Source organism: Lactuca virosa, chromosome 9 (genome assembly GCF_052849685.1).
Source record: "Lactuca virosa cultivar CGN04683 chromosome 9, Lactuca_virosa_CGN04683_v6, whole genome shotgun sequence".
Lineage (NCBI taxonomy): Eukaryota > Viridiplantae > Streptophyta > Magnoliopsida > Asterales > Asteraceae > Lactuca > Lactuca virosa.
Genome location: NC_136434.1, coordinates 61,763,341 through 61,835,429, shown reverse-complemented (window position 1 = coordinate 61,835,429; position 72,089 = coordinate 61,763,341).

Here is a 72,089-nt window from a genome sequence, read left to right as displayed (position 1 = left end):
CACACAATCAAAATCTTCATGGTGCAATCAGTGCAACCGTCATCATCCAGGTGACTATTTTGTCTGCACGACATGCAAGAAAAAGGGGCATACTACTAGTTACTGCAGGAGCACGACACCTACAACAGTGAATCAGGGAACAAATACTGCAGCAGGCCATGGTGAAGGAAGAAAGTGCTATGAGTGTAGGGAGGTTGGACACATAAAGAAGGAATGTCCAAAGTTAAGGAGTCAAGGAGGCATAGGACGTGGCAGAGTGTTTGTGATCGGAAGCAGAGAGGCTATCCAGGACCCTTCGGTCGTATCTGGTACGTTTCTTATAGATAATTTATATGCTACTATACTCTTCGACTCTGGAACAGATCGAAGTTTTATAACTCCGACGTTTAGAAAATTGTTAAGTCATAAGTCTAGCAGATTAAAAGAAATCTATGAAGTAGAAATCGCTAACGGTCAAACTGAGAAAACACATGAAATCCTAGAAAACTGTCTGTTAACTCTTAATAACTACCTTTTTCACGTCAACCTCATGCCAATGCCTATCGGTAGTTTTGATGTCATAATTGGCATGGATTGGTTATCTTCACACCGCGCCGAAATTCTATGTCATGAGAAAGCCATACGACTACCCTTACCAAACGGCGAAGCCCTGATTATCTATGGTGATAAATCTGGGAAGAACCTCAAAGTCATCTCTTGTACTAAGACCCAGAAATATCTACATAAGAAATGTAGCGCATTCTTAGCCCACATTGTAGATAGGAAGAGAAAGACAAAAGAAATCAAGGACATACCTCATGTATGTGATTTCCCTGACGTGTTTCCTGAAGATCTACCTGGAATACCTCCCGTCCGACAAGTCGAGTTTCGAATCGACTTAATTCTAGGAGCAGCACTAGTAGCGAAATCTCCTTATCGGTTGGCTCCATCTAAAATTCAAGAATTGTCTAGCCAACTACAAGAACTTCTTGACAAAGGCTTTATCCGACCAAGTTTTTCACCTTGGGGAGCACCAATATTGTTTGTCAAGAAAAAGGACGGATCCTTTCGAATGTGTATTGATTATCGGGAGCTGAACAAGCTAACGATCAAGAATCGTTATCTGCTTCCGAGAATTGATGATCTATTCGATCAACTGCAAGGATCCAGCTACTACTCAAAGATAGATCTCAGATCAGGATACCATCAACTCAGAGTACAAAAAGACGACATTCCAAAAACAACATTTAGAACTCGTTATGGTCATTATGAGTTCTTAGTTATGCCTTTTGGATTGACCAATGCCCCAGCAGTGTTTATGGATCTCATGAATCGTGTTTGCAAACCATACCTGGATAAATTCGTGATCGTATTTATCGATGATATATTGATATATTCATGAACCAAGGAAGAACATGGTGAACACCTACAAATAATCTTGGAACTACTAAGAAAAGAAAAGTTGTACGCTAAATTCTCCAAATGTGAGTTTTGGATTAGAGAAGTACAATTTTTAGGTCATGTAGTTAGCAACGAAGGAATTCATGTTGACCCATCCAAAGTTGAAGCAATCAGGAATTGGGAAGCACCAAAGACGCCAACAGAGGTGCGTCAATTCCTAGGACTTGCTGGCTATTACCGTAGATTCATAGAGAATTTCTCCAAAATAGCCAAGCCGCTTACAACACTAACCCAGAAGAATACGAAGTTCAACTGGGAAGACAAACAAGAAGCTGCTTTTCAGAAACTGAAGCAAATGTTGTGTAGTGCACCAATCCTATCCCTTCCAGATGGAACAGAAGATTTCGTTGTATACTGTGACGCATCAAATCAAGGATTGGGATGTGTGTTGATGCAAAGAGGAAAAGTTATCGCCTATGCATCACGACAACTTAAGGTGCATGAGAATAATTACACTACCCATGATCTTGAATTGGGAGCTGTAATTTTTGCACTAAAAATTTGGAGACATTACTTATACGGTACTAAGTGTACTATTTTTACCGACCACAAGAGTCTCCAGCACATCTTCAACCAAAAAGATCTTAATATGAGACAACGAAGATGGGTCGAATTGTTGAATGATTACGAATGTGAGATTCGTTATCATCCCGGAAAGGCAAATGTGGTAGCATATGCCTTGAGCCGGAAAGAATATATTAAAACCTGACGGGTACGAGCATTAACTATAACTATCCATTCTAACTTTACCGCACAAATTAGAGAAGCTCAACTTGAGGCTCTAAAAGAAGAAAACATCAAGAACGAAGCTTTGCGAGGAATGGAAAAGCAACTTATACAAAAAGATGACGGAACGCGATACTTTATGAACTGAATTTGGACGCCTAAGTTCGGTAGAGTCAGGGACTTGGTCTTAGAAGAAGCCCACAAGTCCAGATATTCCGTGCATCCAGGCTCTGGCAAAATGTACTTAGATTTAAAAGTACATTATTGGTGGCCAAACATGAAGGTAGAAATTGCTACTTATGTGAGCAAATGTTTGACTTGTTCTAGAGTAAAGGCAGAACATCAAAAGCCTTCAGGTTTACTTCAACAACCGGAAATACCTGAATGGAAATGGGAGCAGATATCAATGGACTTCATCACTAAGTTACCTAAAACTCCTAGTGGGTTCGACACTATTTGGGTAATAGTCGATAGATTGACTAAGTCCGCCCATTTCTTACCAATTAAGGAGAACGACAAGATGGAGAAGCTAACTAGAATTTATCTTAAGGAAATTGTCAGATTGCATGGAGTTCCAAATTCTATTATTTCCGACCGAGATAGTAGATTTACTTCACGGTTTTGGCAATCTCTACAAAAATCCTTAGGAACACGTCTAGATATGAGTACAGCTTACCATCCACAGACTGATGGTCAGAGTGAGAGAACCATTCATACTTTAGAAGATATGCTCCGAGCCTGTGTAATAGACTTTGGAAATGCGTGGGATACTCATTTACCATTAATTGAGTTTTCCTACAACAATACTCATCACACCAGCATCAAGGCTGCACCGTTTGAGGCTCTTTATGGGCAAAAATGTCGTTCCCCAGTATGTTGGGCAGAGGTTGGAGATACGCAAATGGCCAGAGAACGTACAGGCGATACCTTACGTACTGGACCAGAAATAATTCACGAGACATTTGAAAAGATCGTGCAAATTAAGGATCGATTAAAGGCTGCACGTGATCGTCAAAAGAGTTATGCCGACGTAAGACGTAAGCCTTTAGAATTCCAAGTTGGAGATAAAGTAATGTTGAAGGTCTCTCCTTGGAAAGGCGTAATTCGATTCGGGAAACGGGGCAAACTAAACCCACGGTATATAGGACCTTTTAAAATACTAGCAAGAATTGGTTCTGTCGCATACCAACTCAACTTGCCTCAAGAGCTAAGTAATGTGCACGATGTTTTTCACGTATCAAATCTCAAAAGATATCTTTCCGATGACACTCTTGTTATACCTCTCGAAGAGATACAAGTCAATACAAAACTCAACTTTATAGAAGAACCTGTTGAGATCATGGATCGAGAAGTCAAACGATTAAAGCAAAGTCGTATTCCCATAGTGAAAGTTCGATGGAACTCTTTACGAGGACCTGAATTTACTTGGGAATGTGAAGATCAGATGAAAGAAAAATACCCCCAACTGTTTGACAAAACCCCATCCATAATATAAACTTCGGGACGAAATTATTCTAATGGGGGGAGAATGTAACACTAGTCAAAATAGGTCAATAGACAATCACATGTGATTATACCAATCATGTAATGTAATTTTGTTAAACTAGTAATGTGATAAGAGTGCTATGTAGTTCATGATAAATTCTAATACAAATATGAACTTTCTTTATGATACAACTCAAAGTATACGTCCATACGATTCCAAAAATATAGAGAATGTCTGAATCTGACTTCGCATGAAGAAGTTATGATAAACCGAACACTATAAATCTCTATAATAAGAGGAATTTAAAAAAGACTTAGAATTAGCTATTAGAGTATAAAAGAGAGTTGTAGTACTTGTAAATACCTACGCGTGCATATAAAGAACGTCAAAACGGAGTTCGTATGTGAAAGTTACGACCTTCCGAAGATTCAGCTGTCCAAAACCCTAATATGACTGAGTTCACGACGTGAGCACAAAACTCACGACGTGAGAAGTCATTTATCCACATCTCGGAATCTAGAAGGTGTATGACAAGGCTGCGAGGGGATAAGATCCAAGTTCACGACGTGAGCAAGGATATCTCACGACGTGATGAGTCACATAGCCACCTTCCGAAGCTAGGGACGCAAATGGCAAGTCTACGGGGATAAGATCCTAAGTCACGACGTGGGCCTTATAAAACCCACGACGTGGGGGTCCAAAATCCCTACTATAAATAGAAGGTACGACTTCAGCCATTCTTACACCTAAACTTCTTTCTCCTCTCTCCTTTGTTGAAGCCATCTTGCATCCCAAGCCCCGACGACCTTGTACGCTGACCGTTTCTGCTTAGATTATATAAAATCATGCTACTAGCGTGAGTTTCACAGCCCCACTTTCTAATATTTCGGGGGAAAAGTCATGCTAAATATTATATATACATTATTATTATGTCTATATGATAGTATATAGTTATATTAGCCATGTATAGTTGTTCTAAATACAATATTTTGAATATATACAACTATTATCAACCTGTCGGCATGTTATTTTACTAATGTAGATCTTGAGTTATACTTAGGAATCTATATATATGTTGTGTGCGATATAGTTTCGAAGTTATATTCGGAAGTTCTATATGTTAAGCTATAAAGTATGTTGCTATTATTGGTTTTATGTCAAGATAAAACTGGATATGTTATATGTTGTTATTGTTAGTTTTATGTTAAGATAAAACTGAGTATTGTTATTGATAGTTTTATGTCAAGATAAAACTAGGAACGTTATATGTTGTTATTATTGGTTTTAGGTCAAAATAAAACCTGGTTTTACTTCAAGATAAAGCTGTTATACTGCCTAAATGTTATGAAGTTAGGAGTAATGTTTAAAAGCATAGTCTAGTGACTTAGGGTTTTAGACATGAAAATGCTTTTGTTATTAGAGCTATAGGAAGTCGTCGAAGTCTACATGAGTAATTGTATTCATCAACTAAGATTGGGGATCTTAGCGGAAATCCTCTGACTATAACCGTTAATCCCGTGTGAGCGAGGAAGTCGTGTATAATTAGTATACGGGTTGACCACCCCACTTGTGACTGTTAGCTACAGTCAACCAAAAGCGAGTGATGAACTATCCTTTTACTTGTTATTGTTCCGGCGTCGATGAAGCGTACAATGTTGTTCTCATTGTAAATCATGAGTGTGTTTTTTTCTCATGGTAAATCATGAGTGTATTTTATCAGAGGTATTATGTCACAGCCGCGGTTACAGGCTCATGGTAGCAAATTGTTAGAAACATTATACTTTGTCGTATACAAGTATTAATGTTAAGTATAAGTTTCCCCCTACTTATACCTTAGGTTTAAGGAATGTTTAGGTATAACACTTAATTGATAAGTAAACTATTATACCTAATATACATACTAAATGTTGGAGAGTCAAAATGATACTTTCAAAACTATACTTTTGAACGTGGAAAATGTATTATTTTATGGAGTCAAAACATGTGGACTCACCAACTTTATGTTGACGTATTTTAAAATGCATGTCTTTTCAGGAACTTGAAAAGCTGGTATGTATTCGAACAGAAGAAGGTTTACTATTACCTTTCTGTTCATTAAGAAGTATGCCATAGTCGGATATTATGTAATAGGTCCTAGAAAAACAGTTATGTAACTTTCAGTTATCAATAAAGTTATGTATTTTCTTTAGTACTGGTCAATGTATGTTATATAATTGTGATACGAAGAATGACGTTACACCACCCGGTGTTTCCGCCGATGGCTGGGGGTGTGACAACAACCCAAAAAGACTATGCTACTATCAATTCAAGTTCATACCAATTATATTTATGGTCTTAAACACCTAATCCAACACTTGACACACTGATTCAAGCTACTAATATTTCATGTCCAGCATCTCCTCCTCCTCAAACTTCTCCAAAATTTACAACGGTCCCCCTACTATCGAATCCACTCCAACACACTGCTTCATTTCAGGCGAAGTCAAGAACTGACTTCCAATCAACCATTCTCTGTCAACTTTGTCTATTGGTTCAACTGATTCAGTCCCTTGGAGAAACACTGACCAAAGTTGAGAATGATGTGGCTAATATTAAATGCAGTGTTACCCTGATAGAAGGTGACGAAATTGTTGAAGACACTCCTCCTGACTCTCCATATGATGATCAACAACCTCCGTGATCACCCCTAACTAGTAATAAACCTCCTCCACATTCATGGTTTCGACAACCTCCTCCTCGATCAAACCCTCATCCTCGAAATCCCTCTCCACCTCATAACCCTCCTCCTGCATCTCCTCAAGCTGATGATGCCAAAAAGGGGGAGATTGATCAAAATATGGCTATCACTATAGTAAGTCAGCTTGCGCTTGAGCCTGAAGACACTATTATTCAACTCAATCATGTAATTGCTGAGTCTTCTCGGCCATAAAGGTGTGCTCATGAGGATACTGAGCACACTGATGATGCTCTACCTAAAACTACACTGTCTATGATCTCTGCTTATCAGTATGAGCCAGGGAATGTTCAATTCGAATATGAAAACGATGAATATGAAGGTTTTCTTAACATGGATATCATGGCACAAGCTGTCATTCCTCTGAATGTCATCTACCCTGATGCATTATATGAGGGGGAGATTCCTCAAGGTACTCATAGTGATATTGAGTTTGATGATGATCAGCTCAATCCAAGAAAAGGAAAGGCTTCATTCTCAGGGGGAGCTAATGATGTTGAAGTTGGAAGTTCCTCACCCCCTCCCCCTTCCAAGAAAAGCAAGCATAAGTAAATTTGGAAGAACTGGCTGAGAAATGAAGTCTTCCTTTAGAAGAATTAAGGGAAATTATGTTGGAGCACAATGCTTATGTGCAATCGGATAAAGATGAACGTCGCTCCATCAAACTTGCTCAAATGTATGCCTCAGTTGATGGAGGTATAAATGTTCAAAGTACAAATCTTTAGCACTTCAACAACATTGTTGCTCTGCGAAGAAGAGTATATGAGCTGCATGATAAAATTGATAGACAGAAGTTTGGATATGTTCTCAGTCAAAGATCTAAGCCTGATCCCATCATTAGGGTCAGGTGCAGCAAACCCAAGGATGAATTGTTGAAGATTCACTTGGTCAAAAAGAACATTGATTATGAACACACAGAAGTTGTGTTTGCTCCTGAGTTAGTCAAATATGGCCACAACGAATGGATTCAGATTCAGGAGATTATCTCTGAAAAAAGAGTATTCTCGCTCAGGAAGTAAAATTTGCACTGCAATAACTTATCAGCAAAGTCAAAAAGTTGAACTTAGTGCCCTCAGCTGGTCCTTCTCAGCCATCTTCCTCATCTTCAGCTCCAAAGCTAAGAATGTCCAGACACACGAAATACCTTCTTCCATTTGGAACTGTCTACATCAATATAAACTGCCAGTAGGATTTGAGCCTATTCAGCACATGTTCATCTGGGAGACTGAACATGGTATCTTTTATCTTGACAGTCAAAATCATTTGTGCTTTTAACACAATGATGACCTTTCTGTTGCTCCTACTAAGCATTTGTTTCATCTTCGTACGAAATGCATGGGTCATCAATAATTTTAACGAGGCTATCATGTGTTGATCTCTCTTGAGCTCAACAAATGTCTAGAAGATCTTAAAATTGATGAATTCAAGTGCATGAAGACGGAAATTCTGAAAGAGGTTGGAAAGTTTTCCGATGATACCTTTGACGATTAGTTTTGACATCATCAGATATGGGAGATTGTAAGGTCACACATTATGATCCGATAAGTGAAACATATTTCATACACTGTCCATCAGCACCAGCGCCAACACCATCATCAAGGACAACGCGACACCTTTCGTATATTAGTCTAACACTTTTGTATATTATTTAGTTACATACATTGTAGTTATAGATAATATTGTATTTATAGAATAGATGTCTGCTTCATAATCTTGGTGATAGGGATCAAACAATACTTAGATTAGATCGTATCCCTAAAATAAATGGACTTCCATTTAATTTATTAGTATATAGTCATCATTAGGGTGAAACCCTAATGTAAGTCTGTATGACCATCTTTGTGACATGTTCTTTGTGTTGGGTTATGAGCATTCTAACACTCCTAAGTGTACATGCAACCCTAAATACCTTGGATCTATGTTTTCTCTATTATACATACAATTATGAACATCCAAGGTATTATCCTAATCTAGCATACAAAATAATAAATATAACAAGATAGAATACATACCTCTTTGATGTAGAATGTCTTCATGAAGCTTGAGTGCCTAGTGCCCCAAGTGTGACACCTCAAATGGTTCACACAACACCAAATACACTTGGAATAACTTGAGAGAAACTTGAACACTCCTTGAAATCGTCTAGCCCTCACACTCACACATTAGTGTATGATTTCTTGAGCCATGGGATTCTTTTATATGGTGGCTATTAGGGTTACACCATGTAACTCATAACTTTACCCATTCCTTATGCTCCATGGATTTTAACCTCCATGGAGTATCCATGGGTCACCCCATGGACTTAGTCCAACATAAGGAATCTTGGATCACAAGCCCACATATATAAGAATGAATGATTTACACAATCAACCCATATATTTAATTAGTCTCCTTTTGATCACTTAATTAATTCCAAATTAATTCTTGATTAATACTATTTAAATAACCTTATTAATATATTAGAACTTATAATATATTAACCAACCTTAAGTGTTATTTCTCTCATTATAGTCTATCCAAATGCATGATGCCATGCAACCCAAATGGACCATGCCGGGTCGGGTCAAGTCTTACCAATTATAGTTATGGACTTAGACATTAATCCAACAGTCTCCCACTTGGATAAGTCTAAAACTATTATTGCGTATGACTTCAGGAACCGATCAGCAATCGTAGCTCTCAAAAGCTTCTGTCGAACTCTGACCTTGTCGATGAACTCTGACCGGTGTTTCCGCCGATGGCTGGGGGTGTGACAACAACCCAAAAAGACTATGCTACTATCAATTCAAGTTCATACCAATTATATTTATGGTCTTAAACACCTAATCCAACACTTGACACACTGATTCAAGCTACTAATATTTCATGTCCAGCATCTCCTCCTCCTCAAACTTCTCCAAAATTTACAACGGTCCCCCTACTATCGAATCCACTCCAACACACTGCTTCATTTCAGGCGAAGTCAAGAACTGACTTCCAATCAACCATTCTCTGTCAACTTTGTCTATTGGTTCAACTGATTCAGTCCCTTGGAGAAACACTGACCAAAGTTGAGAATGATGTGGCTAATATTAAATGCAGTGTTACCCTGATAGAAGGTGACGAAATTGTTGAAGACACTCCTCCTGACTCTCCATATGATGATCAACAACCTCCGTGATCACCCCTAACTAGTAATAAACCTCCTCCACATTCATGGTTTCGACAACCTCCTCCTCGATCAAACCCTCATCCTCGAAATCCCTCTCCACCTCATAACCCTCCTCCTGCATCTCCTCAAGCTGATGATGCCAAAAAGGGGGAGATTGATCAAAATATGGCTATCACTATAGTAAGTCAGCTTGCGCTTGAGCCTGAAGACACTATTATTCAACTCAATCATGTAATTGCTGAGTCTTCTCGGCCATAAAGGTGTGCTCATGAGGATACTGAGCACACTGATGATGCTCTACCTAAAACTACACTGTCTATGATCTCTGCTTATCAGTATGAGCCAGGGAATGTTCAATTCGAATATGAAAACGATGAATATGAAGGTTTTCTTAACATGGATATCATGGCACAAGCTGTCATTCCTCTGAATGTCATCTACCCTGATGCATTATATGAGGGGGAGATTCCTCAAGGTACTCATAGTGATATTGAGTTTGATGATGATCAGCTCAATCCAAGAAAAGGAAAGGCTTCATTCTCAGGGGGAGCTAATGATGTTGAAGTTGGAAGTTCCTCACCCCCTCCCCTTCCAAGAAAAGCAAGCATAAGTAAATTTGGAAGAACTGGCTGAGAAATGAAGTCTTCCTTTAGAAGAATTAAGGGAAATTATGTTGGAGCACAATGCTTATGTGCAATCGGATAAAGATGAACGTCGCTCCATCAAACTTGCTCAAATGTATGCCTCAGTTGATGGAGGTATAAATGTTCAAAGTACAAATCTTTAGCACTTCAACAACATTGTTGCTCTGCGAAGAAGAGTATATGAGCTGCATGATAAAATTGATAGACAGAAGTTTGGATATGTTCTCAGTCAAAGATCTAAGCCTGATCCCATCATTAGGGTCAGGTGCAGCAAACCCAAGGATGAATTGTTGAAGATTCACTTGGTCAAAAAGAACATTGATTATGAACACACAGAAGTTGTGTTTGCTCCTGAGTTAGTCAAATATGGCCACAACGAATGGATTCAGATTCAGGAGATTATCTCTGAAAAAAGAGTATTCTCGCTCAGGAAGTAAAATTTGCACTGCAACAACTTATCAGCAAAGTCAAAAAGTTGAACTTAGTGCCCTCAGCTGGTCCTTCTCAGCCATCTTCCTCATCTTCAGCTCCAAAGCTAAGAATGTCCAGACACACGAAATACCTTCTTCCATTTGGAACTGTCTACATCAATATAAACTGCCAGTAGGATTTGAGCCTATTCAGCACATGTTCATCTGGGAGACTGAACATGGTATCTTTTATCTTGACAGTCAAAATCATTTGTGCTTTCAACATAATGATGACCTTTCTGTTGCTCCTACTAAGCATTTGTTTCATCTTCGTACGAAATGCATGGGTCATCAATAATTTTTAACGAGGCTATCATGTGTTGATCTCTCTTGAGCTCAACAAATGTCTAGAAGATCTTAAAATTGATGAATTCAACTGCATGAAGACGGAAATTCTGAAAGAGGTTGGAAAGTTTTCCGATGATACCTTTGACGATTAGTTTTGACATCATCAGATATGGGAGATTGTAAGGTCACACATTATGATCCGATAAGTGAAACATATTTCATACACTGTCCATCAGCACCAGCGCCAACACCATCATCAAGGACAACGCGACACCTTTGGTATATTAGTCTAACACTTTTGTATATTATTTAGTTACATACATTGTAGTTATAGATAATATTGTATTTATAGAATAGATGTCTGCTTCGTAATCTTGGTGATAGGGATCAAACAATACTTAGATTAGATCGTATCCCTAAAATAAATGGACTTCCATTTAATTTATTAGTATATAGTCATCATTAGGGTGAAACCCTAATGTAAGTCTGTATGACCATCTTTGTGACATGTTCTTTGTGTTGGGTTATGAGCATTCTAACACTCCTAAGTGTACATGCAACCCTAAATACCTTGGATCTATGTTTTCTCTATTATACATACAATTATGAACATCCAAGGTATTATCCTAATCTAGCATACAAAATAATAAATATAACAAGATATAATACATACCTCTAAGATGTAGAATGTCTTCATGAAGCTTGAGTGCCTAGTGCCCCAAGTGTGACACCTCAAATGGTTCACACAACACCAAATACACTTGGAATAACTTGAGAGAAACTTGAACACTCCTTGAAATCGTCTAGCCCTCACACTCACACATTAGTGTATGATTTCTTGAGCCATGGGATTCTTTTATATGGTGGCTATTAGGGTTACACCATGTAACTCATAACTTTACCCATTCCTTATGCTCCATGGATTTTAACCTCCATGGAGTATCCATGGGTCACCCCATGGACTTAGTCCAACATAAGGAATCTTGGATCACAAGCCCACATATATAAGAATGAATGATTTACACAATCAACCCATATATTTAATTAGTCTCCTTTTGATCACTTAATTAATTCCAAATTAATTCTTGATTAATACTATTTAAATAACCTTATTAATATATTAGAACTTATAATATATTAACCAACCTTAAGTGTTATTTCTCTCATTATAGTCTATCCAAATGCATGATGCCATGCAACCCAAATGGACCATGCCGGGTCGGGTCAAGTCTTACCAATTATAGTTATGGACTTAGACATTAATCCAACAGTCTCCCACTTGGATAAGTCTAAAACTATTATTGCGTATGACTTCAGGAACCGATCAGCAATCGTAGCTCTCAAAAGCTTCTGTCGAACTCTGACCTTGTCGATGAACTCTGACCGGTGTTTCCGCCGATGGCTGGGGGTGTGACAACAACCCAAAAAGACTATGCTACTATCAATTCAAGTTCATACCAATTATATTTATGGTCTTAAACACCTAATCCAACACTTGACACACTGATTCAAGCTACTAATATTTCATGTCCAGCATCTCCTCCTCCTCAAACTTCTCCAAAATTTACAACGGTCCCCCTACTATCGAATCCACTCCAACACACTGCTTCATTTCAGGCGAAGTCAAGAACTGACTTCCAATCAACCATTCTCTGTCAACTTTGTCTATTGGTTCAACTGATTCAGTCCCTTGGAGAAACACTGACCAAAGTTGAGAATGATGTGGCTAATATTAAATGCAGTGTTACCCTGATAGAAGGTGACGAAATTGTTGAAGACACTCCTCCTGACTCTCCATATGATGATCAACAACCTCCGTGATCACCCCTAACTAGTAATAAACCTCCTCCACATTCATGGTTTCGACAACCTCCTCCTCGATCAAACCCTCATCCTCGAAATCCCTCTCCACCTCATAACCCTCCTCCTGCATCTCCTCAAGCTGATGATGCCAAAAAGGGGGAGATTGATCAAAATATGGCTATCACTATAGTAAGTCAGCTTGCGCTTGAGCCTGAAGACACTATTATTCAACTCAATCATGTAATTGCTGAGTCTTCTCGGCCATAAAGGTGTGCTCATGAGGATACTGAGCACACTGATGATGCTCTACCTAAAACTACACTGTCTATGATCTCTGCTTATCAGTATGAGCCAGGGAATGTTCAATTCGAATATGAAAACGATGAATATGAAGGTTTTCTTAACATGGATATCATGGCACAAGCTGTCATTCCTCTGAATGTCATCTACCCTGATGCATTATATGAGGGGGAGATTCCTCAAGGTACTCATAGTGATATTGAGTTTGATGATGATCAGCTCAATCCAAGAAAAGGAAAGGCTTCATTCTCAGGGGGAGCTAATGATGTTGAAGTTGGAAGTTCCTCACCCCCTCCCCTTCCAAGAAAAGCAAGCATAAGTAAATTTGGAAGAACTGGCTGAGAAATGAAGTCTTCCTTTAGAAGAATTAAGGGAAATTATGTTGGAGCACAATGCTTATGTGCAATCGGATAAAGATGAACGTCGCTCCATCAAACTTGCTCAAATGTATGCCTCAGTTGATGGAGGTATAAATGTTCAAAGTACAAATCTTTAGCACTTCAACAACATTGTTGCTCTGCGAAGAAGAGTATATGAGCTGCATGATAAAATTGATAGACAGAAGTTTGGATATGTTCTCAGTCAAAGATCTAAGCCTGATCCCATCATTAGGGTCAGGTGCAGCAAACCCAAGGATGAATTGTTGAAGATTCACTTGGTCAAAAAGAACATTGATTATGAACACACAGAAGTTGTGTTTGCTCCTGAGTTAGTCAAATATGGCCACAACGAATGGATTCAGATTCAGGAGATTATCTCTGAAAAAAGAGTATTCTCGCTCAGGAAGTAAAATTTGCACTGCAACAACTTATCAGCAAAGTCAAAAAGTTGAACTTAGTGCCCTCAGCTGGTCCTTCTCAGCCATCTTCCTCATCTTCAGCTCCAAAGCTAAGAATGTCCAGACACACGAAATACCTTCTTCCATTTGGAACTGTCTACATCAATATAAACTGCCAGTAGGATTTGAGCCTATTCAGCACATGTTCATCTGGGAGACTGAACATGGTATCTTTTATCTTGACAGTCAAAATCATTTGTGCTTTCAACATAATGATGACCTTTCTGTTGCTCCTACTAAGCATTTGTTTCATCTTCGTACGAAATGCATGGGTCATCAATAATTTTTAACGAGGCTATCATGTGTTGATCTCTCTTGAGCTCAACAAATGTCTAGAAGATCTTAAAATTGATGAATTCAACTGCATGAAGACGGAAATTCTGAAAGAGGTTGGAAAGTTTTCCGATGATACCTTTGACGATTAGTTTTGACATCATCAGATATGGGAGATTGTAAGGTCACACATTATGATCCGATAAGTGAAACATATTTCATACACTGTCCATCAGCACCAGCGCCAACACCATCATCAAGGACAACGCGACACCTTTGGTATATTAGTCTAACACTTTTGTATATTATTTAGTTACATACATTGTAGTTATAGATAATATTGTATTTATAGAATAGATGTCTGCTTCGTAATCTTGGTGATAGGGATCAAACAATACTTAGATTAGATCGTATCCCTAAAATAAATGGACTTCCATTTAATTTATTAGTATATAGTCATCATTAGGGTGAAACCCTAATGTAAGTCTGTATGACCATCTTTGTGACATGTTCTTTGTGTTGGGTTATGAGCATTCTAACACTCCTAAGTGTACATGCAACCCTAAATACCTTGGATCTATGTTTTCTCTATTATACATACAATTATGAACATCCAAGGTATTATCCTAATCTAGCATACAAAATAATAAATATAACAAGATAGAATACATACCTCTTTGATGTAGAATGTCTTCATGAAGCTTGAGTGCCTAGTGCCCCAAGTGTGACACCTCAAATGGTTCACACAACACCAAATACACTTGGAATAACTTGAGAGAAACTTGAACACTCCTTGAAATCGTCTAGCCCTCACACTCACACATTAGTGTATGATTTCTTGAGCCATGGGATTCTTTTATATGGTGGCTATTAGGGTTACACCATGTAACTCATAACTTTACCCATTCCTTATGCTCCATGGATTTTAACCTCCATGGAGTATCCATGGGTCACCCCATGGACTTAGTCCAACATAAGGAATCTTGGATCACAAGCCCACATATATAAGAATGAATGATTTACACAATCAACCCATATATTTAATTAGTCTCCTTTTGATCACTTAATTAATTCCAAATTAATTCTTGATTAATACTATTTAAATAACCTTATTAATATATTAGAACTTATAATATATTAACCAACCTTAAGTGTTATTTCTCTCATTATAGTCTATCCAAATGCATGATGCCATGCAACCCAAATGGACCATGCCGGGTCGGGTCAAGTCTTACCAATTATAGTTATGGACTTAGACATTAATCCAACAGTCTCCCACTTGGATAAGTCTAAAACTATTATTGCGTATGACTTCAGGAACCGATCAGCAATCGTAGCTCTCAAAAGCTTCTGTCGAACTCTGACCTTGTCGATGAACTCTGACCTTTGTCAATGACTTGTCCATTAGATAAGGGATCATATATTCCTCCATTCTAGATATCATGTGGACTGATACATGGATTATCAATCATTCTCTCTGTCCATTTGTTGTTTCCCGATTTCCGATTCATGATGACTAACTGATTGAACAAATCAAATCAGTCATGGCTTGGCCAAGCACTCACATGTATCATCTTTAAATCATCGAGGGGTCCACAGATATCGCTTTTATCCCGAAGGTAAAAGGAATGGATAAACTTCGACTCATATGGCTTGTTCTACTACTTGTTGAATCATACACAAAGGCACGTTTTATAACATCGAGTTACCAATGCGTTTTCGTGCAATCAATGTATAACCAACTCATAGTAACAACTCATATCTCTAGGTTTGAAGAATATAAGATATTATCGTCTCATGATCACTCGTGATAAAATCCATGAAGTGATTCAAATGAGCGCGGGTTGAATCCAATACTCAGAACTTATGAGCACTCATGAGTGTTGTAGCACCACTTTGTCCACCAACTTGGACCTCTACAAACCAACCCATGACAGTCTTGATTCATATCTACTTCCAACATATGACCGAATGTGGATGGTTTGAATAACTTAATCATTCAGGAAGAGCGACTTAGTTATTCTGGAAGTCAAAACATGCAAAGTGAAACACAAGAATAAATGAATCAAATATGGTATCAAACCCTATGAATATAAATAAACACTTTTATTTATCACCATACTGATTACTCATTATTCATTGTTTCGGTTTTATCAACTTTATACTTGAATTTAAAACAATAGTTGTCCCATGCTCCAAGCATGTACACTATGTTTTCTGAACACTAGTCATGCCATACACCAACTATGCATACTATGTTTGTCTATGATCTTTACTTTGTAAAATAGATCAATTGAACATCACTCTAATGATCCTCTTTTCACAGTCCCAAATCCTTACTGCAAATGCAAGAATTCCAAATTCATGCCATTTACTGAAATCTGTTAGATTCTAAACTTATATGCATTGATCCTCTTAATGATTATGCACGAAGTCAGAAAGACTTGACAACAATCATTACAGAGCATTCCAAAGGAGATCAGGTCCTTGGAAACATCCTTCTTTCATTAAGTTTCCTAATCTTACACAGATTGAATAATTTCTAATTTTGAAACATTTCCATATTCCATTTTGACTATCACTTCTGAACAAGAGTTGCCTCCTTACAGATTATGTCAATATGGTCCTTCCAGAATTAACATTATACTTCCAACTGTCCTTGAGCAACCAATCTTTGGTAAACCTTAGATTGTCCTCGACAATTGCTTAATCATTTTAGTCATATCCAATTCTAGACCTTTTCCCTTCATAATGCCCCAGGCATTTGGAAAATTTTAGAAAGGATGAATATAGCACATGTAATCGATCCCATATCCGAAGCATATGAGACACGATTCATGATGTCTCACATAAAGACTAAACCAGTCTTTTGCTATAATATTTCCATTTCAATTTGCCAAGTTCTCAAAATTCAGATTATGAAAAGGGATGCCGTAATCATAATCGAATTTTAGAACGCAAATAATGGTCCCATATATAGAATTTCCTTATGTTGAGCCATTCCAACATGAAATTCATATATATATATCCTTGATTAAATACAATTAAAATCTCAATCTAAGCTTTTAGAATTGAAATGAAGTATAATTTCCTCTCCCTTAATTATAGCAAAACAACTTTTTCAACCCCTGCAGCCTCACGAATTGAAACTTTTGTTTTCTATAATTAACATTGCTAACTTGCAACCTTTGTCATAATTATCATGCTCCCACTAACATGATGATTATTAGCATAGCACTTATTCTCCCACTAGCTTTTACATGTACTCAGAAATCAGCTGACTTTCTTACCAAAGTTCAGATTTCTGATACTAGATTGTTTTGATAAAACTTTATCAAAATCATACACCTCTCTTAGATAGCTCGCATGTGTGTCTAAACAATTTTAGAACTATGAAAAGGGATGCCGTAATCATAGTCTCAATTGTTTAGACCTTTGCCACTTCTCACAAGTCCATGTTAGTGTGCCGGTAAACCACACACGCTCCACTAACGACTTTGAGAATACAAATATCACAATTGCTATCTAGCTAAAATCTACTTAGTGAAAGTGTTTCCTCACCATCATTTTCATGAATCGGAGAGAAACCTTATGACACTTAGATTTAATAGTGTATGTGTTCTTATCCATGTGAATTTGTCAAAACCATAATCACAAGACAAGGTTAGTGACAAATCCAAACTCATATTGATTAAACTTGTGCAATCTTAAATTCTTGCCATTTGGCAGCTCAGGTGCCTGCCATTGCTTCCAAGTAGTTGTGCAACCAATTGAGAACTCTCAGAACTCCTATGCAAAGCCAACTTGAATAGGCACAAAAATTTCAACACGATAGGTTATAAACCTCAAGTCGTGTGCTAGTGAAGGACTTTAGGTTTTATTCTTGATTAAGTCTTGAAACTTTCAAGAGCTTTAAGACTCCCAATGTCCTCTTGACATATAAGACTCCCTTGTCAAATATTCAAGAGATAGTGCGGATTCTTTATCAAGACTAACACTTTACACAATTGGCCTAAGTTGGTCTCTGTTTTATCCAAAACATCATAACTTACCAATTTCAAATGTACAAGAGTAGATAACCTTTTACTCTTACATTTGACTAGTGTTAACAAACCCTCTTTAAGATATGTCACTCAAGTTACAATCTTGGAGTATGACTCTAAGAATTGTTTTGGAACGAAGTATGACTCATCTTTTTGATTTAACCATTTCAACAATTCATGACTCCTCTTCTTAGTCATAAGAATGCACTAAGATGACTTTAGAGGACCAATTGTGATATGGTATCTTAATCATTAAGATGATCATAAACATGATACTAAAGTACTCTCCCATCTTTTCAGATTTGAGAAACTTTTATCTTTCTGCCATACTTTGATTCTTCTTATTCGTTCTGTCTCACATTGAAACTTCTCCAATGCTACAGACTTATACTTAAACTTATAAGTATAACCATATTTACTGAACTTAAGTAAATCATGACGAATAGTCTTCTTGATCTTTTGTGGTGGACTTGACCAGTGCACAAGAATGTGTACTCGATCCCTTAGTCCTTTCCTTATTCACATAAGGAATTAGTCTTAATTTTCCAAGCTGAAAGTTCTCATTCATCATACTATACAACTTGCATGATTCCAAGTTTCGGTCCAATTGAACCTTGGGTGATGAGAATCTTTCCTTATTTGGTAATATTAGACACTACCACAACCGAAAGAATCAAATCCATTTTTCTAATATTGCTATCAATGGAATCTTATAAGCAACAACTTTTCACAAATGCCATTGTAAGGATACTTAAAATAAATAAAATCAAAACCTTTTTCTTTTATTTTAAAACTTTGCGGAAAAACTTATCCTTACAATCCATATGAAAACCTTGTTGTTATCTATTCCTAAGCAATATAAATATCATAACTCTTAAGTAATAGCCCAAAATTCTGATCACCGAACCATGCGATTGAAATCCATCTTCGCGATCAGAATCAGCATGTACTTAATAGAGTTAGACAATGGACTTTACCTGAAGTAGAGCCAAACTTATTGACTTTAACATCCTTAGGTAAATTTGGCAGCTTCGTAACCAATGCCCCTTCCTTTGGCAATAGTTACCTATGGACCCTTGATAATGGGACTATCTCAGACTTCGCCTCTCTCTTTACCATTGGGTCAACCGGGTTGACTATGGCCGATCCCTTTCCATTGGGAAGAGAGAGCTTTACTGGATATCCAATGTCATCATTGTCAATGTCCATAGCGTTTTAGGAAGTTGATCTTAGCAAATAGATAAGATCATTAAGGGTTTTGTCTTAGTCTGTTTCATAGGATTCCCAAAAGAACTCACTATGTGACTTAGAAAGTAGTTGAGCCACCAACTTTCTCAAGACTTTGACACCCAACTCTCCCGGCTTGTCAATATGTGACTACATCTCCAAGATGTGATCACACCTAGACCTTGCCTTGCCAATAGGGCTTGAGTGACCTTAAACTTTTTAGGAACTTGTGGGTTAGGGAGAATAATTGGAGGAGGTGAAAGAAGTATGATATCCATGGGACATCATCTTCATTTAGGAAAGCTTGTTTCAAGAGATTTGGGAAGATCATAAATGTCTAGACCAGACATCTTTTTGGGAGATATTCAATATAGTTGATTTAAACTCCTTAATATGACACCCAATATGAAATATTAAGGCTAGGACCCAACAAACTATTTTATAACTGGAAGAGGGATGCCGTAATCCGAGTTATAAAATAGTTGAAGGTAGGTAAATGACGATTTACCAATTTCCACCATGAAAAACGAAATAATGTAATTAGGTTTTTAATTGGATTTGAAACTCCTAGATCTTTTGAGATTCATTGAACTTTTCAATGGCATGTTTCAATCTCGAGTGTGCCCTTCAGGTTTTGTGACTGGGATGCCAAGGATCACAAAACAAGGTGTGAATAACCATGCAAATATACTTGGTACCCTTAATATTTACCCCTTAATCAGTGTGCCGGTTAACCACACACGCTCCACCGATACTATGATAAATCTTAAGTTACGCTTTGCCTACCTTGTTAAGTCCAGGTTAGTGTGCCGGTTAACTACACACGCTCCACTAACGACTTAAGCAAAGTGCAAAGTGTAATTTTATGGGTTAGCACCAAATTCACATTTTCCTAAGTAACTAAGATTGGGTATTAATAAGAGTTTAGTTACTTAGTATTTATCATTAATACTTTTAATGAAAGGAGAATTATAGTCCTTGTCCTACCCGTTCGGCTAACGACCCTCCACCAGTCAAGGAAGCGGTGGGTGAGAGTGGACACCCATTAAACTGCCATTTTATAGACAGTAACCTTATACCCCCCTTATAGACCGGCTTCGTGAATGAGGCCTACTAACGGTAAGACTGACTTTACTCTTATACATATATATAAATATTATTAACTTATAATATTATAAAGTATAAGGGTTGAATTTTAACTTTTAAAATTCTAAGGGCTAACTTGGAATTAAAGTATTCATAAGTGAAAACTTTTCAAATTCCAAAACTTGAGGGCAAGTTTTGAAACTACTCAAAACTAATTAATTCCATAACTTATGAGTTTAAAGTAGTTTTAATTAAAAAAAAATTAAAAAAAAAACTCATAACTTGAGGACAAGTTATGGAAGACTTTAAACTAATTAATAAAAAAAAATAACTTTTTTTATTGTAACTTATGGAACTAATTAAGGTTACACTTTTTTTTTAATTTAATGAAGAGACTCTTGAACCTCCATAACTTGAGGACAAGTTATGGAGTCATAAAACCATTTAATTAGAACTAGACTCTTCATTTTGTAACCTTTGCCAACTTTTATGAGTTTTATGATTCTTAAATGTGACTTTTCATATAACTTGAGGACAAGTTACAAAAACACACTTTGGAATCAACTCTTAGATTAAAATGGATTGAAAACAACTATTTCACACAACTTTTCTATTAATCTAAGAACCTCATAAGAACAAGATAATTCAAATCATCAATCTTCAAGAAATTAGCATGAACATACAAACTAATACAAATCTTGAAATTATAACAATTATCTTAGAAATTGGATTAGCATGAACATTACCACATTAAAAACAAGTTTATAAGTCCAAAAACATCTTAGGGTAATGTTCCTAGTCCAATTCCGGCCAAAACAATCGAATATATGCATCCAACTCGATTTTTCAGCTACTTTTGCAAGTATAACAAGAAAACAAGCCTAGGCTCTGATACCACTGTTGGGTTATGAGCATTCTAACACTCCTAAGTGTACATGCAACCCTAAATACCTTCGATCTATGTTTTCTCTATTATACATACAATTATGAACATCCAAGGTATTATCCTAATCTAGCATACAAAATAATAAATATAACAAGATAGAATACATACCTCTTTGATGTAGAATGTCTTCATGAAGCTTGAGTGCCTAGTGCCCCAAGTGTGACACCTCAAATGGTTCACACAACACCAAATACACTTGGAATAACTTGAGAGAAACTTGAACACTCCTTGAAATCGTCTAGCCCTCACACTCACACATTAGTGTACGATTTCTTGAGCCATGGGATTCTTTTATATGGTGGCTATTAGGGTTACACCATGTAACTCATAACTTTACCCATTCCTTATGCTCCATGGATTTTAACCTCCATGGAGTATCCATGGGTCACCCCATGGACTTAGTCCAACATAAGGAATCTTGGATCACAAGCCCACATATATAAGAATGAATGATTTACACAATCAACCCATATATTTAATTAGTCTCCTTTTGATCACTTAATTAATTCCAAATTAATTCTTGATCAATACTAATTAAATAACCTTATTAATATATTAGAACTTATAATATATTAACCAACCTTAAGTGTTATTTCTCTCATTATAGTCTATCCAAATGCATGATGCCATGCAACCCAAATGGACCATGCCGGGTCGGGTCAAGTCTTACCAATTATAGTTATGGACTTAGACATTAATCCAACACTTTGTGTGAGAACATTTTTCTGTGTGAAAAGTATCTTTGTGATCATCCTTGTTCTTTTGTCTCTTTACTCTTTTGATTTAGCTCTTATTACTTTAATACTTGTTTGTATTCGATCAAGCGAACCATCAACATGAGTATGGGGAGTAGTTGTGGAAGGAAGGAAGACGTCAAGGAAGTTGTTGGAAGTCGTTTCTATTTGTCTTATGCTTAGTCATGAATATGATGTGTGCTTGATCTCAAAAAAATGTAACCCTGAAATAATTTATAATAAATAAAAGTAACGTTTGTGTTATACTTTTGTAAATTTTTCAATATACCTATCACCGTGATCCAGTGTCCCTGCGTCGCACAACCCGACTATAAGGTTCTGGGTTGACTGATTGGTATTATTGCTACAGGTTATAGCGATTTAGTAATTCCTTAGGAACTACAACTATAACCTAGGGCACACACTCTAAATTAGTTTAATCTAATAAAAATTTCTATTATTAATTACCATACATATAGACTACTTATGGGTGAGGTGACTAGTTTAAACTGTCGCTTGGGTTGTTGGATTTCAGAACAACTATATGCTAAAATGGTCATGCCCTCCGACACTTCTCACCTGGCTAATCCTTATTTGATAGTCTTGAAGTATAAAACATATTATTAATAAATACAATTAATCAAACATAATCATATATAGAGTTATATAAACTCTTATAAATATACCCAAATATCATAAGGATCATCCATCTAAATCACAACTTAAAATTTTAGGTCCAAAACTAATCGTAGGTTTAGTATAGTTTTGTGGTCGTAGCACAACTTGACGTAGAATGTGCAACTAAGTTTTATTATGGTCCAACCGACACACACCTAAACCTGGATGTCGTATTTGACAATCTAAATGCTTAAGGATTTATGGATCGATAGATTAGTTCGACTAGTTAGTGTAAGAATTAGGTCAAGACCTACAACTTGAGGATTCTTGGATAAGTGGATTAGATTGACTGATTGAGGATTGGAGGCTTAGATCGAAACCTATTACGAGAGGATTAAACACTTAGTTTGGAATGGTACACCTTGAGGATGTCTGGATTGATGGATAAGAGTCAGGTATCCAACATACCCCCCATATAGAGAATCCCAGGAGATATGGTATTGTCTACGACATACTTATAATAGGAAACTAAATGTTTTTATGATTTTCATTCAATCTCTCATAAACATCTTTCATGTTTGACGCCTTATGCATGGTATCAAAGTGTTATGGAGGACATATGGGCTTGGGTGTCATATCCTTTACCGGAAGAGGACCAGGTTGTACCACACATGCCAACGATGGAGAGTGACTCTAATCCTACGATTCCTTTACCCCTACCCCAGTATCAGTCGAGGAGAATGATGAGCCATTTGAGGACGAGGAGGAGCCCTCTGAGGAGGATGAACAACATGATGAGGAGTTCGGCGGGGAACGAGCAGACAACTCACCTTACCCACATTTGTCATCCCATGATGATCCTATCGAGCGTGCTGAGACTCATGAGGAGGATGCTACTGATTCAGAGCCATCCCTGGAGGTTTTGATGCCACTACCCTTATCTTCTCGTTGATCCTTCGGTATCCAAGCTTTAGGGCCTAAGACGATATACACTCCAAGAAAATCCGTCCCCATTCCATCCCGGAAAAGTGTAGCATCACCGCCATCTTCGCCTAGGGAATCAAAGAATCTGTACCTTACCCATAAGTTGAATCCTCAGGTAGATGCGTGGATCGAGGAGGAAAGCATCTGGTTTTATGAGGTTGGAGAATCCTCATAGGCACCACTACGAGATCCCATTATAGAGGATCATATTGATAGGGCAATCTCAGTGTTGGTTACACGGGTAGCCCGACATGATGACATTATACATCGCACTGAGATGGATCTAGTATCATTGAGGAGGGATATGAGGATGTTTATAGATAGGGTGTAGGATTTGGAGCGGAGTAGGTATGTGGATGAGATGAGGATCCTCCATGCATACGACCATCTGAAGCAGACTCATTCTTTTGTTCAGTTTCAGCATATTGAGATCGAGGGTTTAGAGTAGCATATGGGAGAATTAGAGCAGAGGGTGAGAGTAACAGAGATTGGTTTGGTCACTATGGAGGTGATGATCGGTTTCCTACAACACCAGATGGCACAACATTGATAGTGGTTTATTTTGGTATTGGTAGTGTAGGGTTCGAAGTATGTTGTGAGGTGTCGAAGTACAGTTATGCCTGTTTAGTTTCGAAGTCTGTGTATTTTATTCTGAATATATGTATTGCATAAGGCATTGTTTATTGTTCGAAGCTATCATGTCTAGTCCTTATGTTTTTTTGTTCGCGTCTGTATGTCCCTATAAGTAGGGTTAGTGTTAGAACAATGTTCTATTAGGATCGTTAGATTCTATGCAAGCAAACAGTTAAGAATGTAATCAAGAACACAAGAATGGCTTTGAATATGTCGTATGATTAATGCTTCAACACCTCAGAAGAGCTCAATTAAGAACTTCGACTGTAGAGGTGTTTAGGGTTACAAAACAATGAACGTAATAATCAACACCGTCTAATGCATACATGCATGCATATTTATAGTATAACCCTATCAGATAAACACGGCTGGACAGGCCCAATCCGGATACAAAACATAAAGCCCAAGACGCAACACAATTAGACTCAACAATCTCCCGCTTTGCGTCAATGGGACCGAAAGCTCACTTCGGTTGAGCTGCAGAAGTCTTCTTTATTGTTTTGAACACCTTCGGAATGATAGCCAGCAAATGATGACGGAACGTTATGTACCACCGAACTCATCTTCACCAGCATTCTCCTGCACAACCAAGGCATTCATAGAGCTGTTAGTTGCCTTCTTTTTCTTGATCTCTTCCAACTTACGCATGTAGTACGTCTCATCATCTTCACCATCTCTTTTCTCAGCCATTTTCCTTAGCATGCAGTCTTTGGAAAAGTGGTTCTTGTCGTGACAGTAGTTGCAGTCGAACCCAGAGTCTCCTGCAAGTTTGCTCTCCTTCTTGTCTTCATCCTTTTGAGAAGAGACTTTCGCTTCGTCCTTCACCTTCTCAGAACTGTAACTTCCCTGCCAGTTTTGGTTCTTGTTGACAGGAAATTTTCTTCTTGCAAACTTCTTTGGATTGGTGACCATCATAGCATACTCCTCGCTTGTAAGGTCACACTCAGACATATCAGACTCTTCTTCTTCTTCTGCAATGCTTTTTGCTTTTGAGACAAGGGCCAGCGATCCCACACCAGAAACTACTTTCGCTTCTTTGGTTACTACACTTTCATGGGACTTAAGTATTCCCACAAGTTTCGCCAGTGAGTAAGATTTAAACTGTTCATGCGCTTTCACGGTTGAAACCACAACCATCCATTCTGGTCTCAGACCGTTCATGAAGGTCACCTTCTGCTCGGTCAACTTTCTTTCTATTCCATGCTTGATCATCTTACTTAGAAGATGATTGAAATGATCGAAAGTTTGTATGAGTTTTTCTTCTGGTTTCTGTTCGAAAACTCCAAATTCTGACAGCAGCAAGGTTTGAATGGAGTGTTCCAGATCTTCATCAGTTGAATAAAGTTCTTTCAACCTATCCCAGATTTCTTTGGCCGTCGTGCATGATCCAACCAATCGAAAAGTGTCAGATTGCAAGGCGAATCTGATCATTCTCACGGCCTTCACGTTACACAGCAACTTGTCTTTCTCATCCTGTGGCATCTTCTCTACATCCGCCACCAGCTTGTTATATTCCTTTTGGGACTTAACTGTCGTGTTCGTTCCTGAATGAACAAACGGCCCAAGTGTGATAGCTTCCCTGATGAGATAGCCATTATCTTCAGATCCAACCACGTAGTCTTCAAAGTGATGCGCCCATACTTCATAGTCTTGAGTGTAGAGTATGGGTATTCTGGTGGTTGATCCAATGCTGTTTGAGATGTTGATGGGATTTGTTTGCAAATCTTCGTGAGACATGGTGAGCTGCTAGAATCAAACCTGTAAACTTGAGATTAGGGTTTTATCTGAAACAGAGTTGCCGTCGATACGAAGAAGACGGCTTCTATTTATACGATAAAAGCAGAAACCCTAAAGAATTCTGAATATAGAAGGAATGTGTATTGATCACACAGTCTCCTGCTCTGATATCAATTGTTAGAACAATGTTCTATTAGGATCGTTAGATTCTATGCAAGCAAACAGTTAAGAATGTAATCAAGAACACAAGAATGGCTTTGAATATGTCGTATGATTAATACTTCAACACCTCAGAAGAGCTCGATTAAGAACTTCGACTGTACAGGTGTTTAGGGTTACAAAACAATGAACGTAATAATCAACACCGTCTAATGCATACATGCATGCATATTTATAGTATAACCCTATCACATAAACACGGATGGACAGGCCCAATCCGGATACAAAACATAAAGCCCAAGAAGCAACACAATTAGACTCAACAATCCGAAGGTTAAGACTGAAACCGGAACTGCTCAACCGAAGGTCAAAGTTACAACCGAACTGAAGGATAATGTAGCTTCAGGTTCTGGTCCACAAGAAAGGCAAAAGGAGATTGATGATAATAGCAGTAACGAATCCGGTGAAACTATTGCTGAGGCTCTCAAGCGAAAGAAGAGAGACAAAGAGCTTGATGAAACCTTGAAGGTTGCAAGGGAAGCAGAGGAGAGGGAAAGGAGAAACAAGGAAGAAGATGAAGCCTTGAACTGCAAGAAGGCCTTGTTTCCCTTATGGACTAAAGAGGCACTTATCAATCAAGCTATAGAGTTTCCAAGTATTTATTGGTTGGAACCTGTTGCTTCGTTTGACTGTGATAATTCTAAGGACTCGCAGTTCGACATGCCAATCACATGAAAGACATTCACGTTCCACTGCTTTGATTCGACTGCTGAGGTTCCTTTTCCTCATCCAAAGGTTGACCGAGAGCTTATTGATTTCTATCTGAAGTATGGACAACCTCAGTACTTGACATGGAGCGCACAGAAAATAATCACTGTCAAGGTACTGAAACCTACGTCTGCTGGGAGATTTGTAAATGTCAATTTCAAAATCACACGAGGTTCTGCAAACTCGGTGTCGATTATATCTATAGCAGATCTTCCGAATCTAAACCCTCATGATTGGATTTTATTATTCAATATTCTGCTTACAAATCCGAGGGAATATGAAACAATTTTGGAACACTTGAAGAGGATGTTGGCTTCTTACATCCATGAGGTTGCAGCTATGGATCAAGAAATAGCGAAAGTAATGAACAAGAAACCGACCATCCAGCCAACACCGAAACCAGGAGATGTGAATAAGATGAAGATTGGCCAAATAGATTCAAAACATCTCACTGTGATGTTTACAAAAGGCGAAGCTCACAAATTTTGTTCGCTCTTGTTGATAAACATTTATTTTCAACTGACTGCTTGGAGCACATCATCAACATTATACATTGGTGCAAGCAGAACTCAGAAGCTGACAAGAAGAATTTTACTGACATGCTTCGGTGGTACATAACGTTCCGTCATCATTTGCTGGCTATGATTCTGAAGGTGTTCAAAACAATAAAGAAGACTTCTGCAGCTCAACCGAAGTGAGCTTTCGGTCCCATTGATGCAAAGGGGGAGATTGTTGAGTCTAATTGTGTTGTGTCTTGGGCTTTATGTTTTGTATCCGGATTGGGTCTGTCCATCCGTGTTTATTTGATAGGGTTATACTATAAATATGCATGCATGTATGCATTAGACGGTGTTGATTATTACGTTCATTGTTTTGTAACCCTAAACACCTCTACAGTCGAAGTTCTTAATCGAGCTCTTCTGAGGTGTTGAAGTATTAATCATACGACATATTCAAAGCCATTCTTGTGTTCTTGATTACATTCTTAACTGTTTGCTTACATAGAATCTAAAGATCCTAATAGAACATTGTTCTAACAGTTAGGTATAAGGGTGAGAGTAACTTTTGTATTCTTGTGAGAACGAGAGCACTTTACTCTTTCAGAATTCTTGTCCTCTTATAGATATAATCAAAGAGCCAAACAGATTATATTTAGATCTTTGTTCTTAATTCATTATGTACTCTGATTTCGTTCTTAACACTCGATTCATACGAACTACATTTGGTATCAGATCAGGATTTTTTCAGTTGTTTTATAGCTTTCTCGTATTTTCAAAAGTTTTGAATCGCTATTTTCAATTCATAAGTATTCGCACTTTTGATTTAGAAAACTTGATATAATCAACGGATTTGATTCGATTCTGCATTTTGTTTGACAAATCAAGTGTTCATGATCTTTTTCTGAAAGAATCATTTGTTAGATTCCATTTTCTGAAGCTTTTCATCATTCCAGTCCATACAACAATGGCGAACGTTAACATGAATACTATGTCTGGTTTCTCTCATCTTCTCGGATCTTCTACCAAAATTTCTATGTTAATTCCCGAATATTACGAACAATGGGCAGATAGAATGGAAGATTATCTCAATGGGATTTATGAAGATCTTTGGTGTTGTATTACGAGTGGAGACTACCGTCCTGGAAGGTTAGAATAAGTTGGAACAGCTGGTTCCTCTGCTGATGTTGCATTGCAAGCTGACAAACAAGAGGCAAATGACAAGAAAATGTTTGCGTGAACTTCACGGTGCTCTTCCACCGGTGGTTTACAATTTTTTTCGTGGTTGTAAGACGGAAAAAGAGATCTAGGATACTTTGATAGAGAAGTATCAGGGAAGTGAGAAGACAAGAAAGAGCTCAGTGAAGCAGTGTTTACTCAAATTATGAGAATTCAAGCTGAAGGAGAATGAAACCGTCGAACTCTACTACGATCGTGTAAACGAGTTGATCTTCAAATGCAATAGTTATGGAGTCACACGTTCTACTCTCAAGTACAATCTCACTTTCTTAATGGGACTTCGAAAGGAATGGAGAAACATTAGCTTGATGATCAAGACCCAGCAAAGCTTCGATAACTACTCGTTGGGAGATCTCTATAATGTTCTAAAAGCTCATGAGAGTGAAATCAACGAAATAGGTGAAGAGGGGAAAATGAACCCGGGAGGCCCTCTTGCCTTGATTTCGCAGGTGTCTGCAAAAGAAGCTGAGATCGAAGTAGCCGCAAAGGTTGATTCTTAAGACGAAGGTTTTCTTGTAAATTCAGAAGATGAGGTTCTGGCGTATTATTCCAACAACAAAGTGAAGAAGTTTTTTAAGAAGCCATTTAATCCAAAGTTCAAAAGAAACAATGAATTCAAGGGATATTCATCTTCTAGGAAAGGAATGAGAGAGGAGTCGAAGTTTGAGAAGAAGGAGAGTAAGGGTGTTACTGAGAAGGCAGAAAAGAAACTAAAAGGAGATTCTGGTTTCGATTGCAATTACTGCAATGGTGCGAACCATCTGGCCGTTGATTGCATGTTGAGGAAAAGAGAGGAGAAGAAATAAAGAGTGAAGGATGATTCCTACTATGTCGAAAGGTTGGAGGAAGTAAGAGCTAGGATGAAGGGAATGTCACTCGTTGCGAGGGGAAGTGGTGATGGGGAAGGAACCTATCAAATTTTGTCGTCCGGTTTCGATGACGAGGAGATGAGGAATCCCACACACGGTGCAATGTATGCGAGGTTTGAAGAAGGAATTTCTGATGAAGAGAAGGCAACTGGAAAAATGCTTCGTGTCAACTGGAGCAGACAAATCTCCAATGACTTCGAAGGTAAGCTCTCTTCTTGAATCCTTTGATATTCCTTTCAGTTCTTATAATATTGTTTTATCTGACTTCGATGATACTCTATCTTATGTTAATGACATGCTTATTTCTGTTAGGAGCGAAGCTAAAAAATCAAAAATTTTGTTGCTAGAAACACAGAAACGTTTGGAGACAAAGAAGAATAGAGTAGATAATCTAGAGATGTAATTGAAAAACATTACGCTAGATAAGGATGATGTTAGAGCAGGCAATTATGTGTTAATGAAACAGCGTAATATTTACTACAATAGTGCAAAACGAGTGTATGCTAAACTAACAGATCTTCATCATTCCTCTGATATTAGTAAAGAACAACATAGGAAACTATTGCCCTTCCTGGTATTCGAAAGGGAGAAAATAGATTCGGCTTCCTATGATTGTGAGAAAAAGATTTCTGAATTTGATAAAGTCCCAAATGATTCTTATGCATATGGAATTATTAAAATAGATGAATGTTTAGATTCTAATGATTTGGTACATACTGTGAATGAGACATTGACTAAGACTGAACAAATCAAAATTTTGTAAAAGGCTGAGAATTCTACATTTGACTCTCAACACAATTTTGCTGATATCGAAGATGATTCTGACAATATCAGTGAGATTGAGGAAGAGGAAACTATTGACTATTCTCAGTTATCTGTCATTAATGTCACTTTGATGGCCAAGGGTAAAGAAATTTGTAATGATTCATTGGAAAAGGTTAACACTGACCAACCCTCTACATCGAAAGCTCATGATTATGATCATGTGGAAGTCAAAGACTATGACAGTCATAGTGATGAGGACGAAACAACTATTCCTAGAGTTGTTGTTGATCAAGTTTATGAGGAAATAGATAAATTCGAAAAAGTAATGATGGAAAAAGGTCCTTATTATCTCGAATCGAACTCAGTCATATATCCGTCTTTCAAATGAAACAATGATTTGGTGTTTCCCAATCAGGTGTTTGTCGCTATAGGAAATGGAGACAAAGTGAATCCTGATATCAACAAAATTGTTGATGAAGACAACAAAGGAGTAACAAAAGAATGGTTTTTCTCAAACCAAAGCACGGTCGAAAATACCCTAAACAAGAAGTCATCTATTTTTCAAAGGAAAAAATTAAAAAGAGTTTGGGAAGTAAAAACAGAAAAAGCAAAAATTGATAAACAAACAAATGAACTAGTTTCTCAAAATCAAAAGACTAAAGCACAAATGTTCAATGAAGAAATTCAAAAAGTTTCAAAAGAAGAAGGAGTTTCGATGTCAAAAGCACGAAACAAATTCTATTGGAAAAATGTCAAGTATTTCAAGAAACGAAAAGTTTTTTCACAAAAATCGTCTGAACGAAAATCGACTGAACAACTTAAGACTTTTCCTCATAATAAGACTGTTGATCAACAGAAACCCACTCAAAAACAAAATGATTCTTCAAAAGGTCGTTCAAAAACCAGTTCGAACACCAATTGTTCAAAAACAAAGAAATGAAAATTTTGTACAAAACCAACATCAAAGGAATTTTGTTTCTAGTCATCAAAATACAAGGTTTTCACAAATAATCTTCAAATAAATGGTTTTCAAAAAAAAGTACAAATAAATTTTCATCAATTTCAAGATCAAAGAAGTTTTCCAAAAGAACAAATATGTTTTTAATCGAATATCGGTCAGTTATAACAAACATTTTCAAAATCGTTTTCAAAATCCTTCAAAACCATCATTTCCAAAAAGAAAGTTTGAAAAGTTGGAAGTTAAAGGAAAGAGAAACGAACATTAAACCAACACAACCTCACTTTCCAAATGCAGACTCAAAGTAGAAAGTCAAAGCTTCATTTGTCAAAGGGAAAACTGAAATGAAGAATATAAACCATTGGATTGAAGGCAAAGGAAATCCATACCAATCAGGAAAATTTTCTTAAGAGGAAATAAGGTATGCTTATGAAAGCTACTTGAATGAGTCACAAACTGGGAGTTCTTCATCATTGGAATCGAATCCTTCAGTTCGAAAATGGAAAGAATTTCCCAAAGCAAAGGTTGAGGCAAGACTAACTGCTGATGGAAAAGGGAAAGTCGGTGTCGAGCCTAAATGAATGAATGATTTCATTTTGATAACTAAGTCCATAGATGTTGACTTGATCGATAGTCTGAAATCGAAGGTTCGAAGTTGGGTGTTAGGATATTAATTTCACCATGCATTTCACGCTAATAACCAAGGACCCAAAAAGCCTTGGGGACCTAAACTATTTTAATTGATTACAGGTATTGTGTGACGAGAAATACGATGAACATTGGTATATCGACAGTGGTTGCTCTCGTCACATGACAGGTCGAAAGGAAAATCTGTGTGATTTTAGAAGTTTGGAAAATGTTGGAGTTGTGAAGTTCGGAAATAACCAAAAATGCAAGGTTAAAGGCCATGGGAAGTTTACAAATGGAAAGTTTATAGTCAAATCAGGTGGCATACATCGCATGTCTTCAACACAACCTGATAAGTGTTTCACAGGTTATTGTGGGCACTGGTAATCAAGTGGTCTTCGATGAGGAAGGTAGTTTCATCTCGAACAAAGAAACAAAAGAGGTCTTGCTTAAATCTAAGAGCAACCCCCTTCGAAGGATCCTGATTAAGAAAGGTTGCGGGGAAGGTGATGTCGACACAAATTCCAACATCATTTCCTGTTTCTTTAACAACTATAACAACTTCGATACCACTGACTAAAGGCATTGTCATAGGACAAAGTGCAGGGGTATCGAGTTCGAGTTCAAAGCCACCACCTTCAAAAGAAGAAAAAAATAAAGGGAAGGGTATTGAGATAAATCCTTCAGAAGAAGAAAAGAAGAAAGCTTTAGAGAAGGAAATAGAGAAGCAAAAACAGATAAACAACATACTGCGACAAAGGAAAGGTGATCCTCCTGGTTTAAACAAAGGTGGTCCATGTAAGCACTATTGTTATGAGACTATTGAATAAATTGTTTCTTCTGGGAATATGCATGATTTTGAGAAGATTCCGAAGAGAAGCTATGAGATCGAAAATATTGATTTTAGTCAGCTTGATTTTCCGATTAATCATATGATGTTCATTGTTGCTTAGTATCAATTGATAGATAAGTGCGATGATAAAGATGAGTATAAGCATTTGAAATTCAGGTTTCATGCTGTTCTGGGTAAAAAGGAAGAGGAAGTATGGTCTTTGGTAAAAATTGTCAAGGTGTTGAACATTTCCAAAGATACTTTGTTCGAAGGCTTGTTACAGAACTTTTGATACCATGTGCTCAGAGCAAACAATGTTGGTTGTGAATTATGAGTGAAAGACTTTCCTCTTATGAACCTCAGTGATCTCATCAATGTGGCGAAAATATTAAGCTTTGTCGATGTGTCAAAACTGCAAATTAACAACAAAGAAGATTTCTTGCTTGGTGTTGCTCATATCAATCTATTCATAAACAATTACTATGATTGTTTAGCTATGACAGATGTTGATCTTGCTTTGGTCATGAATAGAATAGTGGCAATGCCTTTGTCGTTGCTGAAAGGACCAGGTAGTCTCAAGAACTACGAGGATGGAGAGATTGTTCACAAACCTCTGGGTGTTGTGTTTGTTGGAAAGAACAAACAAAACAAGATGATCAAGTTTCTATTCCAAGTTTGTGATGTGGAGAGGTATATGAACTCTCAATGTACAAGTCTTCTTGTTCGTCTTAATAATTGAAAAATGAATACAATAGGAGGTAGAGCTGATATCTGAAAGATGATCGTCTGATATATGGAGATTCGCAGAGTACTTCACCAGGCCATGAAGATGTTAATGACATAGATTCGACACTTCTCACAAAGGGGGAGATTTTAGAGTTCGAATTATGTTGCGAGGTGTCGAAGTACAGTTATGCTTGTTTAGTTTCGAAGTTTGTGTATTGTATTTCGAATATATGTATTGCATAAGGAAATTGTTTAGTGTTTGAAGATATCATGTCTAGTCCTTAGGTTTTTTTTGTTCGCACCTGTATGTCCCTATAAATAGGGGTAGGTATAAGGGTGAGAGTAACTTTTGTATTCTTGTGAGAACGAGAGCACTTTACTCTTTCAGAACTCTTGTACTCTTAAAGATATAATCAAAGAGCCAAACAGATTATATTTAGATCTTTGTTCTTAATTCATTCTGTACTCTGATTCGTTTATAACACTCTATTCATACAAACTGCAGGTAAATAGTTCGAGCTAGGAAAGGTGGGAACTATATTTTTGGGTTTGAAGGAGGGAAAAGTTAGCAGATTATAGGATGTTGCGATGTCTTTTGTATGTAACATAGAAATTTTTCCTGTTCAAACTACCACCTTTGTACACTTTTTGGGAAATCTTATGTAAAAATGTAACCAAAATCAATGGAAATATATGTATTTCACAAATGACCCTATTGCATTGTGAAATTTGTTGTATACTTGGTTTGTTTTATTGTTATAGTTAACTCTATAACTAATTCTCAAACAAATAACGAATAATTATAAAGAATATAATAACTAACATATACCTTGAATATAGAATCATGCCACACACAAGAAGAAACCCAGGACCACAAGACCCTAACCCTGAACCCAGGAACTCGGCTGCGATTGAGGCCTTAGTGGCCCAACGTGTCTTTGATGCAATCAAAAACTTAGAAACCAATATGAAAACAGGTTAGGGAGGTAATGGTGGGGAAAGTTCCCATGGAGAAAACTGTAACGCCCGTAGATCCGAGCTAGTCAATTTAGAGACAATAAGTGTCGAGAATGACTTTTTGATAGAAGATTATTTAGAATAAATAATCTTAACTAAGTTTTAGAACATGTCACAAGGGTTCCGTACATATAAAGAACGCCGAAATCCGAGTTATAACGAAGAAGTTGTGACCCGTCGAAGTTTTACGACAAAACCGGCATGGCACCGTGTAACGTAAAAAGTGAATTTTTGATAAATTACTTTTTAGTCTTAGTGATCTAAACGAAAGTCGTAGTATACGTTAAACCGAGAGCGTGCATAAAAAGAACGCCCAAATCTGACTTCGTATGAGGAAGTTATGATTTTTCTAAGATTTGGCATAGCAGTGCACAACCCGGAAATCGAATTTTAGATCGATCGATTTTTGGCCGATGCAACCTAAATGAGAAATGAATATCTCATTAATAGGAGCTCAACGATAAAAAGACAGACGAAAACGGAGTTTGTATGTAGAAGTTATGAATTTTACACGGTCATTTATAATCTTCTCATACTGTTAAATTTAAAATCGGTCGAGATTTAGCCGATGGAGTCAAACAGAGAGTTGTATATCTTGTCAATACCTACATGTGGATATAAAGAACGTTGAAAATGGAGCTCGTATGCGAAAGTTATGAATTTTTTAAAATTAGTTGTTTTACCTACGTTCAGCACCACGTGTCAGCACTAGGCGAAGCCTTGGTGCCTACGCAAGGCCACGACGTGGATATTAAGTCCACGGCGTGGATTGGCCCCAGACAGCCTATAAATAGAGTCGGAAATCATCCATTTTCTTCACACCTTCACCCTTCTTTCTCTCTCAACACTCCCAATCTCTCCCTCCCAATCCCTAGCAACTTCTAAGTGCTAGAGGCGAGTCCTAGAGCGCCAGAAGGCTCCGAGAAGAAGAGCTTTCGGCTCAGAAGTTCTACCCCCACAGAGCCCGGTTCTTAGCCAAATGTGACATCCCCATTTTCACGGCCAGAAAAGACCGATTTTGTTTATGCTTGTTTGAAAATCAGAGTAACATTTTAAATAAAAGTGTTGCGGAATTTGTCCCAAAAAAAATATGATAAACGTTTATGCTTGTTTGAAAATCAGAGTAACATTTTAAATAAAAGTGTTGTGGAATTTGTCCCAAAACAAAATATGATAAAGGTTTATCAAAAGCATTTCCAAAGAAATGTATTTCATTAAAAGACTCGGGATGTCATGTTCGATACAGATCAAAAGCATAAACAGTACATCATAGGCCTTACTACATTATATCGTATTTACAGGCCTAAAATCCCTTAATCTATCATCCCAAGACATCACATCTATGCTCATGCGCCACTACCTGTAATACAAGAAACTGAGTGGGTCAGGCTTGGAAGCCTGGTGAGCACATAGGGTTTTCAACCCACAATAAATAAGTTTATTAACTTTATAAAACCAAACAAACCCGATTACCCATTCCCGTTATCCTCACTTTACGTCCCTAAAACATCTAACACAAGGGACCTAGTCTAAGGACTTTCATCGGGGTGACAACACATGCTTCGGGGATTCCTCAGCAATTCATGTCAAATAAGGCAACCATGTGGGGGATGGAGTACTGCTGGTAAACACACAGTTCAAATAAACACCTACAGGTTGCGAGCCTGCTAGCGTTCCACTGGACTGTCTAGAATAGTCCGTGGTCATCATCTATACTCCGCTAGATGACTGGATCATCAATAACATCTATAACGAGGCCTCTCATTATTTTATTTTGTCACACAGCAACTATTACATCTACCCATGTTTTACCCAACACATTTTGTAGATATAAAATACATATACAGTTTAAATCATTTAAAACATGTATAAAATTGTTCATCCAGTATAGATAGCAAGTATACAGATAATATGCACACACAGCACGTACTTTATATAAAATACTTCATATCTATGTGTAAGCTGAAAGTAACTATGCACTCACCTGAAAGGTGGTGACTCTGTGCTCGAACAGCGCTTCGTTATCTTAAAATAATTTTCACTCGACAAAACCTAGTATCAATACCACTAAGGTTTAGTCTAACGTTAACCGCGACTAATTAATAGTCTAGCTATTATTATTATTATATAAGTGTTAAACAACACTCTATATAACTCATAATAATAGCCCAAATAATTATTTTAAGGTCCTAATAATGTTACTATAATTAATTAGAAGCTATATTAAAAATTGTGTAGGCGTAGATCACTTACAGCGGGTTTTTTTAAAAAAAACCGGGCTTTGCTCGGAGCAGCGTTTCCGAACCGAAAGACCCTTTTTCTCGGGACTCCGGGAGCCTCGGGGCTTCCTTCGAGTGCTAGGGGGTTCCCTAGGGTTTAGGGGGGGAGTTTCGGGGGTAGTGAGAGAAAGTAGAAAGAGAAAGTTATGGTGGAAGATGTGAGAAAACGAGCTGCCTTCGCATGCCTTTTATAGGCGCTCAACACCTCGGTTACGCTGGGCGTTCGGACACAGCTACGCTGGGCGTAGATCGGATAATGCTTCTAGATTTCTTCGCACGTGGCCTGATCTCGGAGTGGATAAGAACCGAAGTACGCTGCACGTACTTGGCCTCGGACGCGGGGCGTAGCGAGGGGCGACGTGTCCTTCATCCGAAGCGAGGCGTGATCAGCAAGCAACGGCTAGGATCTTGTCACGTCATCAATAGGCTTCGCAAATTCAAGTCTAGACTTTAAAAAATCGTATCTTTTGCATACAAGCTCCGTTTTCGACGTTATTTATATCCACGCGTAGGCGGGAACGTACTCTACAACTTTCATTTAGACTCCATCGGCTAATTTTGAATCTATTTTAAAAGTTTTATTTTTAACATGCCGGGACACGATTGGTCCGTTAAAAATTCATAACTCCTTCATCCGACTTCCGTTTTCGTCTGGTTTTTATCGTTATGCTACTATTAAAGAGATCTTCGATTCTCGTTTAGGTTGTGTCGGCTAAAAACCGTTCGATCTAAAATTCGAATCTAAGGCTGTACACTGTTATGCCGAAACTTCGAAAAATCATAACTTCCTCATACAAAGTCAGATTTGGGCGTTCTTTTTATGGACACTCTCGGTTTAACGAACACTACGACTTTCGTTTAGATCGCTAAGGCTAAAAGTCGCTCTATCGTAAATTCACTATTTACGCTTCCCGGTGTCGTGCCGGTTCCGTTGCGAAACTTCGACGGGTCATAACTTCTTTGTTATAACTCGAATTTCGGCGTTCTTTATATCCCCGGAATCCTTGTTTCGACCACTACAACTTTATGTAAAGATATCAGGTTTATCTCACACTTTAATTTTAACGCTTATTTTTATTCTTTATTTATTACACATTTATAAATAAGTGATAAGCATATAAATACACATAATTCACATAGTACTAAAATAATTCCTTTTTATTACTTAAAAAAGAGTTACAATAGTTGACCTAGACTATTACATCATCTCAAATGATTAGCCCTGAAACACGGGCGTTACAATTCTCTCCCCTTTAGGATGATTCCGTCCCGGAATCATGCATCAGCAAACAGATGTGGGTAGCGACTCATCATGTCACTTTCTGCTTCCCAAGTGAGATTCGGCCCATTCGAATGTTTCCATTGGACTAGCACTAAGTCCACCATCTTGCGTCGTAACTTCTTAGTCTTACGGTCAACGATTGCCTCGGGCTCTTCAATCAGCCTCTTATTCTCATCCATTCTTAACTCTGAGATCGGAATTATGTCGGGAACTTCTCCCGTGAATTTCCTCAGATAACACACATGGAAAGTGTTATGAATGCCATCTAGTTCTTCGGGTAATTCAAGCTTGTAGGCTTGGTTCCCAATCTTCTGAAGAACTTTGAACGGTCCAATAAACCTTGGCCTCAAATTTCCTCGTTTCCCAAATCTTATAAGTCCCTTCCACGGTGAGACTTTAAGGAAAACCGAATCCCCAACTTCGAAGGTCATCGGTCGTCTTTTCTTGTCAGCATAGCTCTTCTGATGATCTTGAGCTGCTAACATTTTTTCCCTAATCACCTTCAACTTTTCAGCAGTCTCATGGACTATCTCGGGGCCCATAAACTGCTTCTCTACGGCCTCAAGCCAACAAGACGGCGTACGACACTTCTGTCTGTATAAGGCTTGATAGGGTGCCATCTTGATGCTCGAGTGAAAACTGTTATTATAGGAAAATTCTACCAGAGGTAAGTGCTCATCCCAGTTACCTTGGAACTCAAGGGTACATGCTCTCAGCATATCTTCAAGCGTTTGAATCGTTCTTTCGCTCTGACCATCAGTCTGCGGATGGTAAGCTGTACTCAGACACAACTTCGTACCCACTTCGCAACATCGAGCTTCATCGTCGGCCACCAGTAGTAGGGTTTTAGGTCCCTATACATTTTAGTGCTACCGGTATGAATTCAGTACATGGTCTTGTGAGCTTCTTCCATCAGAAGATCTCTTGTTCCTCATGTCTTAGGTACCCAAATCCGATCTTGGAATACCTTCAGTCCTTGACGGTTTGTACCGAATACCAACGTCTTTCCCAAATGTTCTTCCTTTTGGTCATTCTTTTCTAAAGCTTCTTCTTGAGCTTTCTTGATACTTTCCATAATTTTCGAGACAACTTCAATTCTCAACGCTCTTGGCCTTTTCCTTAAAAGATTGACTTTCAGAACACAACCCAATCCGACTCCAGATGCGTCACTGTAGACTGCGAAGTCTTTGACTCCATCGGGTAGAGAAAGAATCGGTGCTTCACATAACTTCTTCTTTAGCTTCTCGAATGCCTCATCGTGTTTCTCACTCCATGAATATGTAGCTCCTTTATGGGTCAAAGTTTTCAATGGAGCAGCTACCGAAGAAAAGCCTTGGATAAATCTTCGGTAATATCCGACTAATCCTAGAAAGCTTCGAATCTCCGTGGGACTCTTTGGACGTTCCCACTTCATCACAACTTCGATTTTTGCTGGGTCAACCATTATCCCTTCTTGGTTAACCAAATGACCCAAGAACTGGACTTCTCGGATCCAAAAATCGCATTTGGAGAACTTTGCATAAAGCTTCTCCTTCTTCAGCACTTCTAATACTTCCTGTAGATGCTTGTCATGCTCCTCCTGGCTTTTCGAGTTGATCAGAATGTCGTCGATGAACACTATCATGGATTTATCGAGGAATGGTTTACAAACCCTATTCATCAAATCCATGAATACTGCTGGAGCATTGGTTAGTCCAAACGACATAACCAAGAACTCGTAGTGTCCATATCTCGTTCTGAATGCAGTCTTCTCAATATCCCGATCTCTCACTTTCAGCTGATGATACCCTGACCTAAGATCGATCTTTGAGAAATAACTCAAACCTTGTAGCTGATCGAATAGGTCATCAATCCTTGGCAAAGGGTACTTATTCTTTACCGTTGCCTTGTTCAGCTCTCTGTAGTCTATGTACATTCGCATGCTTCCGTCTTTCTTAACAAATAGCACCGGAGCTCCCCAGGGTGATGAACTAGGTCGAATGAAACCGTTGTCCAACAGCTCCTGAAGTTGCGTCATGAGCTCCTTCATCTCCGTCGGTACCAATCGGTAAGGTGTCTTTGCTATCGGTGTTGTACCTGGTAACAAGTCTATCCGAAACTCCACTTGTCTATCAGGTGGTAATCCGGGAAGATCTTCGGGAAAGACTTCCGGATAATCACACACAACTGATATATTTCGCACCTCTTTCTTTTCCTTCTTAGCATCGATTACGAATGCCAAGTATGATGCACATCCCTTGGACAAACATTTTCCGGGCTTTCATCAGAGAGATGATCCCAGAATTTACTCTGTGTTTGTCCCCGTACACCATGAACGACTCTTTTCCATGTGGGTTTACTCTTACTATCTTCTTTCGGCATATTATCTCGGCATCATTGGCACTGAGCCAATCCATACCCAAAACGATATAAAATCTGTTCAACTCTATGGGTAATAGCTCTTCGTGGAATTCGTTTCCGTTTAGGTCGATGGCGATGTTCCTAATACGGTTATTAACAGGTACGAACTTGCCACTGGCAACTTCCACAATTAGGGCATTATCAAGTTTTTCTACAGGCAATGCTAATTTCCCACCAAATTTATGCGACACAAACGAGTAGTTGGCTCCGGAATCAAAAAGTATATTGGCAGGCAATCCATTTACAAGAAAGGTACCTGAAGCGACGTATGCTACCTCCTTCGCAGCCTCGAGCGTCATCTGGAAGGCTCTCGCCTTCGGTTTCGGTGGAATGTTGGGCCTTGCCGCGTCTTTCTTCTTTGGGCAATCCTTAGCAATATGCCCTTCTTCACAGCACTCGTAGCACACCCTCTTGTTGATGGTGCACTCATTGGCATAGTGCCCCGTTTTCCCACACTTGTAGCAGGTCACTTCCTCGCTACATTTTCCCGAGTGCTTCTTCTTGCATTTCTCGCACCATTTTGCTTCGTTCCCTCCTCCTCCAAACTTCTTTGAACCGAACTTACTCTTCTTATTGTTGGGTTTAGCAGACCCCTCAAATTTTCTCTTCTCGCCAACCTCAACCTTGCTGGTAGCCCTTCCCTTAATCATATCCTCCACAGATTTGGCAGCCTAGATAGCTGCTTCCAGAGTATGTGCCTGACGCACTGGCACCGCGTACTCCCATGGGAGTCCCTTAGCGTACTTGTCTATCTTTGTTAATTCATCCGGCACAAGATGCCAGGCAAACTCCATCTTCTCTGTGAAGTTGTTCGTGTATTCATCGATTGACATGCTTCCCTTCTTTAGGGTCAGAAACTGGTTCTCTAGCTCGAGCAAGTTTTGGGCTGAGCAGTACTTGCGCTTGAATTGTACTAAAAACTCCGCCCATGTCAGCTGTAGGGGCTCATTGGGGCTCAAGGTCTTCCCCAGGGTGTTCCACCAGCGTACTGCTCCTCCTCGGAACTGGCGTACTGCAAAAGTGGTTTGCAGTTTGCCTCTGCAACCGCATGTCATAAAAGCTAAGTCCATTTCTGAGATCCAATCCATGACTCCGATCGGATCTTCCTTTCCAGTGAAAGTCGATGTCTTGCAAGTCAGAAAATCTTTGTACTTGCATCCATTTCTCTCTACTCCATCATCTTGGCCGTTTCTTCTATTTACTGGTGGATCAGCTTGGCCCACTGACCTACTGTAGTTTCCTTCCTCCGATTGTTCGAGAATCGGCTCCTGTTGCATAATGGGCACGGTGGCTTCGTCCCTATTCTCTTGCATCATTTGCCTCATTTCTTCCCTTTGTTCAGCTAACATAGCCCGCATCATGGCTTGTACTCCAGCCATGGTGATTGGCTCAGGTGCAACTTCTACTATGACTGGTATTTGCTGTATCACTGGGGGTTGATCTCGGTTCCCATTTGTATTCACGTTTCCGCTACGGGTCCTTGCCATCTTGATCTATACACCGAATAAGGTGAATTTAGATCTTTATTTAGGATTGATGTTCAAATCATCCTTATCGCTCCGAAACGTTTACATGTTAGTTCTAATATCGTAGTCGTACGTTTAGAATCCTAAACACATAAGGTTTCCAGATCCGGTCGGCAACAGACCATAGATCCGAACAATTAACAGCATATCAGACACAAAACATTTAGCACATAAAAGCATTTTAGGCATAATTCCTAAAATAAGCTAGTGCTCACACCTCACAATCATCGCTTAGCATTCTAAGTTTAAGTCTAGAAATCCTACAAATTCCTAGTTCGCTTAAACTAATGCCCTGATACCAACTGTGACATCCCCATTTTCACGGCCAGAAAAGACCGATTTTGTTTATACTTGTTTGAAAATCAGAGTAACATTTTAAATAAAAGTGTTGTGGAATTTGTCCCAAAACAAAATATGATAAAGGTTTATCAAAAGAATTTCCAAAGAAATGTATCTCATTAAAAGACTCGGGATGTCATGTTCGATACAGATCAAAAGCATAAACAATACATCATAGGCCTTACTACATTATTCCGTATTTACAGGCCTAAAATCCCTTAATCTCTCATCCCACGACATCACATCTATGCTCATGCGCCACTACCTGTAATACAATAAACTGAGTGGGTCAGGCTTGGGAGCCTGGTGAGCACATAGGGTTTTCAACCCATAGAAAATAAGTTTATTAACTTTATCAAACCAAACAAACCCGATTACCCGTTCCCGTTATCCTCACTTTACGTCCCTAAAACTTCTAACACAAGGGACCTAGTCTAAGGACTTTCATCGGGGTGACAACACATGCTTCGGGGATTCCTCAGCAATTCATGTCAAATAAGGCAACCATGTGGGGGATGGAGTATTGCTAGTAAACACACAGTTCAAATAAACACCTACAGGTTGCGAGCCTGCTAGCGTTCCACTGGACTGTCTAGAATAGTCCGTGGTCGTCATCTATACTCCGCTAGATGACTGGATCATCAATAACATCTATAACGAGGCCTCTCATTATTTTATTTTGTCACACAGCAACTATTACATCTACCCATGTTTTACCCAACACATTTTGTAGATATAAAATACATATACAGTTTAAATCATTTAAAACATGTATAAAATTGTTCATCCAGTATAGATAGCAAGTATACAGATAATATGCACACACAGCACGTAATTTATATAAAATACTTCATATCTATGTGTAAGTTGAAAGTAACTATGCACTCACCTGAAAGGTGGTGACTCTGTGCTCGAACAGCGCTTCATTATCTTAAAATAATTTTCACTCGACAAAACCTAGTATCAATACCAGTAAGGTTTAGTCTAACGTTAACCGCGACTAATTAATAGTCTAGCTATTATTATTATTATTATATAAGTGTTAAACAACACTCTATATAACTCATAATAATAGCCCAAATAATTATTTTAAGGTCCTAATAATGTTACTATAATTAATTAGAAGCTATATTAAAAATTGTGTAGGCGTAGCTCACTTACAGCGGGTTTTCTTAAAAAAAAATCGGGCTTTGCTCGGAGCAGCGTTTCTGAACCGAAAGACCATATTTCTTGGGACTCCGGGAGCCTCAGGGCTTCCTTCGGGTGCTAGGGGGGTTCCCTAGGGTTTAGGGGGGGGGGGGTAGTGAGAGAAATTTGTGGTGGAAGATGTGAGAAAACGAGCTGCCTTCGCAAGCCTTTTATAGGCGCTCAGCACCTCGGTTACGTTGGGCGTTCGGACACAGCTACGATAGGCGTAGATCGAATAATGCTTCCAGATGTCTTCGCACGTGGCCTGATCTCGGAGTGGATAAGAACCGAAGTACGCTGTGCGTACTTGGCCTCGGACGCGGGGCGTAGCGAGGGGCGACGTGTCCTTCATCCGAAGCGAGGCGTGATCAGCAAGCAACGGCTAGGATCTTGCCACATCATCAACAGGCTTCGCAAATTCGAGTCTAGACTTTAAAATTTTGTATATTTCGCATACGAGCTTCGTTTTCGTCGTTCTTTATATCCACGCGTAGGCAGGAACGTACTCTACAACTTTCGTTTAGACTCCGTCGGCTAATTTTGACTCTATTTTAAAAGTTATATTTTTAACAGGCCGGGACACGATTGGTCCGTTAAAAATTCATAACTCCTTCATCCGACTTCCGTTTTCGTCTGTCTTTTTATCGTTACACTACTATTAACGAGATCTTCGATTCTCGTTTAGGTTGTGTCGGCTAAAAACCCTTCGATCTAATATTCGAATTTCGGGCTGTACACTACTCTGCCGAAACTTCGAAAAATCATAACTTCCTCATACGAAGTCAGATTTGGGCGTCTTTTTATGGACGCTCTCGGTTTAAAAAACACTACAACTTTCGTTTAGATCGCTAAGGCTAAAAGTCGCTGTATCGTAAATTCACTGTTTACGCTTCCCGGTGTCGTGCCGGTTCCGTTGCGAAACTTCGACGGGTCATAACTTCTTTGTTATAACTCGGATTTCGGCGTTCTTTATATCCCCGGAATGCTTGTTTCGACCACTACAACTTTATGTAAAGATATTGGGTTTATATCACACTTTAATTTTAACGCTTATTTTTATTCTTTATTTATTACACATTTATAAATAAGTGATAAACATATAAATACACATAATTCACATAGTACTCAAATAATTCTTTTTTATTACTTCAAAAAGAGTTACAATAGTTGACCTAGACTATTACATCATCTAAAATGCTTAGCCCTGAAACACGGGTGTTACACCAAACCCCCCAATAAGTGAGTTATGCTTACCCTACTTTAAGTATAACTTATGTTTAAGTTCTCTATCGTTATTATGAACTTATAAACAAGATTTATCAGTGATTCCAAGTCATTATACTGGTTGATCTACTTACGAGGATGATGTCTAGGTTGTGATTTAGTGAGGTGTTTAAAGTGGGATTTCCAAACAGTATACTTCGTATACCAAATGGACCATACCTCCGATATGATCCTACCTGGTTGTGCCTTACTTGATAGATCAACAAAGTAGACTTTGAGTTAATGATGAATCTAGACTAATAATTAGTCGCAATAAAGATTAGACTAAAACTTAGCGATAATAATGCTAGGTTTCATCGAAGGAAAATAGAATCGTTAGAAGCGAAGCGCTGCCCGAGTTTGGAATCATCACTTTGACAAGTGAGTGCATAGTTACTTTCATCTTACACATAGATATGAAGTATTTTATATAAATTACGTGCTATGTGTGCATATTATCTGTTTACTTGATATCTATGCTAGATGAACGATCTTATACATGTTTTAAATGATTTAAACTGTATATGTATTTTATATCTACAAAATATGTTGGGTAAAACATGGGTAGATGAATGATAAGGGGTGAAAGCTGATATAGAGGAACATTGGCAGTTATGGACATAGTGCCCAATAGGTGAACATTGGCAGCAATGGACTTAGTACACTATAGATAAGCATTGGTAGTTGTGCCACAACCTGTAGATGTTTTGATCTACAATGTACTCTAAACATCCTAGCAGCTGCGCTCAAAGGGTAGTATCAGCAGCTACGCCTAATAGAGAACATCATAACCCTGGCAGTTGCGCCCAAAGGACAATATCGACAGCTGCGCCTAATAGAGAATGTCATAATTCTGGCATCTATGCCTAAATGATAATATTGGCAGATGTTCTTAATAGATAACATTGACAGCTGTGTCATTAGGCAAACGATGGACTTCGTGCCTATTCCTTAGGACAATCCTTAGGAATGAACGAGTGAATGATAAATGATTCTTAGGATAGATCCTTAAGAAATAAAGAAGATAATGGGGATGGATAATTGGGTTGATTGTTTAATGATTAAACATAATTACATTATTGTGGGTTAAAAACCCTATGTACTCACCAGGTTTCCTAACCTGACCCACTAAAGTTTATTTGTATCACAGGTGTCGATACGAAGCTACTTTACACTGAGAGATTAAGGAGATGTAGATCACTAGTGTAAATGAATGTAAGGTCTATTTATGCTTATGTTTCTGTATTGACGATGATATCCCAAAGTTTTGAAAGAAATAAAATACATTTCTTCGGAAATGCTTTGATAACACATTTATCATGTTTTCTGGGAACAAATTCCGCAACTTTTTTATAAAAAGGGTACTCTGATTTTTAAACAAAGCATAAACAAATCAGTCTTTTCTGGCCGTGAAAATGGGGATGTCGCAAAAACCGAGGTCCTTCCATAGTTTGTCCTTATAAGGATTTTATAAACTGTGGACCAAAATCCTTCCATGGAAACGAAGGTGTAGTCTGTTTAACTAGGTGGATAGAGAAAATGGAATCAGTCTTTGAGATAAGCTTTTGTACAGAGGATTGCAAGGTAAAATTTGCTTCTTATACGCTGGCAGATGTAACCATGAGCTATTGGACTAGTTATACAAAGACCATGGGTGTTAATGTTGAAAATTCCATGGCTTGGAACGAGTTAAAGCAACTCATGATTGAAGAATAATGCCCCTGTTAAGAAGTGTAGAAACCGGAGCATGAGTTATGGGAGTTCATGATGAAGGAAGCATATATTGCTACTTATACGAACCGTTTCAACAATCTCTCCACCATATGTACCAAACTGGTCACTCCAGAATATAAGAAGGTGGAAAGATACATTTGGGGTCTATCTCATCCCATTCAAGGTTTATTTACCGCCTCAAAACTAAGCACGTATGATAGTGCTAAGATACTTGCCTTCATCCTGACAAATAAAGAGATTCGTCATGGCACAATGGTTTAGAAGGTTGATCTCCCAAGGGTAGAGGGTAAAAAGAGAAAGTTTGGAAAGTACTCTTAAAGATGGTTTAAGAAACGTGAAGTGGTTTAGGATTATGTGGTTACAAAAACCCCAACAGAGACTATCATAGGAGGTAGTCCAAAATGTAATCTGTAACATCCGGTTTTGAGGTATGTTTTATTTTAATTTAAGATTTGAAGTTTGGTGAATCACCACAGCTTGGGAAGGATGGCCACGACATGGTGAAGCATTTTCCAGTCGCGGACTCGCCACAACGTGGAAAGGAAGGCCAAGGTGTGGCCGCCACTGATGTCTTAAACCCTAATTTTTTCAGGTTTTGCACTTATTTAAAGGAATGAGGAGGCTAGGATTTGCTCATTCTCAGCCTCCACCACCCTCTTTTATCCACAAGAAAACCCTAACTCTTTTCCTCCATTGTTGAAGCCTTCTTGAGTGCTTTTTAGAGGTCTTAAAGAGAGAAACAAGAAGGAGTAAGCCAAGGATCAGCAAGAAAGCCCCATCTACCTTCCTAGTTCAACTTTGGACCCTTGTAAGTGTTCAAGGCTCCACCTTTTTTTATTATAGAGTGCTAGACCTTGCATTTGTCCCATTTTCTTCTTGATCTTGTTGGATGGGATGGTGAGACTTCATAAAGGTTGCAACTTTATGAATCTCTGGCTCATTTGAAGTAGTTTATCGTTTGGATCTGAAGTTTGGTGGTTTGTTTGTGCCATGCATAAGATTTTGGTCATAAAACCCCATTTTGACCTAATTTGAGTCCAATATTTGCATTAGACACGCAAGTCTAAAAAGCATTAATCTTTAGGATGGTTTTAGTGTTATAAGCTCTTCTGGAGCAAATGGGCTCAAGACTTAAGGGATTAAGTGCGTCTTGATTAAACCCATGTCGTGGTTATGCTCTATGGAACTAAGACTTGAGATCTAGACCTTTTGGTGGATCTCAAGGGATAAAGTTGGAAACTTTATCCCCTTAGACAACAATAAGGATCAGATTTGGGTTTTGGAACCTCTGAGATTAGAGGTTTTGGCTTAACTCATTAAGATGTTATGGATCCAGTTCCCACAGTGTGGCCTAGGCTGCCACAGCGTGGTGATTGGGTAAAACACGTCTGTTTTGTCATTTGGGGGTCGCGACGTGGCCATGGATGGCCACGACGTGGCAAGTCAACTTTGACCATTGACTTTGACTTTTGACTTGTGTTGACTTTTCATCAAACCCCTAGTTTTGGAGGGGAAGCTAAGGGTGTATTTTATATGGTTGTATAGGTTTTGTAGCATCTGTATTCGTAGCAGTAGGAGCGGTTGCAGTTGATCACCGTTTGTTAGGTGAGTCTCCTCACTATACTTATGGGTCGAAGGCACCAATGCCGGCCCACTGGATTATGTTTTTAGGATGATAGTTGTTTTTGAGAAACCTACTATTATGCCTATATGTGCTTGTTGTCTTTGTGACTCTTGATGTTATAATTGCATGCTTAGCTGTAGGGATGAAATAGACCTAGTATCGTTTGAAACAGGCCGAAGGGGGGTAACATAGACCCAATACCGATTGAAAGATACTGAAGGGGTGAAATAGACCCAGTACCGGTTGAAAGATACCGAAAAGGGTGAAATAGACCCAGTACCGGTTGAAAGATAATGAAGGGATTGAAATAGACCAAGTTTAGTTTTGAACTGTTATGTATGAATTGTATGAGTTTTTTTGGAAGAAACTCACTAAGCTTTGTGCTTACAGTTTTATGTTTATGGTTTCATGTACTTCCAATTCAAAAGGTAAGGTTCCGACATGATCGCACCGCATCTACCAGCATTCCACATTTTATGTCATGATTTGTACTCTGATAACTATTTTATACATTATCACGTTTTGGATGGGTTTTTAAATGAATGAATGATGTTTCTGTTGGTTTTAATATGAAATTTTTACTTAGTATTTTTTGTGACATTACATAATCAGTGTGGGTATCAGCATACAGGATCTTGTTGGATATGTACCAATTGTGGAAGAAAATGGTCATCTTACCAATAGATGTAGAACTCCAACAAATCAAGGAACTGCATCAGCAACAAAAAATAGAGCATCTTTTGAGTGCAAGGAGCTTGGGCATATCAGGAAGAATTGTCCAAAGTTGAGGGGATAGGAAGGAAATACTAGAGGACGAGCGTTTGTAATAGGAGCCAAGAAGTCCGTCCAGGAGGCGACGGTAGTCACATGTATGCTTCTAATCAATGATTTATATGCAAATCTGTTTTTCGATACCTGTGCCAATAAAAGGTATATTACTCCCGAGTTTAGGAAGTTATTAAACTATCCATCTAATAAACTTAGGGAAACCTATAGGGTAGAAATGGCTAACGTTCAAATAGGTAATACCCAAGAAGTATTGAAAGGTTTTACTTTAACATTAACTAACCATGCTTTTCTCGTCAATCTCATGCCTATGGTCATTGGAATCTTTGATGTCATCATTGGCTGTTCGGTTTTAGTTCAAAAAAATAGTTTCATAAACTAGAAAATATGGCAAACGGAAGACTTTAAATTTAGAACATAACATAAACATTTTATACCCACCAAGGATCTTCTTGCAAGTGATAGAAAGATATAAACATCAACCAAATAAAGGATGAAGAAATAACAACCTTTTTTGTTCTTTGGGTCCTCTTGGGGGGCTTGGATGTTGATGAAGAATGTGGAACCTTTGAGACACCAACAATGACTCAACTTGATGTAGGATGTTAGTCCTTTTGATGAACTTTTAAGCTTAGAAGCAAATACCCAAGTATTTGATCAAAGAGAGCTAATACAAGTAACTTCAAACCTTCTAACACTTTTTTCAAGAGATTAGTGAGAGGGAGAGGAGTGATTTTCGGCCATTTCATCAAGGGAGAATGAATGAGTGCAAGCCTCATCTTTTATATGCATAAAGTGAATTTATGGACCATAAGTCCTTAACACTTTAAGACAATAATGTCCCCATGCCATGAATGTTTCCCATTCTTCTTAAGACATGTAATTATTTTCTTTTAAATAATCAAAAGCCCATAACATGGTTCCTAGAAGCATGTCACATTTTTTAGATATAAAAAGAAGTCAAACTTTTATAAAAACTCACAAGCTCTTTTATAAGTTATAAAGTTTGGCTTTTGGCTAAAAGACAAAAGTCTTTCTAGTCCAAAATAATGTACATGACTTATAAATCATACCATGTGATATATTATGTTACTTGCTAATGAAAATTAGTATTTCCAAGAAATAAATAATTTCCAATTAATTAGAAGAGTTTATTAAATATTTATTAAAATCAATTTCTAATAAATAATCAATTATATCAAGTTGTTGTTAGACCCATTAGTATCATATGTTAATTAGCGATATCACTTTAATATGATTCATGAGCATACTCGATCTTTCAATCTCCCACTTGCGCAAGATTCATATTAGACTGATATAGACAGTGGTGAACGTCTAACAACATTTCACACCCCCTATCAACATACGACTTTATGCCATTCTATCAACTCCCAATTCCCAGAAGCTCAAGGCTACAATTGGTGTATAAGGTAAGTTTATCAATTATCCCTTTGCTACATACATCATGTTGAACATGAGATACGGATCGCGATCAATCTCATTAGTTGTTCAACTTTTGGTAAGGCTCCTTATATGTCTAACTCTCAACACATAAGAGGAACAAATCCCATCTTGACTACATAATCCTCTTGCATATTCACACCATACTTGAAAATGGCTTTTATAACTGTCTGGTTAAGGAACAACATTTGACCATATCAAAACATAGTACTCCCTACACTTAAGTCTCACTATGTATCTCAGGTGTTAAGGATACAAAGATATTACCTTTTAATCAAGTATCATTCATGGTAGCGATCTATGAGATGATCTTGATGAGGGTCAGTTCAATACTAGTTCTCTGACAAGTACCTATGAAACTTGGTTACAACCTGTAACGCCCGTGTTTCCGGGCTAAGCAGTAGTAGATGATGTAATATTCTAGGTCAACAATTGTAACTCTTTTTTAAGTAATAAAGATGAAATATTTGAGTATTATGTGAATTATGTGAATTTATATGCTTATTATTTATTTATAAATGTATAATAAATAAAGGATAAAAATAAGCATCAAAATTAAAGTGTGAGATAAACCCAATATCTCTACATAAAGTTGTAGTGGTCGAAACAAGGATTTCGGGGATATAAAGAACGCCGAAATCCGAGTTATAACGAAGAAGTTATGACCCGTCGAAGTTTCGCGACGGAACCGGCACGACAACGGGAAGCGTAAATAGTGAATTTACGATAGAGCGACTTTTAGCCTTAGCGATCTAAACGAAAGTCGTAGAAAATGTTAAACCGAGAACGTCCATAAAAAGAACACCCAAATCTGACTTCTTATGAGGAAGTTATGATTTTTCAAAGTTTCGGCTTAGCAGTGTACAGCCCGAAGTTCGAATATTAGATCAAGCGGTTTCTAGCCGACACAACCTAAATGAGAATCGAAGATCTCATTAATAGTAGCGTAACGATAAAAAGACAGACGAAAACGGACGTCGGATGAAGGAGTTATGAATTTTTAACGGACCAATCCTGTCCCGGCCTGTTAAAAATATAACTTTCAAAATAAATCAAAATTAGCCGACGGAGACTAAACGAAATTTGTAGAGTATGTTCTCGCCTACGCGTGGATATAAAGAACGTCGAAAACGAAGCTCGCATGCGAAAGATACGAATTTTTGAATTCGGAATGAGAAATTGCGAAGTCTGTTGCAAGAACGATGACGTGGCAAGATCCCCGCCATCCATCGCTGATCTCAGAACTCGTTTCGGATTGAGGACACCTGGCCTCGCTACGCAGCGCGTACAAGGAGCACCTCACGTTTGGAACCCTTGGACTCGGATGAACCACGTCGCACCATGGAACTTCGGACAGGTGGTTGTACGAGCGCTAATCGTAGCCAACGAGCACCATACGTCCGAGGAGCTCCCCGCGCAGGTCCGAGGAGCGCAGCACGTTCCCAGCAGCTCCGGCCTATAAATAGGATGCAAGATTTCTCGGATTTTCACACCAAAACCTCTTCTCTCTCACTACTTTCTCTCTCTAGACTACCCTAACCCCCCCCCCCTCCAGCACTCGAAGGAAGCCCTGAGGCTCCCGGAGTCCCGAGAAAAAGGGTCTTTCAGTTCGGAAACGCTGCTCCAAGCAAAGCCCGGTTTTCTATAAAACCCGTTGTAAGTGAGCTACGCCTATGCTATTTTTAATATAGCTTCTAATTAATTATAGTAACATTATTAGGACCTTAAAATAATTATTTGGGCTATTATTATGAGTTATATAAGAGTGTTGTTTAACGCTTATATAATAGTAATAATAGCTAGGCTATTAATTAGTCGTGGTTAACGTTAGACTAAACCCTAGTGGTATTGATACTAGGTTTTGTCAAGGGAAAATTGTTTTGAGATAACGAAGCGTTGTCTGAGTTCAGAATCGCCACCTTAACAAGTGAGTGCATAGTCCCTTTCATCTTACACATAGATATGAAGTATTTTAATATAAATTATGTGCTATGTGTGCATATTGTCTGAATACTTGCTCTCTATGTTGGGTGAAATATTTTTATACATGTTTTAAATGATTTAAATTGTATATGTATTTTATATCTACAAAAATGTTGGGGTAAAACATGGGTAGATGTAATAGACGATGTGTGATAAAATGATGAGAGGCCTCGATGTTGTTTTTGTTGATTCTGTTATCTAGCGGAGTATGGATGACGACCACGGACTATTCTAGACAGTCCAGTGGAACGCTAGCAGGCTCGCAACCTGTAAGTGTTTGTGAACGATGTGTTCACCGGTGTACTCCATCCCCCTCATGGTTGCCTTAAGGACATTTATTGCTGAGGAATCCCCTTAGTAGTAGTGTCCATCCCGATGATGATCCTTAGGCTAGGTCCCTTATGATAGGTGTTTAGGGACGTAAAGTGAGGATAACGGGAACGGGTAATCGGGTTATTGTTGGTTGATGAAATTAAATAACTTATTTATTGTGGGTTGAAAACCCTATGTGCTCACCCGGCTTCCAAGCCTGACCCAATTAGTTTCATGTATTACAGGTAGTGTTGTTCGAGCATAGATGTGATGTTTTGGATGAGGGATTACGGATATAGGCATGTAGATATGAAATAATGTAGTAAGGCTTATATTGTACTGTTTATGCTTTTGATCTGTATCGAACATGACATCCCGAGTCTTTTTAATGAAATACATTTCTACGGAAATGCTTTGATAAATCTTTATCATATTTTTATTTTGGGAACAAATTCCGCAACACTTTTATGTAAAATGTTACTCTGATTTTCAAACAAGCATAAACAAAATCGGTCTTTTCTGGCCGTGAAAATGGGGATGTCACAGTTGGTATCAGAGCATTAGTTTAAGCGAACTAGGAATTTGTAGGATTTCTAGACTTAAACTAAGAATGCTAAGCGATGATTGTGAGATGTGAGCACTAGCTTATTTAGGAAAGTATGCCTAATATGCTTTATGTGCTAAATGATTTATGCCTTATATGCTGTTATTTGTTCAGATCTATGGTCTGTTGCCGACCGGATCTGGAAACCTTATGTGTTTAGGATTCTAAACGTACGACTACGATATTAGAACTAGCATGTAAACGTTTCGGAGCGATAAGGATGATTTAAACGTCTATCCTAAATAAAGATCTAAATTCACCTTATTCGGTGTATAGATCAAAATGGCAAGAACCCGCAGTGGAGCTGGGAATGCAAATGGGTATAGGAATCAACCCCCAGTGATTCAGCAAATACCTGTTGTAGTAGAAGTTGCACCCAAGCCAGTCACCATGGCTGAAGAATCAAAGAATCGAGTATAAAATGAATCAGAGTGTCGAATCAAGTAAGAAAGCGAAATTGAACACCGAATGTAAATATGATCTTGTTTCAGCTCTATTACGCTTTCGAATGTTTACAGAGTACAAAGACAGGTCTGTAAAAACTCATATCTAACTCTAGTAAATATCCCTATTTATAGGGAACAGAAAGCGTACAAAAATTATACTAAGGCATAGACACTAAAGTTTCGAATAAAAGCGCCTTAGAAAAATACATTACAAAACATTCGAAGAGGCAAAATATATTTCGACTAATTACAACATTTTAACCCTTACAATCTCCCCCTTTGTAATCATAGTCGAACATCTTAATTCATAAGAAGCTGGATGGAATACAGCATCACTCTTCGAATTTCCGTATACCAGGAAATAATCTTCTTAAGCTCTTTCTTATCTCCTTCATTGTTCTTCTTACAATGATTCATACGAACAATTAAGTTCGTATATTGAGACGTTGGATACCTTTCCACTTCGCATGCCTGGAACAAGAAACATTTTGCTTTTCCAGCTTTGTCTTTTCCTGCGAAGACCATTCCAAAAGGCTTCAAGCGGATTTCACCATCAGCATACTTCTTCAATTCTGCCTGAGTCTTCGTAGGAGCCATTGGAGCTTTAATTTCCATACCTTTAGCCGTAGCTAACTCCACATCAGTTAGAGCCAAGCACTCATAATAATTTTTGATGAAAATCTTGATGTGAGCAACCCCAAGCTTAAATTCTTCAGGTTCCGTGTTTTGAAGATATGAAAACGATTTGTCTTTCAGAATCAAAGCAACTTGTATAAGATCATACAAGTTCATTAATGGAAAATCTGCAATAGTAAATTCGCAAATATTTCCATTTGCGCTGGCAACCACATACTTGATATTTTGGACTGTGTTTTCGAAAACCACATCCTTTTTCATACCGATCACTTTCTTGATCTTTACCAATGACCAAACTTCCTTAGGGGCTTTTACAAGAACAACATGGAATCGAATTTTCATGTGTGTACCATCATCCTTTTCTTTGAAATTACCTTCTGCTTTAAATTGAGGCATGATGAACATCATTTCGTTTATTGGAAAGTCCAGCTGACTTGAATCAGTATTCGTAACCATATAACTTTGTTTTGGTTTCTTCTCAAACGAAACATACGATTAAAAGCTACTTTGGCCTCAATTGTTTCATAATTGTAGTGTTTGGCCGGATCACCTTTGTCCATTCCCTTCGGATCACTTGCACGTTGAGTCATTATGCTTTGAATCAATCTTAGCTTTTCGATTTCAGCTTCTGCTTCGGCTTTCCTTTCTTCTTTCGATTTTTCCACCACAATTGTTTTCCCTTTATCTTTCACGACTGAATCATCTTTCACCTCCATTGTTTTCGAACTACTCCCAACATTATCAGTAGGTTTACCAATCACAATTCCTTTCGAAATTGGTCTTGTAATTGGCATGGTTGTTACGACTGTTGAAGTAATCGGCCCAGCAGATGCTATAACTGGCTTTGTTGTTGGGATCTTTGAAGAAAACATCTTTCCTACAACCTTCGCATCATCACCACTGGCCTTCGAATCACCAGTTTTTCTTTCTCCCCCTTGCACCCCTGTGAAAACAGGTGGGGCATTTGTTGTTGGAAGAAGGCTGGATATGCGAGATGGAGGAGCAAGTTGCTTGTTGAGAATTGCTTCGAAGTGTAGGAACTTTTGAGATAAAAATTCAGGAGTAATCAGGGAAGAGGAAACCGGCTGGACAGATAGGTCTTTTAATTCCTTTAGCAAAGTAGTCACTTCCAAAAAGTTGGCACTTTCGGTTGTTGAAAGATGAGTAAGTTGAGGACTCAAATTTTCATATAATTTGACAAATCTGGTGACAGCGTCACAAATAATATCAACCTTCTGAGTCAGAGATGCATAATCTTTTTGAACAGTGGCAATCTCTTTTTGCATATCTTCACGAAGTTCATGAATCTGTAGATTGACATCCTCCCTGACTTTTTTTACTTCTTGAACAAATAGAACATGCCTTTCCTTTGTTACATGCTTAAATTCTTTCATATCTCCGGCAAACTTCGAATTTTGAGAATTGATGTGTAGTTCATTATTTTGATCACTATGATCAACCTTCTTCAAAATTCGAGATTCAGAGTCTGTAATCATTCCATATACTTTACTTACCACTTTGGCTTCGAACATTTTCAACAATGAATCAACCTCTAAACTTGAAACAGACGAACCACCCCCAGATCAGCTTGAGATTGAATTATAGAATTCAACTTCTGATTCAAAATTTTAAATTGTTTCATTGTCATCAGCATATGATCTGCAAACTCCTCTTCGTCTTCATGAAACTCTAATTCTTCAAACGTACCTCCAAAACCCTCATTATCAGTTTCTGTTTCCATAAAAACGGTTTCTTGAACGGTGGAATTAGGTTTGGGTGTATCAGTGGATTGAGAAGAAAAAATAGAAGTGAAGGGTTGATTGATTATGTTTTCGAATGTAGGGGAATCAGTGGTGGAAGTAATTGGAATAATTGGTGGAGCTAAAGAAACAATATGTTCGAAAGTTAAAGAAGTTGGATGACCTTGATCTTCTTTATTCGAATCTCCTTCACCCATATTGACATTTGCATCCGTATCAGATACGTTTGCAGGGATGCCTGAAGTTCGTACCTCCTCAGAAACTGATTTGGCAACTGAATCTACGGGTGGTATGACTATTGTCTGCTCAGGAGTTGAACTTTCTACATGAAGAGTTACTTCTGGTGTTTCAAGAATTCTTTCATCATCATCTTCTGTAGACTCAGTAGAAAGCATAAGCTTTCGTGTCTTCTTCTTCTTCTTCTTCTTCGACAAATGTTTGGCCATATCCTCAGCCCTTCGTTTCTAGGATAATGGAGAAACAGGTGCTGGCACTTCTCGAATTAAAACACCTTGATGAGTGATGTGAGGTTTTCGAACCACTTTTTGTGTTGGAGACTTGCTTTTATGTGTGGACTTCATTTTGATTCTTCGAAACATACCAGTCTTCGAAGGAATGATCACGTGTTCTTGAGTTTCTGCAGCAACAGGCTCAATCACTTGTGTCTCAGCAACAGACACTTCAACTGTTAGAGGCTTCTTCTTTGGAGATTTCGAAGAAGTCAACTCTGTGATTTTGTCTTCATGAGAAGTAGTTTCAGTCTTCTTTGACCGCTTGGATTTCTTACCTTCCCTGTCCAATAGTTTCCCAGTTTCGATAGAAGAATCAATAGTCTTCAAATATGCCACTAAAACAGAATTCGAAGGATCAACTCTTTTGATCATTGCATCTGGAATACGAGCAACAGATGGAAAAACCTCAGCACTATCTGTGACATCCTTCGGATAGTGGTATGGTTGAAAAACAGCTTTTTCTTCATCATTGGGTACCAAAATCCCTTCCTTGTTGTAAAAATGTTGTAAAATCAAGCTCCAGTATCTTGCACACGAAATACCATGAATAGCATTCGTGTGTTCTACACTCTTTTGGAATTCTTTCCACAATTGTGTAGAATAATCCACTTGAAGATCATAGTATAGCCCAACAACCATAGCATATACTTCCATTCTTCCTTTGTCAAGACCAACTGTTCTCCCAGTTAAACATGTTAGAAAAATACCAAATAAGAAATTCCATATACTTGGAAGACCAGATTTCTTAAAATCACTGATCTTGGATAACTGAGGCTGATATCCCATCTCATTAAACATATGAACTATTTGAGGAAATGTGAAAGCAACATACGGAGGTGAATTCGGAATTTCAAGAATTTGACAAAAGAGTTTCTTTGATAATCTGACCTTTTTGTCATTCACCAGATGGAAAGTAATTGTATCAGAAGCTTTATTGTAAGTAGCGGTTGATCCGACTTGAGAAAGCCATGACATTGGAACAGAGAATGAACTGAACATCGCCTTAGACAAAACAGAGCTCTTTAAGGCAACAATTAACATCTTCAATTCTTCCGGGTATTTAGAAACATCACCCTCCAAGTAATAGTTAGTTGCTTGAATCTTCATAATTGGTAATGAAGATACATCTTTAGTGGTATGAGAAGGATCAACATCAACATGAACAAAAGTCGCCATTGTTAGGGTTTGAAAACTTTGAAGATCAGAGAATTTGGGAATTTGTTCTTTTTGATCGCATAAACTGATAATTAACCCTTGAATTCCCTTTTATATGTAACCCTGAAGTTTGAATTTGAAGCGGGATGTATATTTAATGATATCTGACGTGACACCTTGAAAATCGGACCATTACTGCGTAAAAGTAGCCATGTGTCAAAAAGTATCTGTCACATCACCTTGAAATCCGGACAGAATACCATACGTCATTAAAAACCAGCCTGTATTGTTATCCCCAAGAAGATTGTAACTGTAAGAACCCTTCGTATGGAAGCAAGGCTCTTTCGCTTTTGGGATGAAAAGCGAAGTCATATGCCAGATGTTTGAAATCATCAGCCTGAGTTGGTATTACTCAGAACCTCAAGGATTTCGTGAGTTCAGTGTTCCAAAGAAGTTAGACGAGAAACAAAGATAAGAAAAATTTGGGATATTGTGATGTCAAAATATTAATTTGACACAAAGGCAGAAAAAATCTCAGGCAAAGATTGCTTCATTAATCATTAAGAGAAATGATTAACGGCTTGTGTAGGTTCCCGTGAAATACAATCGAATACTTGTAAATAAGTATCAAAGGGCTTCTTTTATAATGCTTCGTGTGTAGTTTAAAATTTTCGTTACATGTCAACCTAAACATAAGGTGATAAATTGTAACAGAAATTACTTGTTTGACCAGTGTAGTCAGAGACAAGTTTGTTTTGATAATTTTGAAGTGACATTGAAGTTCGAATGAAACTCACACGGAAATCATTTTCAAGAAAAAAAATTGTGCTGGATCTTGTTGGGTAACAAACATCATGGGTTTCGAATGTTTGATCAAGACCACTCATACGAATACTTGTAGGTTCCCGTGAAATACAATCGAATACTTGTAAATAAGTATCAAAGGGCTTCTTTTATAATGCTTCGTGTGTAGTTTAAAATTTTCGTTACATGTCAACCTAAACATAAGGTGATAAATTGTAACAGAAATTACTTGTTTGACCAGTGTAGTCAGAGACAAGTTTGTTTTGATAATTTTGAAGTGACATTGAAGTTCGAATGAAACTCACACGGAAATCAATTCAAGAAAAAAAATTGTGCTGGATCTTGTTGGGTAACAAACATCATGGGTTTCGAATGTTTGATCAAGACCACTCATACGAATTGAATATGATTTGGAGTTTCGAATGTTGGTACTAAACCAAATGTTTCGTGAAAATCTGGAACATAGTTCCCCGTCAATTCCTTAAAAGTTTAGAAAATTGGGGTTCTCACGGTCTCATGATGTCAGATCATAAACACAGATTTTTGATATATCTAAGTCTCGATGGGTTTGATCAGAGACCTCTCGGACATATGTCTTCGTGTGTGATCGTGTAATAACTTTATGGGTGAAAAAGATTGGTGTAAGACACGAAAGATACCTCTGTTATTTTTGGACAAAACAGTAAACTCTTAACTCATTTTGAGAAGAGTCAGGTAGCTCAGAGACTAATGTGAATATAAGCCTTATTGGGAAGAAATTTTCGTATGAATAATTTCATTAAGGCTTTCGTACACACACATTGAGTCATTTGAGGCTTTGGACAACATGCAACAGCATGCTTCTAGGGACAACTTAACTAGTTCAAAATATTAATAATTAATCGATTCGTACGAAAAATTTACCTGACCCTAGAACTGCAAGCATAATCCACTGTGTATCATCATATATATCTGCAACAAAATACTAAAAAGAAATAGGAAACAAAATATTTTTGTTGTTTTGATTTTTCGAAAATATAGACAAAACAAAAGCAAAATCTTTTTGGATTTTTAATTTTTCGAAAATTAAATGACAAAAACAACGAAAATCTTTTTGGATTTTTAATTTTTCGAAAATTAAATGACAAAAACAACGAAAATCTTTTTGGATTTTTAATTTTTTCGAAAATTAAATGACAAAAACAACGAAAATCTTTTTGGATTTTTAATTTTTCGAAAATTAAATGAAACAAAAAAAACGAAAATCTTTTTGGATTTTTATATTTTTTCGAAAATTAAATGACAAAAACCAACGAAAATCTTTTTGAATTTTTAATTTTTCGAAAATTAAAAGCTAATTGTACTTGTTGCAAATATACGAAATTTTATCATCCCCTGATAAGTGACAAATTTACGAATTCGAAGGGATTCGAAGCGTTGACTATGAATAGTAACCTCTAAATCAACCCTTAAAATATATGATAAATTTACGAATTCGAAGGGATTCGAAACGTTGACTATGAACAGTAACCTCTGAACGTTGACTGTTATTTCTTTGTTTTTCATTCAGCACCTCTGAATCATTCCTGGTCAATCATCACTCTCCTTTTTCGCATGGAACAGAATTTCCATCTATCATTCCAAGTCCTTCTAAAATTTTCACAAAGGATTTTTCATCTAAAGGTTTTGTGAAAATATAAGCTAACTGATCAGTTGTTTTCACGAAATGTATTTCAATATTTCCGTCCTCCACGTGATCCTTGATGAAATGATAACGAAGAACTATATGTTTAGTCTTCGAATGTTGCACATGATTATGACAAATTCTTATTGCACTTTAAGAATCACAATATAATGGAATCTTTTTCATATTGATTGCATAATCATGCAATTGACTTTGAATCCATATAATTTGTGATATGCAAGCAGCAGCAGCCACATATTCTGCTTCAGCTGTTGAAATTGATACACATGTTTGCTTTTTCGACTGCCAGCTCACCAATTTGCCATCGAGAAATTGACATCCGCCACTTGTGCTTTTTCTATCAAGATTACAACCACCCAAGTCTACATCCGAATAAGCTTGTATAAAGAACCCTGTTTTCGAAGGATACCACAATCCTAACGAAATTGTTCCTTTAAGATAACGAAATATATTCTTCACAGCAGTGAGATGTGGTTCTCGTGGATTTGACTGATACCTAGCACAATTACACACAGAAAACATGATATCAGGTCTACTGGCTGTAAGATAAAGTAATGAATCAATCATGCTCCTGTAAAGAGTTATGTCAACTGCAGGTTTATCTAACGAAGGTGTCAACTTTATGCCAGGTTCCATAGGGACACGTAACTTTGTGCTATTTGTCAACCCAAACTTCTCTAGTAGATTCTTCTTATATTTTTCTTGATTAATAAAAATTCCTTCTCTGTTTTGACGAATATTCAGTCCAAGAAAATTATTGATTTTTCCCATCATGCTCATTTCGAACTTACTTTTCATCAAATCTTCGAATTCTCTAGATAAAGCAGGGTCAGTTGAGCCAAAAATAATATCATCAACGTAAATTTGAACAAGCATTAGATGATTCCCAACTTTCTTTCGAAATAATGTGGGGTCAACAGATCCTTGTTTAAATTTAGATTGTTTCAAAAATGGAGTAAGAGTTGCATGTCATGCTCGTGGTGCTTGTTTTAAACCATAAACCGCCTTATCTAAAATATAAACATGATCTGGATATTCTTCGTTAATAAAACATGGGGGTTGTTCCACATAAACTGTTTCTTCAAGCTCTCCATTTAAAAATGCACACTTCACGTCCATTTGATAAACATCAAAGTCTTTGTGAGCTGCATAAGCCAGAAATATACGAACAGCCTCGAGTCTTGCGACAGGGGCAAAAGTTTCTTCATAGTCGATTCCTTCTTGTTGTGAATATCCTTTAACAACAAGTCTGGCTTTGTTTCGAACAATATTTCCATCTTTGTCGGTTTTGTTTTTAAAAATCCATTTTAACCCGACAATCGAAACATTTTCAGGTTTAGGAATTAATCTCCAAACCTTGTTTCGTTCAAATTCAGACAATTCAGATTGCATAGCAACAACCCAATCTGAGTGTTCCATTGCAACCTTAACTGTTTTTGGTTCAATTTTAGAGATGAAAACACTAAACATGCAAAATTCTTGATGAGTATTCAATACCTCATTCTTTGCACGTATTTGAGCTCTTGTTAAAACACCCTCTTATGGATTTCCAATTATTTGATCTTTCGGATGATCTCTTGCCCACTTTTCCATTGGCGGATAAGCTGGATCAAATTCCAAAGGTGCATCTTCATATAAATCATCATTATCTGAACCTGCAATCGAACAAACATCATCAAAATCATTATTATTCTCAATGTTTTCTAAATGCTCCCCCTCAACATTAGCATTCAATCTTTCATTCTCCCCCTCGAAAGAATGCTCTCCCACAACTAGAGTGTTTGAATCCAAGTGCTCCCCCTCCACTTGATTATTTTGCATACTTTCGCCTTTCCCTGGAGAAGTTGATGTTGAATCATCAGTAAGCTTCGTTAATTCAGAGAGATGATTATCATTTGCATTTATTTCAGCATCAACAGCATGATCTGAAATACCAAAAATTAAATCATAATCAATATCTAAGGTTTGTGAAGATTCAGATTCATCTTGTATTTCTTTTAGAATAGGATGATTTTCACACTTCGTTTCAGTTTGTTTAATATAGTAATCATCAAATGTAAGATTAAAAGTTTCTTCAACTTTTCGTGTTCTTTTGTTCAACACACGATATGCGGCTGAATTATGCGAATATCCCAAGAAAATCCCATCATCTGCTTTAGCTTGAAATTTTGTAAGATTATCCTTGAGATTCATAATAAAGCACCTGCATCCGAAAACATGGAAAAATTTGACGTTAGGTTTTCGATTGTTAAGAATTTCATATGGAGTAATGTTAAAACGACAATGAATGAAAGATCTGTTTTGAGTAAAACATGCGGTAGATACTGCTTCAGCCCAAAGGTATTGTGGAAGATTCGCATATGCCAACACAGTCCTTGCCGCTTCGCATAGAGACCTATTTCTTCGTTCAACAACACCATTTTGTTGTGGTGTGTATGGAGATGAAAAATTATGCGAAATCCCTTTGTCCACCAAAAATGAATCAAGAACATTGTTCTTAAATTCAGTTCCATGATCACTCTTAATTTTTCGAACACTCTTCTTCAATGTTGTTTCCATCTTTTTGATAAAGTCGATCATGATTTGTGCAACTTCGGATTTAAGCCTGAGAAAATAAACCCACGTAAATCTGGAAAAATCATCAACAATGACTAATATGTACCGTTTCTTGTTGATTGTTGAAACTGTTGATGGACCACACAAATCAATATGTAACAATTCCACAGGTGCGACTATTTTCGAATCTATCGTAATTGGATGTCCTTGTTTATGTTGCTTTCCAACTTCACAAGCTGCACATAAAGAATCATTATCAAATTTAAGTACAGGTAAACCTCTTACCAGATCTTGTATCACAAGTTTATTGATGTTTCGAAAGTTGAGATGAGAAAGTCTTCGATGCCAAAGCCAACTTAAGTCTGATGTTGCTTTTGAAAGAAGACATATAGTTGGTTTCCGTACTATCGGATCGATGTCCAAAGTAAACATGTCACCTTTCCTTTTGGATTTAAGTAAAACTTCTTTAGTGTTGACATTCGAAATAACACTTCCTTCTTCATTAAAAAGAACTTGATTGCCAGTGCCCACAACAAGTTAGGAAACACTTATCAAGTTATGTTGAAGACCTTCAACATACGCAACACGATTCACTGTGAATTGTCCGTTTGTGATCTTCCCATATCCTTTGACTTGACATTTTTTATTGTTTCCAAACTTCACAACTCCAGCATTCTTTAGGCTTCGAAAATCACGTAAATTCTCCTTCTTCCCAGTCATGTGACGAGAGCAACCACTATCAATGTACCATTTATTATCATATTGCTCGTCACATAGTACCTACAATCAGTGGAAAATTTTAGGCACCCAAGGCTTTTTGGGTCCATGGAAATTAGATTTCAATTTCGAATGTAATGAAGAACTTTTAACCCAATCACAAACTTTGGTTTTGAGACTATCAATTAAGTTTACATCTTCATTTAAATGAACCGAAACATAAGATTTTGATGGTTTCGAATGTTCACTAACATTACCCTTCGTATTGTAAGTTTGTGAATGTACATTCTTTGTTTTGATTACTGGTTTCCATGCTTTGACAGATATGTTCGAATCCTTAGAAGATAAACTTCCATTTGATGAAGTATTTACATAATTTTCATAGGCTTCGTGAATTTGCTCCTTTGAAAATGTATTCGACAGATACATTTTTCCTTTGCCTTCAAGCCAATGATCAATGTTCTTCCTTGAAGTTATTCCCTTTTCATGTGAAATTTTCATAGTTTCTTTCTTCATATGATTAGGAAAATTTGGCTTTTTAGGAACAAAATCAACTTTTGGATTGGTTAGAAAAGATTCACCATAAGATGTATCAACAGTGGATTTAAAATCTTGACGTTGAAAGAATTTTTGATTTGGATTTGATGTATTAGTTTTTGAGACTTTCAAAAATTTTGGTTGTTTATTCACTTCAGACCTTAAATGATTTGATTTTGATGAATGTTGATTATTTGTTGAAAAAGAGGAAGTTTTAGCTTTAAAAAGGTTTTTGGGTGTTTTTAATTCAGACATCTTTTGAGACTCAATAATCTGCCAAAATATTTTCTTCCTAGCTTGTCTTTTTGAAATGTTATTTTCCTTCGAAAATTTGTCAATTTGATCTTTGAATTCCGTGGAGTTTAGTTTGACAACTTTTTCATTTTCCTTTACAACTTGTTTTGAATTCTCTTTTTCAACTTTTGATTTTTCAACCCATTTTCTTTGCGGTTTTTTACGGTGAAAAACATACGAATTCTTTGTTAGGTTGTTTTCAGCTGTGCTTTGATTTGAAAAGAAACCTTCATCAGTTGATTTCAAATTATCTTCTTCAACTAACTTCATTAATTCTGGTTTGATATTCTCAACATTTCCAGTAGTTACGAATATTTGATTTGGAAAGATGACATCATCTGTACACTTGAAATTTGGATAAACCACAGTATTCGTTTGAAGATAGTGATTACCTTTTTCATTCATCACTTTTTCAAACTTTTGTGTATCACCATACACTTGATCAACCACTATTCGATGAATTTCTTCTTCCTTTGAATATTTCTTTTCCTTCAAAATTTCTTCTTCTTTTTCATCATCTCTATCATCAGTTTGACTGTCTCTGACATCCACGAAGTCCATATCACAAACTTTCGAAGTTGAGGGTATATCAGTTTCTTTCTTAACCATCAAGTCCTTAACTTTTTCTTTCCCTTTAAATGTTGATGTAACATTAACAACAGACAACTGGGAGCAATCAACATCCTCAAGATCACTAATTTCACTATTATTTTGTCAGAATTATCTTCAATATCAGCAAAATTAGATTGAGAATCAGATGTTGAATTCTCAGTCTTTTTCAAAATTTGAATTTGTTCAGATTTAGTTAAAGTATCATTCACTATGTTAACTAACTCATTCGCATCAAGACATTCATCAATTTTGACAATTCCATATTTATATCTATCATCAGGAACTTTGTCAAAATCAGCTATTATTTTCTCACAATCATACGAAATATTATCTACCTTAGCTCTTTCGAATGCTAGAAAAGGTAATAATTTTCTATGTTGCTCTTTACTTATTTCACATGAATGATGTAAATCAGTTAATTTGCCATGAAGTCTCTTAGCAAAATTACAGTATATGTTTCTTTGTGCTAGCAAAAGTTTGACTTCATTTGACAAAGTATTTCTATCACACATAATATTCGTTATTTGTAATTCTAAACAATCAACTTTACTTATTTTCATGTCTAATCGCTTTTTGGTCTCTAATAACTCCATGGACAACTTGTTGGCCTCATTGCTAGCAGTCACAACAATTGAATCAAAATAAGTAACAGTCTCATCAAAAGATATTAGTTTAGAGTCATAAGCATGTGTAGGAATATTAAAAGATTCGAGAATATTACGTACCTTTGTTGTCATTGGAGATTTGTCTGCTGTCTTGGATACGAAGCATCTTCCTTTCACTTCGAATTCCTCTTCATCTGAGTCCTCCTCCATCTTCGCATACATTGCTCCATGTGTTGGATTCCTCATTTCTTCATCGTCTGATCCGGATGACCAGATTTGATATGTTCCATCCTCCTCCTATTCACCCCTTGCAACCGGTGATAAATTCTTGGCTTTCGCATGAACCTCATCAAGCCTCTCTGCATAATAAGCCTCATCTTTGACTTTATTCTTTCTCTCATCCTTCTTCCTAAGCATACAATCATTCGTAAGATGATTGGCTCCATTGCAATAATGACAATCAACACCAGCATCACCTTTTAGCTTTTTCTCACTCTTTCCTTCAGACATTTTCGAATCTTTCTTCTCAATCTTCTTTTTCTCCTCAACAACAGTTTTACTCATAGTACTTCCTTTTACCTCAGCAAGCTTAGCCTTCGGATTGAACGGCTTTTTGAAAAACTTATTGACACGATTATTCGAGTAAAATGCTATTGCCTCATCATCCGAATTCATGATGAATCCCTCTTCTTCCTCAGAATCACCATTTTCAGCTTCTTTCTCAGATATCTTTGACACAAGTGCCAATGGACCTCCCAAATTCAGCTTCGTCTCCTCAGCAATTTCATTTACCTCAGTTTCGTGTGTCTTCAACTGATTGTACAAATCATTGAGAGTTGATGTATCAAAACTTTGCTGATTCTTCACCATCATACTCACGCTTCTCCATTCTTTTCGAAGACCCATCACAAAAATGAGATTGAATTCCATTGAAGTCCTGGTAATTCCATAGTGATTACAACGATAGATTAACTCGTTCAGTCGATCATAGTAGACTTCAATTGTTTCACCTTCTTTTTGTCTGAAATCTTTCAGCTCAACCAAACACTGTTTGATTGAATTGATTTTCGTCTTCTCACTTCCTTGAAACTTATCTTTCAGATTGTTCCAGATCTCCTTTGCAGTTGTACAACTCCTTATATAATTGTACACAACTGGAGGTAAAGCTCCTCGTAATTCCCTCATACACCTCTTCTCCAGTTTCTTCAGACGATCAGTTTGATTATCAACACCAGAACTTGTAGAAGATGATCCAATTGCTTGAACATTCACCGGAACATTGACATTTCCAATGATACATGACCATAATTCTTCATCAAGACCATTCAGATAATCCTGCATACGATCAGCCCACTGATCATAATATTCAGGGATTAGCATTGGAATTTTGGTTGATGATCCTAACAAATGAGAAAACGAGGTCATCGAATTGAGATTGAAGCTCGCCATTGTTGTATGGAAGATGACTTTGAAATTTTTTAAGAAGATTTGGAAATTTGAAAACAAACTAGTTCAATCAAATCGGAATTACAAGAAGAACACTCGATTCAACAATTCAAATGTAGAATCAAATCACAAACTAAAATCTAGACAAATTTTTTGACGATCAAAAAGTGCGGAAACTTTTGAACCAAAAATTTGATTCAAAAACTTTTTGAATGGATGAAAATCAGATCACAGATGTGATTCCTGCTCTGATACCAATTGAAGAATCAAAGAATCGAGTATAAAATGAATCAGAGTGTCGAATCAAGTAAGAAAGCAAAATTGAACACCGAATGTAAATATGATCTTGTTTCAGCTCTATTACGCTTTCGAATGTTTACAGAGTACAAAGACAGGTCTGTAAAAACTCTTATCTAACTCTAGTAAATATCCCTATTTATAGGGAACAGAAAGCGTACAAAAAATATACTAAGGCATAGACACTAAAGTTTCGAATAAAAGCGCCTTAGAAAAATACGTTACAAAACATTCGAAGAGGCAAAATATATTTCGACTAATTACAACATTTTAACCCTTACAGCTATGTTAGCAGAATTAAGGGAGGAAATGAGGCAGATGTTGCACGAAAATAGGGACAAACCTACCATGACCATTGAGCAACCCGAGCTGATTCCCGAGCAATCGAAGGAATGGAACTATAGCCGCCATGTGAGTCAAGTTGGGACTCAAGGAGAACGAAGGAATGACCCGGAGAGGGGAAACGAAAAGGATGGGCGGATGTATAAGAATTTCTTGAGTGTGAAGCCACCAAGTCTCTCAGGAAGCCCAAAGTATGTTGAGATTATGGATTGGATCTCCGAAATGGAGATGGTGTTCGAGAGCTGCAGCTGTAGCGAGAAACAGAAAACTGTCTTTGCAGTTAGGCAACTGAAAACTGGAGTCTTGAGCTGGTGGAAGCTATTGGCGGATACAATGCCACGAGGAGAAGCCCGGAAGATGTCATGGGATGAGTTCTTGGAACAACTGAAGATGCAGTACTGTTCAGAGATAGATCTGATTGATTTGAACAATGAGTTCCAAAACTTGAAGAAGGGGAGAATAAGCATTGACGACTATGCTACCACATTCACTGAGAAGATGAAGTTATTTCCATACCTGGTGCCAACCGAACTCTCCAAAATTGAGAGGTTCGCAAATGGACTGCCAGCCGACTTTGGCCCGACGGTCAAGATAGCAACCACTCTGAAATCAGTTGTTCGAGCAGCTAAGAATGTGTAGACCCACCAGAAGGAAAGGGGTCTGGAGAGGGCCGAGGTTGGTGAGAAAAGGAAATTTGATGGATCCTCGAGGTCCAGCAAAAAGAGTAAATTCTCGAAGTCTGGTTCGAGAGGAGGAGGAGCCGAAGCAAAATGGTGCGACAAATGCAAGAAGAAGCACCAAGGAAAATGTGACGGAGGGGGTCACCTATTTCAAATGTGGAAAGCCCGGGCACTATGCCAACGAGTGCACGTTCACTAAGAAGGTCTGTTATGAGTGCAACGAGCAAGGGCACATTTCGAGGGACTGCCCGAGGAAGAAGGAGGCAGGAAGACCCAACATTCCACCAAAGCTGAAGGCCAGAGCCTTCAAGATGACGCTCGAAGCTACAAAGGAGGCAGCATATGTCGCTTCAGCTACCTTCCTTGTAAATCGTTTGACTGCCAATATACTGTTTGATTCCGGAGCAAACTACTCCTTTGTGTCACATAAGTTTGGTGGGAAACTAGCATTGCCTGTAGAAAAACTTAATAATGCCCTAATTGTGGAAGTTGCCAGTGGAAAATTCGTACCTGTTAGTGATCGTATTAGGAACATCGTCATCGACCTAAACGGAAACGAATTCCACGAAGAGTTGTTGCCCATAGAGTTGAACGGTTTTGACATCGTTCTGGGAATGGATTGGCTTCGCGCCAACGATGCTGAGATTCTTTGCAGGAAGAAGATAGTAAGGGTGAACCCACCTGGAAAAGAGTCATTTATGGCGTACGGGGACAAACACAGAGTAAATTCTGGAATCATCTCCCTGATGAAAGCCAGGAAATGTTTGTTCAAGGGATGTGCATCGTACTTGGCATTCGTGATCGATGCAAAGAAGGAGAAAAAGGAGGTGCAGAGTATACCAGTGATGTGTGATTATCCAGAAGTCGTTCCCGAAGATCTTCCCGGATTACCACCTGATAGACAAGTAGAGTTCAGAATAGACTTGTTACCAGGAACAACACCGATAGCGAAGGCACCGTACCGATTGGCACCAACAGAGATGAAGGAGCTTATGACGCAACTTCAGGAGTTGTTGGACAACGGTTTCATTCGACCTAGTTCATCACCCTGGGGAGCTCCGGTGCTATTCGTGAAGAAGAAAGATGGAAGCTAGAGAATGTGTATAGACTACAGAGAGCTGAACAAGGCAACGGTAAATAACAAGTATCCATTGCCAAGGATTGATGACATATTCGATCAGCTGCAAGGTTTAAGCTATTTCTCAAAGATCGATCTCGGGTCAGGATATCATCAGCTAAAGGTAAGAGAGCAGGATATTGAGAAGACTGCATTCAGAACAAGATATGGACACTATGAGTTCTTGGTTATGTAATTTGGACTAACCAATGATCCAGCAGCGTTCATGGATTTGATGAATAGGGTTTGTAAACCATTCCTCGATAAATCTGTGATAGTGTTCATAGATGACATTCTGATTTACTCGAAAAGTCAAGAGGAGCATGGCAGACACTTGCGGGAAGTGTTAGAAGTATTGAAGAAGGAGAGGTTGTATGCAAAGTTCTCCAACTGTGATTTATGGATCCGAGAAGTCCAATTCTTGGGTCATGTGGTTAACCAAGAAGGGATAATGGTTGACCCAGCAAATATCGAAGCTGTGATAAAGTGGGAACGACCGAAAAGTCCCACGGAAATTCGAAGCTTTTTGGGACTAGCCGGATATTATCGAAGGTTTATCCAAGGCTTTTCTTCGATAACTGCTCCATTGACAGATTTGACCCACAAAGGAGCTACTTATACATGGAGTGAGAAGCACGAAGAAGCATTCGAGAAGCTAAAGAAGAAATTATGTGAAGCACCGATTCTTTCTCTACCCAATGGAGTTGAAGACTTCGTGGTCTATAGTGACGCATCTGGAGTCGGGTTGGGATGTGTTCTGACCCAAAGAGAAAAGGTGATAGCATATGCATCTCGACAATTGAAGGAGCATGAAAAGAACTACCCCACTCATGATCTGGAGTTGGCAGCAGTAGTTTTTCCCTTAAAGATATGAATTACCTCTATGGCACGAAGTGCAAGCTTTTCACTGATCATAAGAGTCTCTAGTATCTCTTTAATCAGAAGGAATTGAACATGAGACAACGACGCTGGCTAGAGTTACTCAAGGACTACGACTGTGAGATACTTTACTACCCCGGTAAAGCAAATGTTGTTGATGATGCTGTAAGTCGAAAAGTCAATCTTGAAAGAAAAAGGCCAAGAGCGTTGAGATAGAAGTTGTCTCGACGATTGTGGAAAGTATCAGGAAAGCTCAAGAAGAAGCTTCAGAGAAGAATGACCGAAAGGAAGAACGTTTGGGCAAAACGTTAGTGTTCGGTACAAACAGTCAAGGACTGAAGGTATTCCAAGATCGGATTTGGGTACCTAAGACGGGGGGAATAAGAGATCTTCTAATGGAAGAAGCACACAAGACCATGTACTCGATTCATCCCGGTAGCACTAAAATGTATAGGGACCTAAAACCCTACTACTGGTGGCCGACGATGAAGCTCGATGTTGCAAAGTATGTGGCCGAGTGTGTAACTTGTGCAAGAGTCAAGGCACAACATCAGAAACCATACGGGAGTTTAGAACCCTTACCTGTACCCATGGGTAAATGGGAAGACATCACCATGGATTTTGTGACTAAACTACCCAGGACGAAGAACGGTCACGACATGATTTGGGTAGTCGTGGATCGATTCACCAAGAGTGCATACTTCATAGCAGCCAACGAGAGGTGGACTATGGATAAGCTTGCAAATGCTTATGTGAAGGAAGTGGTAAGACTTCACGGTATTCCTCTAACGATTGTATCAGATCGTGATAGTCGTTTCACGTCGAGGTTTTGGAGGAGTCTACAAGAGGAATTGGGTATGAAGTTGTGTCTGAGTACAGCTTACCATCCGCAGACTGATGGTCAGAGCGAAAGAACGATTCAAACACTGGAAGATATGTTGAGAGCATGTACCCTGGAGTTCTAAGGGAACTGGGACGAGCACTTACCTCTGGTAGAATTTTCCTACAACAATAGTTTTCACTCAAGCATCAAGATGGCACCTTATCAAGCTTTGTACGGACAGAAGTGTCGTACGCCATCTTGTTGGCTTGAGGCTGGAGAAAAGCAGTTTATGGGCCCCGAGATAGTCCATGAGACTGCTGAGAAGCTGAAGGTGATCAGGGAAAGGATGTTAACAGCTCAGGATCGTCAGAAGAGCTATGCTGACAAGAAAAGACGACCGATGACCTTCGAAGTCGGGGATTCGGTTTTGCTTAAAGTCTCACCGTGGAAGGGACTTATAAGATTCCGGAAACGAGGAAAGTTGAGTCCAAGGCTTATTGGACCGTTCAAAGTTCTTCAGAAGATTGGGAACCAAGCTTACAAGCTCGAATTACCCGAAGAACTAGATGGTATTCATAACACTTTCCATGTATGTTATTTGAGGAAGTTCACGGGAAAAGTTCCCAACATAATTCCGATCTCAGAGTTAAGAATGGATGAAAACAAGAGGCTGATTGAAGAGCCCGAGGCAATTGTTGACTGTAAGACTAAGAAGTTACGACGCAAGATGGTCGACTTAGTGCTAGTCCGTTGGAAACATTCGAATGGGCCGAATCTCACCTGGGAAA